Consider the following 72,089-nt stretch of genomic DNA (forward strand, 5'->3'; position numbering starts at 1 on the left):
TCAGAGAAAGCATTGATCTTTTTTTTAAACCTTGCAAGCATCCATATTAAATCTAGAATCCACATTCAGGGGGTCCATATCGAAATATTCAGCTTGATCTAGCTATATGTTCCTTCTACCATTATCCCACACAATTAAAATTCATTACAACAGATATTCACCAGACTTCTGCTCGAATGAATTAGCAAAATCTTTAATTTCTTTAGAAGTGTAGCACAACTCTTCAAGGACTACACTTCCTATTTCCCTTCTAGGAACCTGCTTTGCTTGAGTCTGGTTTTAAGCTTAGAGGTAATTATTGGTGGATCTTGAAGTACATTGATAACCTTCAGTGGCATTTTCTTCAGAGAAAGTCACTGCTGGTTTGCCAGATACTAAAGGATTACTTTCCTCAGTGAAAAGCTGAAAGGGGCAATGTTTCAAGGGGTTGGGACTCAGGATACTACTTCCTCAGCTGAGATAAACCCTTGAGAATCTGAGGATACAAGTTCTCATCTTCAATAGGATCCTCCAACACATCCCCACACCAAGTTATAGGATTCCATTCTTTATGAATAAATGCCTATGCATTAACCATTGATACCTCTGAGACTGAGACTTAAATTTTCAATGTAGTTCAGCCCATTTTATAATGAGGGTTTCAGTTTGATTTTGTGCAACTTGTAACTGCTGTAGGGAAGATTCTCTTCCAGGGCAGAGTTAAGAACCTTTAGATTTCACTTGGGAGGCAGAGGCAGGCGGATCTCTGTGAGTTCGAGGCCAGCCTGGTCTACAAGAGCTAGTTCCAGGACAGGCTCCAAAACCACAGAGAAACCCTGTCTCGAAAAACCAAAAAAAAAAAAAAAAAAAAAAAGAACCTTTAGATTTTATTCATTATTGGAGCCAGTCAATTTTATCACTGAGGTCTTTGTTGTCCTTTATGGTATTTTTTTTTTTTTTTTGATGGGGGAGGACCCAGCCCATGGTGGCATCCCTAGGCTGGTTCTGGGTTCTTTTTTTTTTTTTTTTTCTTTTTTTTTTTTCATTTTTTTTTTATTCTTTTTTACTTAAAATTTCCAACTGCTCCCCGTTTCCCATTACCCTCCCCCTCCTCCCACATATTGCCCCCTCCCCCTGTTCCCCTCCCCCTATCCCCACTCCACTTCTCCTCCCCCTAATCCACTCCCCCTCCCTCTCGATACTGAAGAGCAGTCCAAATTCCCTGCTCTACATGAAGACCAAGGTCCTCCCACTTCTATCTAGGTCCAGGAAGGTGAGCATCCAAACAGGCTACGCTCCCACAAAGCCAGTTCATGTATTAGGATCGAAACCTAGTGCCATTGTCCTTGGCTTCTCATCAGCCTTCATTGTCCGCCTTGTTCAGAGAGTCCAGTTTCAACCCATGCTTATTCAGTCCCAGTCCAGCTGGCCTTGGAGAGCTCCCAATAGATCAGTTCCACTGTCACAGTGGGTGGTGCACCCCTCGTGGTCCTGATTTCCTTGCTCATGTTCTCCCTCCTTCTGCTCCTCATTTGGACCTTAAGAGCTCAGACGGTTGATCCAAATTGGGTCTCTGTCTCTCTCTCGATCCATCGCCAGATGAAAGTTCCTGTGCCATTCTCCTTGGCCTCTCGTCAGCTCTCATTGTCCACCACATTAAGAGAGTCCGGTTTTATCCCATGTTTTTTTCAGTAGCAGTCCAGCTGGCCTTGGTGAGCTCCCAATAGATCGGCCCCCCTGTCTCAGTGGTTGGGTGCACCCCTCATGGTCCTGACTTTCTTGTTCATGTTCTCTCTCCTTCTGCTCCTCATTATAACCTTGGGAGCTCAGTCCGGTGCTCCAGTGTGGGTCTCTGTCTCTATCTCCATCCATCGCTAGATGAAGGTTCTATGGCGATATGCAAGATATTCATCAGTATGATTATAGGATAGGTTCATTTCAGGTTCCCTATCCTCAGGTGCCCCAATGAGCTAACTGGGGACATTGCCCTGGGCTTCTGGTAGCCATTCCAGGTTCAAGTCTCTTGCCAACCCTTAGGTGGCTCCCTTAACTAAGGTATGAGTTTCCCTGCTCCCCCATCCAACCTTCCTTTACCCCCAATCACCCCGATTCCCCCAGTTCCCCTCATCCTCTCCTTCACACTTTTCTCTCCCCATCTCCCCTCATCCCCATCCCACCCCACCCCCCAAGATTCCCATTTTTTGCCCATCAATCTTGTCTATTTCCCATAGCTGGGAGGATATCTATATGTTTTTCCTTGGCTTTACCCTCTTGTTTAGCTTCTTTAGGATCACAAATTATAGACTCAGTGGCCCCTATCCATGGCTAGAAACCAATTATGAGTGAGTACATCCCATGATCTTCTTTTTGGGTCTGGGTTACCTCACTCAGGATCGTATTTTCTATTTCCATCCATTTGCATGCAAAATTCGAGAAGTCATTGTTTTTTACCGCAGAGTAGTACTCTAATGTATATATATTCCACACTTTCTTCATCCATTCTTCTATTGAAGGGCATCTAGGTTGCTTCCAGGTTCTGGCTATTACAAATAATGCTGCTATGAACATAGTTGGACAAATGCTTTTGTCATATGCTAGGGCATCTCTTGGGTATATTCCCAAGAGTGCTATTGCTGGGTCCAGGGGTAGGTTGATCCCAATTTTTCTGAGAAACCGCCACACTGATTTCCAAAGTGGTTGCACAAGTTTGCAGTCCCACCAGCAATGGATGAGGGTACCCCTTTCTCCACAACCTCTCCAGCAAAGGCTATCCTTGGTGTTTTTGATTTTAGCCATTCTGACAGGTGTAAAATGATATCTCAAAGTTGTTTTGATTTGCATTTCTCTGATCGCTAAGGAGGTTGAGCATGACCTTAAGTATCTTTTGGCCATTTTAACTTCTTCTGATGAGAATTCTCTGTTCAGTTCAGTGCCCCATTTTTTAATTGGGTTAATTATCCTTTTAAAGTCTAGTTTCTTGAGTTCTTTATATATTTTGGAGATCAGACCTTTGTCTGTAGCGGGGTTGGTGAAGATCTTCTCCCAGTCAGTAGGCTGCCTTTTTGTCTTAATGACAGTGTCCTTTGCTTTACAGAAGCTTCTCAGTTTCAGGAGGTCCCATTTATTCAATGTTGCCCTTAATGTCTGTGCTGCTGGGGTTATACATAGGAAGCGATCTCCTGTGCCCATATGTTGTAGGGTACTTCCCATTTTCTCTTCTATCAGGTTCAGTGTGTTCAGATTGATATTGAGGTCTTTGATCCATTTGGACTTGAGTTTTGTGCATGGTGATAGATATGGGTCTATTTTCATTCTTCTACAGGTTGACATCCAATTGTGCCAGCACCATTTGTTGAAGATGCTTTCTTTCTTCCATTGTATACTTTTAGCTCCTTTATCGAAAATTAGTTGTTCATAGGTTTGTGGGTTAAAATCCGGGTCTTCTATACGATTCCATTGGTCGACTGCTCTGTTTTTATGCCAGTACCACGCTGTTTTCATTACTGTAGCTCTGTAATAGAGTTTGAAGTCAGGGATGGTAATGCCTCCAGAAGTTCCTTTATTATATAAGATTGTTTTGGCTATCCTGGGTTTTTTGTTTCTCCATATAAAGTTGATTATTGTCCTTTCAAGATCTGTGAAGAATGTTGATGGGATTTTAATGGGGATTGCATTGAATCTATAGATTGCCCTTGGTAGAATTGCCATTTTTACTATGTTGATCCTCCCAATCCAGGAGCAAGGGAGCTCCTTCCATTTTCTGGTATCCTCTTCAATTTCTTTCTTCAATGCCTTAAAGTTCTTGTCAAATAGATCTTTCACTTCCTTGGTTAGAGTTACCCCAAGATAGTTTATGCTTTTTGTGGCTATCGTGAAAGGTGATGATTCTCTTATTTCCCTCTCTGCTTCCATATCCTTTGTGTATAAGAGGGCGACTGATTTTTTGGAGTTGATCTTGTATCCTGCCACATTACTAAAGTCGTTTATCAGCTGTAGGAGTTCTTTGGTGGAGTTTTTGGGGTCGCTCATGTACACTATCATATCATCTGCAAATAATGCAAGTTTAACTTCTTCCTTTCCAATTTGAATCCCCTTTATCCCCTTATGTTGTCTTATTGCTATTGCTAAAACTTCGAGAACTATATTGAAGAGGTATGGAGAGAGTGGACAGCCTTGGCGTGTTCCTGATTTTAGTGGGATGGCTTTAAGTTTCTCTCCATTTAATTTGATATTAGCTGTCGCCTTGCTGTATATAGCTTTAATTAAATTTAGGTATGACCCTTGTATCCCTAATCTCTCCAAGACTTTTATCATAAAGGGATGTTGAATTTTGTCAAATGCTTTTTCAGCGTCTAATGAAACGATCATATGGTTTTTTTCTTTCAGTTTATTTATATGATGGATTACATTGATAGACTTGCGTATGTTAAACCAGCCCTGCATCTCTGGTATGAAGCCTACTTGATCATAATGGATAATTTTTCTAATGTGTTCTTGGATTCGGTTTGCCAGAATTTTGTTGAGGATTTTTGCATCGATGTTCATGAGTGAGATTGGCCTGTAATTTTCTTTCTTGGTTGGGTCCTTGTGTGGTTTTGGTATCAGAGTTACTGTAGCTTCATAAAAGGAATTTGGCAATGACTCTTCTGTTTCTATATTGTGAAATACCTTAAGGAGTATAGGTATTAGGTCTTCTTGGAAGTTCTGGTAGAATTCCGCATTGAAACCATCTGGTCCTGGACTTTTTTTGGAAGGGAGGTTTTTGATAACTGCTTCCAATTCTTCACGACTAACAGGTCTATTTAGGTTGTTCACCTGGTCCTGGTTTAACTTTGGTATATGGTATTTATCTAAAAAAGTGTCCATTTCTTTTACATTTTCCAGTTTTGTGGCATACAGGCTTTTGTAGTAAGATCTAATGATTCTCTGAATTTCCTCTGTGTCTGTGGTTATGTCTCCCTTTTCATTTCTGATCTTATTAATTTGCAAATTCTCTCTCTGCCGTTTGATTAGTTTGGATAGGGGTTTATCAATCTTGTTGATTTTCTCCAGGAACCAGCTTTTTGATTTATTGATTCTTTCAATTGTTTTCTGTGTCTCTATTTTGTTGATTTCAGCCCTCAGTTTGATTATTTCCAGTCTTCTACCCCTTCTAGGTGAGTCTGCTTCTTTTTTTTCTAGAGCTTTCAGGTGGGCTGTTAAGTCTACAATGTGTGCTTTCTCTGTTTTCTTTAAGTGGGCAGTTAGTGCTATGAACTTTCCTCTCAGGACTGCTTTCATAGTGTCCCATAGGTTTGAGTATGTTGTTTCTTTATTTTCATTGTCTTCAAGGAAGACTTTAATTTCTTTCTTTATTTCTTCCTTAATCCAGGTATGGTTCAGTAGTTGACTATTCAGTTTCCATGAGTTTGTAGGCTTTCTGGGGGTAGCATTGTTGCTGAATTCTAGCTTTAATCCATGGTGATCTGATAAGATACAGGTGGTTATTAATATTTTTTTGTAACTGTGAATGTTTGCTTTGTTACCGAGTATGTGGTCGATTTTTGAGAAGGTTCCATGAGCTGCAGAGAAGAAGGTATATTCTTTCCTATTTGGGTGGAATATTCTATAGATGTCTGTTAAGTCCATTTGATTCATTACCTCCATTAATTCTCTTATTTCTCTGTTAGGTTTCTGTCTGATTGACCTGTCCATTGGTGAGAGAGGAGTATTAAAGTCTCCTACTATTAATGTGTGCGGTTTGATGGCTGCCTTGAGTTTTAACAATGTTTCTTTTACGTACGTGGGTGCTTTTATATTAGGGGCATAGATATTCAGGATTGAGATTTCATCCTGATGAATTGTTCCTGTTATGAGTAGAAAATGTCCCTCTCCATCTCTTCTGATTGATTTAAGTTTGAAGTCAACTTTGTTAGAAATTAGTATGGCCACACCTGCTTGTTTCCTAGGTCCATTTACTTGATAAGCCTTATCCCAGCCCTTTACTCTGAGTAGGTGCCTGTCTTTGTGGTTGAGGTGTGTTTCTTGTAAACAGCAGAATGTTGGATCCTGTTTTCGTATCCAATCTCTTAGTCTGTGCCTTTTTATAGGTGAGTTGAGTCCATTGACATTAAGTGATATTAATGACCAGTGGTTGTTAACTCCGGTCATTTTTTTTTTAGTAGTAGATTTTGTGTGTTTCCCTTCTTTGAGATGTGCTGGTAAAGGGTTTCTAGATGTCTGAGTTACTGTGGTCATTGTTGGACTCCTTGATTAGTGATTTTCCTTCTATTACTTTCTGTAAGGCTGGATTTGTGGCTACGTATTGTTTAAATTTGTTTTTATCCTGGAAAATTTTGTTTTCTCCATTTATAGTGAACGAAAGCTTGGCTGGGTATAGTAGTCTGGGCTTGCATCCATGGTCTCTTAGTTTCTGCAGTACATCTATCCAGGACCTTCTGGCTTTCATGGTTTCCATAGAGAAGTCAGGTGTAAGTCTGATAGGTTTACCTTTATAAGTAACTTGGCCTTTTTCCTTTGCTGCTCTTAGTATTTTCTTTATTCTGTATGCTTTGTGTTTTGATTATTATATGGCGAGAGGATGTTTTTTTTTGATCCAGCCTATTTGGTGTTCTGTATACTTCTTGAACCTTCATAGGTATATCTTTCTTTAGGTTGGGAAAGTTTTCTTCTATAATTTTATTAAATATATTTTCTGGACCATTGAGCTGCGCTTCTTCTCCTTCTTCTATTCCTATTATTCTTAGGTTTGGTCTTTTTATTGTGTCCCATATTTCCTGAATGTTTTGTGATGAGAATTTGTTGGCCTTGCTGTTTTCTTTGATCAGCGTGTTTATTTTCTCTATGGTATCTTCAGAATCTGAGATTCTTTCTTCTATCTCTTGTATTCTGTTGGTTATGCTTGTTTCTGTAGTCTCTATTCGTTTACCTAGATTTTCCCTGTCCAGCTGGCCTTCTGTTTGTGTTTTCTTCTTTGCCTCCATTTCAGTTTTTAAGTCTTGAACTGTTTCCATTATTTGTTTGATTGTTTTTCCTTGGTTTCCTAGGGTATCATTCACTGATTTACTCAATTCTTCAAACTTTCTGTTATACTTCTCATCCATTTCTATAAGGGCATTTTTTACATGCTGTTTAAGGGCGTCAATCACTTTCATAAAGTCAATTTTATCTACTTCTTCATGAATAAGGTGTTCATGTCCTCCTGTTGTGAGGTCGCTGGGTTCTGGTGGTTTCATATAGTTTTTCAGATTGTTGGGTGAATTCTTGCATTGGCGCCTGCCCATCTCTTTCTCCGAATGCTCCCCTATGGATCTTCTTTTACCGGATCAGGGCTCCTTGCCTACTGATGTACTTTCCCAGTGATGGCACCCTGCAGTGATAGCTCTCCTGGTGCTCCAGTGATGTCTCTCCTGGTACCAATATCAGATCTCCGTGCCCAAAGACGGCAATCCTGGTACCCAGATTAGCTCTACCACTGATGGCTCTCCTGGTGCCAAGATCAGATCTCCGTGCAGGTTGGGTAGTTCATAAACAAAGGCCTTACCTTGTTTGGTGCAGGCAGGCCAGTGAACCAAAGGAAGTCTCGCCTGCCTACTTGCCCTGAGGATTTGCCCCCAGCGCCAGACAGACTGAGCTGGATGGTGTTATGTGCCCAAAGAGGAAAGGGGGCAGAAGGAAGAAGGGTTCTGGATGCAAGCTGGGTGGGACAAGAAGAGAGAGGCAGTATGCAGGGTGTAGAGCCCCTGCAGGGAGGCAAGGGAGTATATGGTGGGGGATGAGGAACTTCAGAGTTCCCTGTCCAGGGCTGCTTCCGCCGCCGCCGCCGGTCAGGTCACAAACTCACCCCGCTGCTGTCTCTCCTGGTGCCTAGATCAGATCTCCATGCAGGTTGGGTAGTTTGTAAACAAAGGCCTTACCTTGCTTGATGCAGGCTGGCTGGAGAGACAAAGGAAGTCTCGTCTGCCTACTTGCCCTGAGGATTTGCCCCCAGCGCCAGACAGACTGAGCTGGATGGTGTTATGTGCCCAAAGAGGAAAGGGGGCAGAGGGAAGAAGGCTTCTGGATGCAAGCTGGGTGGGACAAGAAGAGAGAGGCAGTATGCAGGGTGTAGAGCCCCTGCAGGGAGGCAAGGGAGTATAGGGTGGGGGATGAGGAACTTCAGAGTTCCCTGTCCAGGGCTGCTTCCGCCGCCGCCAGTCAGGTCACAAACTCACCCCGCTGCTGTCTCTCCTGGTGCCTAGATCAGATCTCCATGCAGGTTGGGTAGTTTGTAAACAAAGGCCTTACCTTGCTTGATGCAGGCAGGCTGGAGAGACAAAGGAAGTCTCGTCTGCCTACTTGCCCTGAGGATTTGCCCCCAGCGCCAGACAGACTGAGCTGGATGGTGTTATGTGCCCAAAGAGGAAAGGGGGCAGAAGGAAGAAGGGTTCTGGATGCAAGCTGGGTGGGACAAGAAGAGAGAGGCAGTATGCAGGGTGTAGAGCCCCTGCAGGGAGCCCAGGGCGTATAGGGTGGGGGATGAGGAACTTCAGATTTCCCTGTCCAGGGCTGCTTCCGCCGCCGCCGCCGGTCAGGTCACAAACTCACCCTGCTGCTGTCTCTCCTGGTACCTAGATCAGATCTCCGTGCAGGTTGGGTAGTTTGTAAACAAAGGCCTTACCTTGCTTGATGCAGGCAGGCTGGAGAGACCCCTTTATGGTATTTTAAGAAGTCACTTTTAGAACCAAAATCTGCATTAGTCAGGGTTCTCTAGAATAACAGAACTTACAGAATGAATCTCTCTTTGTATCTGCCCACTCTCTCTCTCTCTCTCTCTATATATATATATATATATATACATATATATATATATACATATACATATACATATCTCTCTATATATAGATAAATAAAAGAGAATTTATTAGAATGACTTACAGGCTGCTGACCAGCTAATCCAACAATGGTTGACTGTGAACAGAAAGTCAAAAACCCAGCAGTTGATCAGTCCAAAAGGCTGCATGTCTCAGCTGGTCTTTACTACATGTTGAAATTTCAAAAAAGTAGACTTTAATGTCAGTGAAAGAACGAATATTTGGCAAGACAAGGACACGTAAGCAATGAACAAAATCTTTTTCATTCCAGAAAAGGCTTTTTCGTCATTGTATAGGCTTCCAGGAGGTGTGGTCCAGATTCAAGGTGTATGTTTCATCCTCAAGATCTGGATCAAAGCTGCCTATCTTCCTCCCTCAGAAAGGTATTCACTCACCTCAAAACAAGCCAAATAATCTCTCACAGGTGTGCCCTCGATTTCTGAACTGTAGTTCATTCCAGATATAGTCACGAATAGCCATCACACTTAGTAATGCCAGAAGCTCTATCTCTAAAATCTCAAGAATATGACCACCCAAAAACCAGCTGAACAAAAGCAGAAACGCTGGACATGATGGGAAAATGCCCAAAAGGCCTAAGCCATAGATGACAGGCAAACAGGGGATGTTTATAGCAGGAAAAGTAGCATCTCCCATGGATGAGCATACCAATTGCTTATTCAAATATCAAATGTTCAGTCCTAAAAACAAGCAACATTATATGGGCTAAGTAGTTTATTTAGATGTATATGTATGTAGATAAATATGTAGTATGAAAAAAATTAATGAAAAAAGTTATGGGTTTGAAAGAGAGCAAAGAGGGTATATGAGAGGATTTGGCAGGAGAAACATCAAGAAGAAATGTTTTAATTATATAATCACAAATTAATAATATATAAAAAGCAAAACAAATGAACAAACAACCCAATGTAAAACCAAAATGAACAAGTAATATACCTGCCAGGTAACACAGACTAGGACTCCCTTAAAATTTTATGCTGCACAAGCTACAATATCAATCATCAGAAATAGAAATGATATCTAATGTTGGCATAAATGTGGGAAAAAGAAAGTCATACACTGCTGTTCAAGTGAGAACTAGAGAATCAACTTATGAAATCAATTATATGTTCCAAAAATGAATAAATAAAATAAAAAGTATTGTGTGACCAAATTAGAGAATTGATGTGTGATACTATTCCTGAGCAATAACAAACATCTACTTATAATAGATAAGGAGACATTGACAAGCCAAAATTGGGAAGACAACAAATTCTAACTTGGTAAACCAATGAGCCACCTTTTTCTTTGTAGAGTTGATTCTTCTGTCTGTATGTCTGAACATCAACAGAAAGGATGTATGAAGTAGCCTCATGGAATATGTCTTACAAGTTAAATACATGTAATTTAAGAAAAATGATTTTAAAATTTGAACAGAGTTTCCCCACATAGGTAAACAGTACTGCTCCTAGACATCGGAACTATTGAATAAAACTCTCTGTACCAACAGTTACTGTCTATCTGTTCTAGTACTTACTGGTCATGGAGTCCCCATTGTCACACCAAACAAAATAGGTCATTATCAGTGATTTCTTGGTCACTGTAAGTACATGGTGGTTCTGAAAACACTGAACATTTTGGTTCCAAGAGAGCCATCTAGAATTTATGAGGGAAAGCTCTCTGTTGGCTATTGTAGCCATGCAAGGTCCTGTATGGGCCCTAGGCTGGGAATGGATGTCAATGGTCTTACCACTGCAACCTGCAATCTACAATAACAGGCAACTTATAAGATGCATGCAGTGGTGTTATACTCGTACAACTGCTTATGGGCATTATCAACTTCACTCAATAGGACTGATTCCAGTTCCACAGAAAGGAATTCTTGCCTGATACAGTAAACACGGTAGAAGATCATGGGTTGAGATTACTGGTTTAAGGGCAGAGCAAACATTTTGTTAATGATCACATTTACTAATCTGTTATTGAATTATTCATCCTTTGTAAGATTTGTACTTTCAACCTTGGTGAAGAAAGTCTCATACTTTGGTAGTAAATAATCTACATTAAATTGCTGTTCAAAAAGAACTGAGAACAAACAGTTGTGGAAGAATAAGGCAATTATCATTTCATCATGGTTGGGGAGGGTCCCAATTTTATGTGTATGGCTGTTTTGACTGCATGTATCTATGCAGCATACACATGAAGTATGTGCATAATCCAGAAGGCACCATATCCCCAGACACAAGAGTCACACAGTTGGTAGCTACCATGTTAACTGATGTGAATCAAACCAGGAACCTACAGAAAAGCAAACACTGGACCATCTCTCTAGCCCTGACCTTGGTCATTTGTAAACTAAATGTATGCATGTACATATTGTCACATTCACATATTAACTCTAGTTTCTCAGAATCTTGATATATGTATTGTTTGACTATAGTTTAAAGATTTTGAAGGCAAATAAAAGACAAAAATTTATTGAAACGTTTTGTGTTTTCTTTCATGATAAATTTTATGTATACTATTTCAGTACTAGGCAAAGGATTTGTCAAATTGAATGTATTTGGGGGTGGAACTTCCAATAAACAGTAAGGTATGGGGATTATATATGGTTTACTTTATATGGTGTCTGAAGAATGTCTTTTCAGTGTTCAACAAAACTAGAGGAAAAACAAAGGTTTTCTCACAATTTTTGATACTACATTCTTTCCTTATGATTCTTTTTGAGTCAGGGATTATGTAGTCTGCCAAGCCTGGAACTCAGTATATGGATCAGTCTGGCCTCATACTCATAGACATCTTTCCGACTTTGTGTCCTGAGTGCTTCTGGGATTCAAGGTGAACAACATATTTAATGGGGGTGGCTCACTTACAGTTCAGACAATAAGTCCATTATCATTATGGTGGGAAGCAAGGCAGCATTCAGGAAGACATAGTAGTGGAGTTTAAGAGTCCTTACATTTTGATCTTTTTTAGTGTCAAAAACCAGGCCCAAAACTCAAGCCCAAATGGATCAAAGACCTCAATATCAATCTGAACACACTGAACCTGATAGAAGAGAAAGTGGGAAGTACCCTACAACATATGGGCACAGGAGACCACTTCCTACGTATAACCCCAGCAGCACAGACATTAAGGGCAACATTGAATAAATGGGACCTCCTGAAACTGAGAAGCTTCTGTAAAGCAAAGGACACTGTCACTAAGACAAAAAGGCAATCCACTGACTGGGAGAAGATCTTCACCAACCCTGCAACAAAGGTCTGATCTCCAAAATATATAAAGAACCCAAGAAACTAGACTTTAAAATGCTAATTAACCCAATTAAAAAATGGGGCACTGAACTGAACAGAGAATTCTCAACAGAAGAAATTCAAATGGGCAAAAGACACTTAAGGCCATGCTCAACCTCCTTAGCAATCAGGGAAATGCAAATTAAAACAACTTTGAGATACTCAGAATGGCTAAAATCAAAAACACCAATGATAGCCTTTGCTGGAGAGGTTGTGGAGAAAGGGGTATACTCATCCATTGCTAGTGGGAATGCAAACTTGTGCAACCACTCTGGAAATCAGTGTGGCGATTTCTCAGGAAATTCGGGATCAACCTACCCCAAGACCCAGTAATACCACTCTTGGGAATATACCCAAGAGATGCCCTATCATATGACAAAAGCATTTGTTCAACTATGTTCATAGCAGCATTATTTGTAATAGCCAGAACCTGGAAACAACCTAGATGCCCTTCAATGGAAGAATGGATGAAGAAAGTGTGGAATATATACATATTAGAGTACTACTCTGCAGTATAAAACAATGACTTCTCGAATTTTGCATGCAAATGGATGGAAATAGAAAACACTATCCTGAGTGAGGTAACCCAGACCCAAAAAGATGAACATGGGATGTACTCACTCATAATTGGTTTCTAGCCATAAAGGACATTGAGCCTATAATTGGTGATCCAGAGGGGCTCACAGGTGTCCAAGGGAGATGTCCCCAGCTAGTTCCTTGGGCAACTGAGAGGGAACCTGAAATGACCCTATCCTATAACCATACTGATGAATATCTTGCATATCACCATAGAACTTTCATCTGGCGATGGAGATAGAGACAGAGACCCACATTGGAGCACTGGACTCAACTCCCAAGGTCCAAATGAGGAGCAGAAGGAGGGAGAACATGAGCAAAGAAGTCAGGACCGTGAGGGGTGCACCCACCCACTGTGACAGTAGGGCTGATCTATTGAGAGCTCACCAAGGCTAGCTGGACTGGGACTGAATAAGCATGGGACAAAACCGGACTCTCTGAACATGGTGGACAATGAGGGCTGATGAGAAGCCAAGGACAATGGCACTGGGTTTTGATCCTACTGCATGAACTGGCTTTGTGGGAGCCTAGCCTGTTTGGCTGCTCACCTTCCTGGACCTGGATGGAGGCGGGGAGGACCTTGGACTTCCCACAGGGCATGGATTCCAGACTGCTCTTCAGACTGGAGAGGGACGTGGAATGGAGTGGGGGGAGAGGAGTGGGAGGAGGGGGAGGAAATGGGAGGCGGGGAGGAGGCGGAAATTTTTTCAATAAAAAAATACCCAGCACTCGGGAGGCAGAGGTAGGCGGATCTCTGTGAGTTCGAGACCAGCCTGGTCTACAAGAGCTAGTTCCAGGACAGGCTCCAAAACCACAGAGAAACCCTGTCTTGAAAACCCAAAATAAATAAATAAATAAATAAACAAACAAACAAATAAATAAATAAAATAAACAGGCGCAAACACCAAGATATTGCAAGGCAAAAATTTACTAATGGCCAGGTCTTATTTTCAGTCTCCCATAGCAGGAGAATGAAAACAGCCCAGATTAAAGGCAAGAGTAGTTTCTTTATAGCAAGCAAGAAAGTGATTTGAGAGTGGAATTTTGCAGATATTTTTATGTTCATGGGAATGGTACATGTTTATGGACAGAGAGTTAACAAACCACAAAACATCTTATGGTCAATTAATTCTCAGAACAATAAAAACAATTTATAATGTGTAATTCACAATGTTCTTGAGGAAAAACCACCCAAATAAATTAATCTCTAGCTGAGAATGTGATCAAAATCTAACACTGTTTAATTAAAAAGAAAAATGAGAGCCGGGCGGTGGTGGCACACGCCTTTAATCCCAGCACTCGGGAGGCAGAGGCAGGCGGATCTCTGTGAGTTCGAGACCAGCCTGGTCTACAAGAGCTAGATCTGAGCATGGCTTGCACATGACAACTCAAAGCCTGTAACCAATGACCCCTACCTCCAACAAGGCCACAACCACCCCACACCTCCTTAAAATTCCACTCACCATGGCAGACATTTTCTTTCAAACCACCAAATTAGACTCCCTAGCCCCTAAGGGCATGTAACTATATCATAATGTAAAAATGCATTCAGTCAAAATGCAAAAGATCCCACTCTATCACGGTCTAAACAACATTTAAACGTCCAAAGTCCAGAGTGTCTTCTGAGTCATGTAATCAAACAGATCACATATAATGGCACAGGATACTCATTACCATTCCAAAACACGGGGAAGAAAGTGTGGAAATACAAAACAAGACCAAAAACAGCCGGGCAAACTCCAAACTGCATTTCCACATCTGATGTCAAAATGTCTTCAGAGCTCCAATTCCTTTCAGTTGTGTTGACTGCAACACACTTCTTTCTCATGGGATGGTTCCACTCCCAGTTAGCAGCTTTCTTTAACTCACTCTGGCATCTCTAATATCTTTGGTTCTCCAAGAAAACACAGGCTTCTCCTTCACAAATTCACACAATAACACCCCCCCCCCAGGCCTCTATTCAGAACACCCTTGACACATGTGTGGCCGTAGTCACTTTTCTTATATGAGGAGGAAGATTCCACATACATTTCTTCTATCTTTGAAGCCAGAAGGCTGGTTGTTCTAAAAACTTGCTTTGTAGAAAAGGCTGGTCTCAAACAAGAGATCTGCCTGCCTCTGCCTTCCCAGTACTGGAATTAAAAGCATGTATTACTACACCTGGCTGTAAGCTTCTTTTTAATTCTTTTCACAAGTTGGAAACTTTTCTGGGTGGAATGGTGCCCTAAGGTCACCACTACCATTTTTCTATTTCTTAATCTGTTTATCTCCTGGAACACAGAATTCAACTCCATTACACTTACTGGTGCTCTTTTCCTCCTCAAATTGTTCTACATAAACACATGTTCTGTATTTTTTTTCTTGTTCAACTTGCATATTACCATTATAAATATTCATTAGAGTTATCACCAATAACTATATGGTAGAGTCTATATGAGGCTGTTTTGAGATGTCTTCTGTTAATGAAATTAACAAACTCCAAATCTTCCCTTTAGCCTCACACAGACACTTTGGACAAGGAAAAAAGGCAGCCACATTCTTCAACAAAATATCACAAGAACAATCTCTAGGCCACATATTAACATTCTTTTCTAACCAATCCAGGTACCAATAGTTAAAATCACTCAGTATCACTCTCTTCCATGCTCCTACTAGGATGTCCCATTAATCAGCACTTAAAGCAGGTAACTACTTTTTAAATCCATAATCCTAAGGTCAATATTCTTTCAAAGAAACATGGTCAGGCCCATCACTGCAATACCTCTGTTCCTGGTATCTACATCTAATGCTCAAGTTAGAGTTCCTATTGCTGTTAAGAGAGCCCATGAAAATGGCAACTTTTACAAAGGAACACATTTAATAGGGATGGCTCACTTATAGTCCGTTATCTTCACGGTAGGAGGGCAGCAGGCAGGCTGACGAAGTACTGGAGTTTAGAGTCCTTACATCTTGATCCAAATGCAACAGGAGGTGGACTCAGACGCTGGGTGGTATCTTGAGCATGAGACCCAACAAGACCAATGCTACTCCAACAAAGCTACATCTCCTAGTTGTGCCACTCCCTTTGGTGCTATTTTCTTTCAAACCAAAACCATGAATGGGATCATGAAATCTAGGGTATTAAGCAAGTTAAATGTTATAATAGCTTTTCCCAGGTGGTTGGAGAGATGGTTTAATGGTTAAGAGCACTGGCTACCCTTCCAGGGAACCAAGCTTCAGTTGATAACACACACTTCCTCAACTCTAGCTTCAGTGGATCTGATACCCTCTTTTGGCCTCCACAGGCAGGAGCATACATACAAGGTACAAACATACATGCAGTCAAAATACCTAGGCATTTTTAAAAGCTTTTCACCTAGAATTGTGGGATTCTAATTTAATATAAACTAATATTTTCCTAAGAATTTAAGAGTCTTTCAAGGCTTTTACAACTTTCTTATCTTTATTTATCATGTATACTGCTGTGATTTGTAATGCCACATAAATGCTATGTCATCTTATTTACAACAGTATTTTTCTCTTCAGTATGAATCTTCTGATATGTTCTAAGAGTTGAACAATAAGTAAAACAAACCTCATATTCCTTGCACAAGCTTTCTTTCCTGAGTATGAACTCTGTAATGTGTTCTAAGATTTGAACTTTGGGTGAAGGACTTGTCACAGTATTTGCATTTATAAGATTTCTCTCCGCTGTGAATTTTCTGATGTACTTTAAGATATGAGTTGCTAGTAAAATATTTTCCACATTCCTTACAAAAGTAAGTTCTCTCTTTAGGATGAATTCTTTGATGTATTTTCAGATTTGAACACCGGGTAAAGGATATGTTACAGGTTTTGCATCTGTAAGTTTTCTCTCTAGTATGAATTTTCTGATGTGCTTGAAGAGTTGAGCTCTTAGAAAAAGATTTGTCACATTCCTTGCATCTGTACGGTTTCTCTCCGGTATGAACTCTCTGATGTCTTTTAAGATGTGAACACTGGGTAAAGGATTTGTCACATTCTCTACATTTGTATGGTTTCTCCCCAGTATGAGTTTTCTGATGTATTCTAAGATTTGAGATCACATTAAAGGATTTGTCACATACCTCACATTTGTAAGGCTTTTCTCCAGTATGAACTCTCTGATGTCTTTCAAGACTTGAGCAATTGGTAAAGGATTTGCCACAAACATTGCACTTGTAGGGTCTCTCTCCAGTATGAATTCTCTCATGTATAACAAGGTTTGCGGGGGAACTGAAGAATTTACCACACTGCCCACACTGGTGTAGTTTTTTCCCTATGTAGATTGTTTGGGGCAAAAGATTGTATGCTGAGTTGAAATTGTCACCATATTCTTCCTGTCTGTTTTCTCTCTTTGCAGTGTACAGGCTCTCATCTTGAGAAATGTGGGAACATAAATTTAAAGACTCCTCACAGTCTTTAGATTTATAAGGTTCTTCTTCTCTGTGCATGTTTTCATGTTTATCTAGGTTTGATGAGTTCACAGAGGCATCAACGTGATTGCTGCATCTGTACATAGCAGAGTTTTCTGTAGCTTCTCTTGTTTTATAAAGTGCATATTTGGAGTGATCATGAAGCATTTTGACAAGGTCATTACAACACTGGCAAGAATCTTTTTCATTCTTCACATACTGATAGACAGGATCACATATCCAATAGTTCTCTAGAAAAAATACAATTCAGATTACTAGAGCTTGTTCCAAATCAAACATTTGATAAATGACTGCCTCTTTAATTTTTCTGTTAAGTCGACCTGCAACTATTTTGAATAGGGCTCTCAGTAGTCGACATATTCTTTCACTATAATTATATAGATTCTTACAAAAACAGAGTGACAACCTTCGTGGAAGATAAAACAAACATTTGAAAAATTAGTAATTAGTCCTTGGGCTAGAGCTTACTAACTGATTATATTTAGAATACACATCTCTATTTTTAAATATTTATATACTCAGAAAATGATGAAAAAGAGCTTAATGCAATCCCAAGTTTACAGTGTTTGTATCAATGAACAACCATGAAGAGTACGGCTCAGAAAACCCGATTCCTTTTAAAATAAAGGCTTGCTTAAAAGAAACAAAAGATTTTTCTTTTTCAGAGATCATAAAAAAGTTTTTTCCCACTACCAAACTTTTCATAGTCTCCTCTTATTTCCCATGACAGTTTAACAGAGTGTTTACAACTATAAAGTAGTGACATAAAAAGGCTGAGTTAGGGGGGCTAAAGAGATGGTTCAGTGTTCTCTTCCAGAGGACCCTGCTTTAAGTCCTATCACCCACATGGCAGCTCATGATTGTCTGAAACTCCAGTTCCAAGTAATCTGTCATCTTCACAAGACAAATATGCAGGCAAAATACCAATGTACATAAAATACAAATAAATAAATTTAAAAAAAAAAAGAAAGCCTGAGTTAGGAATTCTACAAGCAAACTATGCTTACCCACAGAGATCAGGTTGTTATAATTCTCCAACATCACATCAACATACAAAGCTCTCTGAGCAGAGTCTAGACATTCCCACTCCTCCTGGGAGAAGTTTACAGCTACATCGCAGAATGTCAACAGACCCTGAAAGACAAAACACAGTTTGACCAGACAGATTTCCTTTTGGATATAAGGAGATTTAAGGAAATTATGGATGTAGATAAGTGAAGACCACTACTCAAATAATGATTTCTAACTGTCACTCTATGAAACAGGATTGACATAATACTCTTACAAGCAATATGCATAAAAAAATGCATTGAATGTTTGCACAAGGTCTCTGCTATGGATGCTTGTTTGTGTCATGCAGGACTAGAGTGTACCAGTCTCAGAAGGAAAATCTGCGATGAGGAAATATGCTTTTAAATACTGTACCTATAGATAACTTTTTGAATAGTAAACATACTAACAGCACAGGAACAAAATCCAAGTATAAACAGATGGGACTACGTGAAAATAAAGTTTCTGTACATGAAAGGAAACAATCAGCAGATCACTCAGACACCCACAAATGGGAGAGAGAATCTGTACCAGTGACACTTTAGATGGGGACTCATACCTAGAATTTAGCAAAAATTACAGAAATTAAATTCTAAGGACATAAAACTGCCAATCAACAAATGGGCAAATGAACTGAACAGATTATATTTCAAAAACAAACAAATGGTCAATAAATGCTGCAAAAAGTGTTTAGGATCCCTAAAATGCCATCATAGAAATAAAAACAAAAACTACTTTTAAATATTGCTTCATCCCAAGCAGAATGACTATAATTCGCCAATCTGATAACAAATATTAGACAAGAAGTGACAAGAAAGGAAACCTTATAAAACTGTTACGTGTTGTATGTGTGTGTGTGGGGGGGGGTGCAATTCAATAAACTCAAATGGATATCAGTTTGAAGATTATTAAATTCTTAAAGCTAAGAATAAAAGTGGCCCCAGCCCTTTCACTCCTGGGCATAAGGCAAGAAAACTTCACAGTCCACTATGGAGAGTCCCATGTTTACTGTTGCCTATTCACCATAGCAAAGCATTGGAATCAAACTAATCATGCATCAACAAATGAATGGATAATGAAAATGGGACACTAGTTAGTTGAAGAGAAAAATAAAACAAATATGAAGGAAAATATGGATTCAGAATGTATAATATAAGTGAGGCGATAAAGTGCCACAAGAAATCACATTTTCCCTCATATGCAGAATCTAGTCAGTTATATGTGTTTATGAAAACAATGTTTTTTATGATGACACAGTAGAACACAGAGGTAAGATAACAAAAAAAGGGTAAATATCAGGTGCTGAGATAGGACTGCATGCAGTTAATGAACAGCAGCTATGAAAAAGAATATAAAACTTGTTTTTCTAGTTCTAATTTTGTCACATGGAGGGATAGCTGATAATTACTACAATATATTCAGGAGTGAAATATAAAAGTCTATGTGAGGCTCCAGAGCTTCTCTTCCCAATGACTATGTTAACCGTAAACTGTATAAAAGTACATAGAGTTGTACAGTCTTGGGGTCTGGTTAATTTTAGAGTGTGAATTTTTTGTTGTTTGCAACTGTTTTTCATAATAAAGTTAAAAAAGTATCAGAAGCAGAAAAGCAATGTCTCAAAATATAACATTTCCAGAAAAAAATTGACATGACCAATGACCTGGAACACATGTCCTGGAGAATCAGCCATTTCTTGTTTCTCCTCTTTGAGTTTCTCTTTCAGGAACAACGGATGGCTTGCTGAATAGATGGCTTGCTGCCCTTTCATATAAAGGAGTCAAACAGGAAAAACAAAATTTAGTAAGAAAAACTGTTCAATAACAATGTAAAACCACATGAAAAACCCAAGAACAAGGATACTACCAGGTGTCTGGTCAATGGTCTCAAAGCCAGGAGAGCATGAAACCACATTTAAAGCTTATGGAGAAAATCACTGTCAACCATATTAATACTCTCAGATAAAATCGTCCACAAAAGAGGCATAGATTATTTTTTACCAAAACTACCAATGAGAAGCCTTCTTTGAAGTTGTTGGTAACAGCTGTCTAAGAGACCTACAAGCATTACAGGGTATTCAAAACCCAGAATCCACCAAAAATATTAGAAAAGAAGCAAATGATAACATAACCAAATGAATTCAACAAACAATGTTCAAACACTGAACTGGCCAATATGTACATATTAAAAAGTTCTCTACATCGTAGGGTGTAAAATAATGTATATTTAATATACAAAGATTCTAATTTTCCCTAGTCACGTTCCTAACAAAAAATGTATTTCTTTCAGTAATTTTTTTAAATGAAAATGAATAATATTACCTAAACTGATCACATAAAACGCGAAATAACTGCAGAGTTTAAAACATATGTTTTGGGGGATTAGAGATGGCTCAGTAGGTAAGAGTACTGGCTGCACTTCCAGAGGTCTTGAGTTCAATTATCAGCAACCACATGGTGGTTCACAACCATCTGTAATGATATCCAATGCCCTCTTCCGGCCTGAAGACATACATGCAGGCAGAACATTGTATACATAATATATCTTTAAAAAAATGTGTGTGTATATATATTTGTGTATATATATTTGTGTATATATATATATATATAACATAGATACACAAATATATATCCTGTCAATAATTGATTTCATATTTAGAGATACAACAAATTGAGAAAGACGGAATTTTTAAGATGCCATAAATATGGACAGCAGTAAAGAAGACTGATGATCATAATTTAAATAGTGACAGAAAAGTCAAAGCAAAAGCATCTAAATGCAAAATAAATAGTATTAGCAAAGGATAAATGGTTTATGACATAGAAAGTTCTTGAACAACATGGGTACATGCAGTGATATTTCATTTGTATTTTAATAAATAAAGCTTGCCTGAAGTTGAGAGTAAAAGAGACCAGGCAGTAGTGACATACACCGTTAATCCCAGTAGCCACACTAGTTGGCCACAGAAACCAGGCAGTAGTGGTGCAGGATTTTAATCTCAGCTGTAGAGAGGAATATAATATGGGAGGAGAAAGCTTTCAGAGAGTCTAATTCTAAGATTCCTGGGGGCAAGATCGCCATTTTGGACTGAAGGAGAGGTAAGGGCTTGGGGCTGGCTGTTTTGATTTTCTTATTGTCAGGCTGAACTCCAACTTCTGTCTCTGGGTTTTTATTAGTCCTGCTACAGGTACATGTCACAAAACCTGAAATTCAGATATCCATAACAGACATAAAACAAAATACATAAAACATGAAAACTGGCACATTGCCTCATGTTCTTTTCAACCAAGAAGGTCTGTTTTCTCTAAGACTCCAAGCAATTCTTATCACAATCCCATTTGCATGTTTTACAGAAAATAATCCTGCAAGTACCAAGAAACAACAAAGAGATGGAAAATACTAAGAGGATCAAACTTAGAGGTGATCTCACAGTATATTACATCTACAGTAATCGAAACCACTTGGAATTGTCATGACAACAGACAATAGGAGATAGCAATGGGCAGACAGTGCAGACAGAATTTAATAGTCTATAAATGTATGTCTTGATTCTTATGAAACCTCTATTGACATCATTTTTGGGAATGTATACATTAACACTAAAAGGTAGAGAATGTGCTAGAATATCAAAGCTCAAAACAATATAAAAACAATAAATAAACATAGAGGTATTAATTTTCATCCTTTTATATAACAAACTAAAACCAAAAAAATGAAAATCACTTAATATTTGTATGACATGATCAGTGATGTACATGAATATGGACAGTATAACTCATTGCATACTTAAATAAAATTTTATTTGCCTCCTAGTATCAATTCTTTTGCAGAACAGCTCCTTTCAACATACCTTTTTATACCTATTATAGGCATGCTACATTAGGATAACCATGAGATCTTGCTCAGTGGATGAAAGTCTCCAGCATTTTTAGTGAAACAATGTGTCAAAACTGATGTTATGTCCCATGTCCACATTCACTTGATACCCTTTCCACTCCTTCACCAATCCTTGAAACATACCGGGATCCTTAGACACTGTCTCCTCTCTCTCCATTTTCCAGGGTTTTTTGCTCTGCTCCATAGGTGACCAGGTCTGGGTGATCAGTGAGACCTGCACATGAAAAAGAGATTTTTTAGGAAGCACCTGGATTTCTAACACAGTACTGTACATCACAGAAAAAAAGAAAATAAAACAAAGAATTATACAAGTGATTCTCCAACTGTCATGCAATGTCAGAATACTGAGAATATTTAGGAAGCATTTTCAGTTAGTGTAACTGGAATCTCACCTCCATTCACAGCTCAGTCAAAATTCAGGGGCAGAAATGAACTCAATGATTGGGATGAGAATATTGTACACTGCTGAGGTTCTGAATTATCCTAGGCCCACCTCCCCAGGGACACACAGGAAGAGAGAACATTTCATAAAGATTTTCCATGTTCCTCTGAAGACTGGAGATATGGTTTAGTGGTCAAGAGCAGTGACTGCTCTTCCAGAAGATGGGGTTTAACTCAATACACATATTATCTCACAATTTTCTGTTAATCCAGGTTCAGGGGATCTGATGTCCTATTCTGGCCTCATGGATGCCCAGGTACCAGGCAGACACATGATGTACAGAAACACATGCATGCAATATCACCACAAACAAACATATAAATTCCCAATATTTTGCAGGATTTAATGTTTATATAAACCCTGTGATATTTTCAAACATTTAGACCTTTATTATTAAAGGCATTCACAAGTTTCTTATCTTTGTGTTTCTATTATGTATACTCTTGAGACTCATAAGCAGAGAATTTCAGATAGATATTACGTCACATTATTTACAATGGTATGTTTTTCTCCCGATGAATTTTTGATGTGCTCTGAAGTAAAAGCATCTAGTAAAAAATTTGTCACATTCTTTACTACAGTAATGTCTCTCTTCATTAGGAATAATGTTATGTTCTTAAATCTGTTATAGGCAAAGGATTTGTCACATTCCCTACATTTGCAAGGTTTCTCTCCAGTATGCATTTTCTGATGTACTCTGAGAGATGAGATATGAAAGGATTTGTCACATACCTCACACTTATAAGGATTCTCTCCAGTGTGGATTCTGTAATACCCTTTAAGTCTTGACTTTCCATATTCTCTGCATTTGTAAGGTTTCTCTCCAGTATGCAATTTCTGGTGGTTATTAAGTCCTGTGGACTGACGAAATGACTTTCCACATTCTTTGCATTTGTAGGGTTTCTCCCCAGTATGAAGTCTTTGATGAATTTTAAAGTGTGAGCGTTGGGAAAAGGATTTTTCACAAACATCACACTTATAGGGCTTCTTTCCAGTATGAATTCTCCGATGTACACTGAGGTTTGAGGCAGTAATGAAGCATTTCCCACATTCCTCACACAGGAATGGTTTCTCTCTGATATAGATTGTTTGCTGCATAGGACTGTATGCAGAGCTGAAACAGTCATCATATTCTCCCTGCCTGTTGTCTTTCTTTGCAGTGTAGACTCTCTGATTTTGAGTAATATTGGAACACAAATTTAAAGATTTCTCACAGTCTCTAGATTTGCAAGGTTCTTCTCCAGTGTGCATGCTGTCATGTCTATCTGGGTTTGATGAGTCAACAGAGGCATCCCTGTGATTACTGCATCTGTAGTTATTAGAGTTTTCTGCAGTTTCACTTGTTCTATAAAGTGCACATGTGGAGGGGTCATGAAGCATTTTGCCAAGCATATTACACTGATGAGACTCCTTATCAGTCTTCACTTGCTGGGGGACAGTGTTACACATGCCATAGTTCTCTGGAAAATGAGTATAATTCAGATTAATAGGGCTTGTTCCAAGACTAATCATTTGATAAATGACTCTTCCTATGTTCTCTCTTAAGATAAGTCAACCAGCAACTACTTAGAATAGAGCTCACACTACTTGACCTCATTCTTTCACTATAAGGAAGTTGAAACAAATAATTGAGGAATCAGAAATTACCCTTGGGAAGGAGCCCACTGACTGATTATATATAGAATACCTGTCTGTATTTTTAAATATTTTTATCTCAGAAATTGTTAAAGAAGAGTATAATCCAATCCCAGGTTCAGTCTCTTACTAATGTACAGCAATGAAGATTATATTGCAGAAGACCAAATGTCTTTAAAGATTCAAGGCATATATAAAAGCATCAAAGGTTCCCCCCCCCCAAAAAAAAACTACATAGATTCTTCAATAATAAAGGATGAAAAGCAAGGATTCTGCCAGACATCAGAGGCTCTAGATCATCATTTCTCAACCTGTGGGTGGTGACCATCTGAAAAAACATATCTGATGGCCTTAGTAACTGAGATATCACTTAGTAGCAAAGTGACAGTCAAGAAGTAGCACTCAAAATAATTTCATGGTTGGGGTCACCACAACACAAGCTGTTCATTACAGGGTCATAACATTACCAACAGTGACAACCGCTGCTCTAGATCATTAGTGGCAGGGCTATTACAGAAAGCCATTGCTTTTTCTTTCCACCACTGACACACATGTAAGGTAGGCAATTACAAAATAATTCTACTAAATGGATTCACATTAAGTTTATAATTTGTCAAATTATTCCAATATCAGTATACTCAAATAAAATTATATTTTGTACTATTATTTTAACCGCAATTTGGGTGCAATAAGGCTCAATGTCTTCTAACATTTCCAATAGACTGAATCATCCCGGAGCCAGGATGTTATAGTAACTTAAATATAGGAATCCTTTCAAGTGGAATTGAATAAAGCAAAAAGTATTCTCACTTTTGCTTTCTCTTTCTCTTGAAGTCATCACTGTTGTCTTGGTCATTCACTATCCTACTCTGAGTGTGGCTCCTCTCCACATACCACGGCAATCTCATTTGCTCAGGACAGGTGACCAGGCCTACCTTGCATACAATAATCCACATGTTCTGTGAGGTAGCCCATGACCCCTGGTAGAATTTTTAGAAAGAATACAGACATCTAACAGAGCACTCTGCTCAACACATGAAGAGAACACGAAGTAGAGAAATACAGGAATGACTTCTCAATTGCTATTTCCTATCAGAATCTTCAGCATATTTAGGGAAAACTTTAAGTTTCCACACCCTTAGTTTTTCTCACAATTAAAACAATGGCTAAGGCAATGGCGGACAATCTGCTTTAACATATAGGTAGAAACTGCATATGCTACTGAGTTTCTGAATTCATCATGAAACTAAAAGGGTGCACTGTAGTGATATTGCATTCGTGTTTTAATAAATAAAGCTTGCCTGAACATCAGAGAAGAAAAGTTGCACTGATCAGTCTTACAGACCAGGTGGTGGTAAAAACACCTTTAATTGTAGTGGCTACACTAGTTTGCCATAGAAACCCAGCAGTAGTGGTGCACACCTTTAATCCTAGCATTAAAGAGGAATGTAAGATGGGGAAAAAACAGCTCTTATAACATGGTCTCATTCTGAGATTACTGGAGGCAGGATCGCCATTTTGGACTGAGGTAGAAGTAAGAGCCAATGGATGCCTGTTTTGCTTTTCTAACCTTCAGGCTGAACTTTAATTTCTGTCTCTGGGTTTTTATTAATCATATTACAATACATGACACCTCTAAAATGAAAAATGTTAAAAAAGCAAAAAACAAATACCAAGAAAAAGAACTTTTCTGCTACCTCACGTTTCCTAGTTTCCTATTGCTTTCAACGCAGTCTAACAGACAGTTCACAACCTATAAAGCCTGAGTTGAGAATTCTACAAACAAATGTTCTCACCCAACATCACATCAATGTACAAATTCTTCTGAGCAGAGTCCGGGCATTCCTTTTGCTCCTGGGAGATGTTCACATTCACACCCCGGAATGTAAACAGACCCTGAAACAAAGGGCACGGTTTAATCACATAACATCAGGCACAGAAGTGCTCCTTGATATAAGGAGACTTGTGGAAATCAGGAATATAAATGGTGAACAAAGACAATTACTCAAAAAGATGATTTCTAATAAAGTCCCACTCTATAATGAACGCTCTAAGTTTGAAAGCAGGATGACATAATAGTTTCACAGGCATGTCCATGCAAGAAGACACACATTTGAGGTATGAACACAGTTATCTATATGTTATGTATGTTGTGTTAGGACACATAAGATGATACTGTCCATGTGTAGCTTTGGAGCCTGTCCTGGAACTTGCTCTTGTAGACCAGGCTGGCCTCGAACTCAGAGATCCACTTGTCTCTGCCTCCTGAGTGCTGGGATTAAAGGCATGCACCACCACCGCCTGGCGGGACATGTGCTTTTTTAATGCAGTACCTGAAGATCACGCTAAAACACTGATACTGAATCAATACTGTCTGTACTTAGGTCTTACATGACTCTATCCTAACAGGATCAGTTGGGGTGTTTAGAAGGTTCAAAGCCCCACCATTAAATAGTAAAGGGATAGATACAGAAGGCATAATTCATAATTGAGTGGATAATCAAAGACTTTGGAATTTTCCCAACAGTAACAAGGTGTGTCACTCTGCATACTACAAATTTTACTTTAATATATAAGGTCAAGTAGTCTATAGACTTAATTTCATAATAATATTGAGCTATTTTCAATAGAAAAATCAGCATCAGTCACATTTGACATAATCCATATTTTTCTATAAATATTAAGAAGCTGACTTAAACAAGTAATAATCTCAGAAGTTTTGAAAAACATTTCACTTCAATTGCAGAATTGTAAAAGTTGACGGAAGTCTTAAAAGCACATCAAATAATATTTATGTTACAGCTCAGCATGTACACATAAGTGTAGTTACTTTAGATGCATTCTGGAGTGACACAGATTTCCTGTTAGTAAATGAAGATATTAAATTCTATCAGAAATATATTAGATTCTTATCTTACACAACGTATATTAATCCATTCAAAATAAATCAAAAAAATTCATTTAGAAACAGGCAAACAGAAACCAAGAAAACCTAGGGACTACACATTGGGACACTGATGTGGGCAAGAACTTATTGATTAGAAAGAACAACAGCCTAGGAACTAACCCAAATATTAACAGATGATTCTCCATGAAGATAAAGACTTTCAATACATCAACAGAAATAATCAGCAGATCACATAGACACTACACAGACCGGGAAAGAATCTGTACCAGTAGCATTCTGGATAGTAGCTCATATCTAGAATCCACTGAGAATTGCAGAAATTAAATTTTAAGGAAATAAAACCGAAATCACCAAATGGGAAAATAAATTGAATAGACAGTTTTCAAAGATCGAAACCCAAACAGTCAATGAATATGGCAAAATGTGTTCGGGATCCCTAAAATTCACCCAGAGGAATGCAAACTAAAACTACTCTGACATACTGCCTGACCCCAGGAAAAACGGCTGTCATCAACTAACCTGACAACAAATGGTAGAGAGGATGTGGAGAGAAAGATACCCTTATTCAGTGTTGGTGTAGGGGTGGGTAGGTGGGGATGCAAATTAATACACTCCAATGGAAATCAGTTTGAAGATTATTAAGCAATTAAAGATAGAACTAATGTATGACCCAGTTTTTGACTCCTGGCCATATCCCCAGGGAACTCCACACCCCCAATAGAGATATTTATACCTGATGTTTACTACTGCTTATTCAAAAAAGAATAAGAACATTGGAATCAACCAAACTGTCTATCAACAGATGAATGGATAAATGACATGGTATATACTATGAAGTACCATTCACCTGAAGAGAAAAATTAATAATAACGTGCAGGAAAGAAGTTGGACTTAGAATGCGTAATAGTTAGTGAGGTCATACAGTGTCAGAAAGAAATCATGTTTTCCCTCATATGCAGAATCTAGTCAATGAAATGTGTTTATAGAAAGAATATGCATTTGGTCACAGTACAACACGGAGAAAAGAGAAGAAACATTAAGTATCAATACTGAGGTAGAACTGGATGCAGGCAATGAACATCAGTTATGAAAAAGGATATAAAACTGAGTGCTTTTCTAGGTCTAACACTGTCACATTGTTTGGTTTTTGATGGTAGATAAGTACAACTATATTGGATATTAAAACTATAAAATCCCATGTGAGGCTCCTGAGCTTCTTTCTGTTCACAGTGACTACTCTAACTGTACAAAAGTACATTGAGTTGTACAGTGGGCCTGTTTAATTTCAACATGTGATTTTTGTGTGTGTTTGTTTTTATGTTTGCAATGTTTTTCATTGGAAGGCTAAAAAAAGACAGAAGCAGAAAATGAAAGGCTTCAAAGTTTCTCAAACTAGCCGGGCAGTGGTGGCGCATACCTTTAATCCCAGCACTCGGAAGGCAGAGGCAGGCGGATCTCTGTGAGTTCGAGGCCAGCCTGGTCTACAAGAGCTAGTTCCAGGACAGGAACCAAAAAGCTACGGAGAAATCCTGTCTCGAAAATCCAAAAAAAAAAAAAAAAAAAAAAAAAAAAGTTTCTCAAACTACAACATTTCCATTAAAAAAGGAGGACATGACTACTGACCTGGGGCACGTTTATTGGAGAATCAGCCATTCCTTTCTGTTTCCCTTCTTTGAGTTTTTCTTTCAGGAACAATATATAGATGGTGTTCTGTCCTTTTACATAAGGAGTCAAAAAGAAAAACAAAATTAATACTGAAAGTAATTACAGAACAATGTCAAACCACACAAAAAGATTCAAGAATCAGAATATGACTAGGTGTCTCACTGAAAGACCTGGATAAACCCAGGTATCCCCAAAGAAAGCCCTGGATAAATCCAGGCTCCCCCTGCCCAGCAGGAAGAAAATAGCCAAAAATCTAAGCAGGAAGAATCAGGAATCTAGCATTAGCTGGTTCAGTGACTGTGTTTCAGGTACTAGCTGAAGACAAAGTTAGATTGTAATCTTAAGAATAATCTGGAGAGAGAAAAAAAAAAAAAAAAAGAATAATCTGGAGAAAGAGGGAGTTTCCCCCTTGTGATTATCATTGGTATTTTTGGAATACTGTGTTTTAGGAACTAGCTGATTATGACCTTGGGAGTGGTCTTCGGAGAAAGGGAGTTGCCCCCTTGTGATTATCACTGGTATTTTCGGAATTTTCTGTGACACCTTCCCTGCCTCCCTGCCCCTTTTGGATGGCTGGGCTGTGTTTTCTTCCCTTAAAAATCGCTTCTCCCGGTCACTAGGGGTCAAACTCTTATCTCATCGGATTAAAGCCTGTGTGATTGCAGCAAGGATGGTCTCTCCTGAGTTACTGGGGGGTGGGGGGGAGGTCGTGTTATCCCAAGACTTGAGTGAGAGTCTCCCCACACCGGGGGTCTTTCATCACCATGATCCAAAACCCAGGAGAGCGTGGAACGAGAGGTAAAGCTTGTAAAGAAAATCACCACCAATAGCACTGTTGCACACAGAAAAACTCTATGTTACAATTGAGGAAGACATGAGTACATTTTAAGACAGTTATGAATTATCACAATTGATTTCACTAATGCAACACTACAGATAATAAATTACAGGCAGAACATACACAGGAGATTCCAAGGAATTATCATGAGAGCATGGGAAATAAATTTCAAAGGAAAAATAGATAAATAGATAAATAACAGAGAACTGGGAAGTAATTAATTCTCAGAGAAGGAAGAGGAATACTATGAATAATTCAACCAGGAAGAGAGAAAGAAAGAAAGAAAGAAAGAAAGAAAGAAAGAAAGAAAGAAAGAAAGAAAGAAAGAAAGAAAGAAAGAAAGAGGAATAAAATCCTAATGAGCAAATAATTTAGGTGCTCTGGAAATCAGTATGGAAAATCCTCAATTAAATCAACAAATTCTCAAGTTAAATGAATCTAGCACATGACTCAGATAGTCCACTCCTTGGCATATGCTCAAAGGACTTGACATCCTACTCCACAGATACTTGCTAGCAATGCTCATTGCTAGTCTACTCACAATAGTTACAAAAGGGAAACAACCTATAATGAATGTCCTTCAACAGACAGGGAGAATGAAAATATGGAATATGATTCAGCTGTAAAGAAAACTGAAATCATGAGCTTTGCAAGTAATTGGATGGATGCAGATAAGAGCATATGGAATAAGGTAACACTGACCGAGAAAGACTAACATTGCATATTCTCTCTCACAGGAAGTTCCTAGCTCCAAATCTTCACATTTAAACACACAACCTGGAGTGATGCAGTAAAAAGAAAGCACTGTAAGATGTGTGGGGATTAATAGTTGGGAATAACAGGGAACAAGTAATCTAAAGGGGGAAATGGAAACATGGGGGAGGGATTTAATTATGGCAAAGGAACAGATATATAAACAATGAAGAAGGAGGGTAAAATAAAACAGTAAGGATGTCTAAAATATTATAAGGAGTCAAATTATTATCCATTGTCTTAAAAAAATGCCTATAATACATAAGTCTGTGCATGCAGATACATTTAGAATAAAAACAAAAACCACATCTGGTGATAACCCTCAGAGATTTTCATACAAAACCACCAAAATCAGTCATGACACAAGCTTTGTAGTTTGTCCAGGACCAGTCTTGACAAAAATACCTCATGCCAGGTAGAAGCATGGGGATTTAGAAACATAGTAAAGTATACGAAAACATAAATGAAAATAACAAAATGAAGAAACATATAGCATATTATCAGGAGGGAATTCCAGTGAGTACTGAAATTTGCCAGCATTTAATTTCCAATTGCTTAAAACACTCCTGACCCCGAAACGTAGGAATAGGACAAAAAACTGCATTAACATGATACAAGGAAATGAATATGCTAATTGGAGGTCGCAGGCTAAATTCATAGTCAAACACTGTGCTGCTAGAACAAAACAAGTCATGCTCCTGTCCCAGACAAAAACATTCTATAGGGAAACCACTCCCTGGGTGGGATCCAAAGTTATCTCCTTAAGGGAACTGGAACTTAGTTGGCTCCTTAGACTTTTGTTTGAGGCAAGAACAGATCTACTTCCCCATTCCTGGAGTACAAGGTCTGACAGAGCACCTGTTGACGATAACCTTGAGAGAACAGAACTCTGGTCTCTGGTTGGTGGAAACAGGCTCACATTTTCAGATCTCCACTCTCCTCCCCCCTCTTTCTCTGATCTACACCTAGGGGGAACCTTTGTTTGAGGTGGAAACACAATAACCTTGAACAAACTAGAGCTAAATTCCAACTCTCTGACCTTTAATTACCTTGAAAATAGACTCACATTTTCAGGACTCCACATTAGTTGCTGGTCACTGCTGTCCAAGATACTCAACTAATTAATTATAGGCTACTGCTGTTGTCCAAGTTTGCCTCCCAGAAGCAGCTGAGCACCCATTGTTGAAGACAAAAAACTCAGAGGACTCAAGATGATTATAACCTAAAAACCTCCTCTCTGGGAACTAGCTTTCATGGTATCAGAAGGCAACAAGCATCCTTTCAAAGGTGGGAGCCAACCAACAGTCCTAGCCAGCTATGATATATATGAACCACAACAATGATCTGCACTGAACGATAACCCTAAATGCAGCACACAAACCTTGATGGTAACCAACAGCTTCAAATTGGATTTAAGACCCTCTCAACAAGAGGGAAATCATACCTGGCACAGAAACCTAGCTAGTTTCCCTAGGGTTACTGAAGTCAGGGATCTTCAAGGAGAACCTACAAGCACTACTTTACTAAAACAGCATAATCCCTAACTGCATAAATATTTTCCTTACTCCCACAGATTATTGTAGCCCTCATTCCTCATCAAGGGAAGTTCCTTTGGAATTCATGGAAATTATTATAGAAAACAATCAGTCAAAATGCAGACTTGTGATGCTCAATCACCACTAACAGATAAGAAACAACTTCAAGCTCAGAAATCACTGAGAAAGTGGGGCAAGAAGATTATAAGAGCCAGAAGAATAAGACATTTGCAGTGATGTTGTGTCTCCTAGAAATGTCAGAGAAGCTACATGCACAAACATGGCTGCCTAATCATGAGCAGAATAAGGACAATACCAAAAGACATGCTAGCATGGACGGAAGAAAGCTCACTAGGCCTCAACCCTAGTCAAACACTAAGGAATTCTGAGAGCTGGAGAAATAGAGGAGTGCACCATATGGTTATTCAATACCAAATGTTCATTCCTGAAAACATACAGACTGAGTAGGTATTTTTTACACACAAACATACAACAACAATGAAAGAAAAAAGTTATTAAAAATAAATACATGTGTAAAACCAAATTTATTGATCATTTAGATAAAAACAATTTATAATATTTTCTAGTATTGCTACTCACATAAGTAAAGTTAATAGGTTCCCAAAGAGATGGCTCAATGGTTATGAGAGCATGTTGGTCTTGCAGAGACACAGTTTCTATTCCCAGACCCCACATATTGGCTCACATGTGTCAATAACTGCAATTCTAGGATGGATATTGTAATTATTCAGGCACAAATAAGGCTGCACTTCCGAGTTTTAAAGCCATGCACGTGCAGACAAGCCTGCAGGCAGAAGTGCCTGAATGTTAAAGGGCCCCGCATGTTCCACATGCGCACGTGTGGTTACATACACATATGACTCAGCTAAACCCTTGTGCACATGCAAGAACTCTGTCATCTGTGTATGACATAGCCAGCCACATCAACCCCCTGTGTGCATGTGCTAGGCAGGTTTTAAAAGCCTCCATCTTCCTCCCTCTCTCTGCGCACGGATTCCCCAGGCCTGTACACGACCTCCCCCCCAATAAATGTCTAAGCGAGTTTGATGCCTGTTTTGTAGTTCCTTCTCAATCGCACCAGGTAATTTCATTGGTGCTGTGAGTCTCAGGAGGCTCTTCCGCCCCAAACCCCTCTCCCAGGGTCGAGATCCAGAACTGGTTATTTTTTTCCATAACAACCACATGTTCCATATGCCTTAACACAATTTCTCTGCACAGCACCAGCTTCAGTTGGTTATTTCCCCCATTCTGGTCAGCTTAACTGTATCTCCAAACCCGAGGAATTGACCTTTGAGCTCCCGGCAATCTTCTGGTGTTCCCAGAAACGGGGGAGGGGGGGCTGTGGAGAGGAAGATAAGGCCCCAATCATGGTCTTTAAGGCTACGATTGAGTCCTTCCATGACATTCATCTCTGTATTGCTTCCCTTAGCTAAAACTGTGTTTTGATGGCCCGGGGCTGGTCCTCCCTTGACTGAAGGCCCAGGGTACGTCAGATTCTTCTTTCTTTTTTCTTTTTCTTTACTTTTTCTCCCCTCGATGTTAAATGCTGCTCAAAATGGCCACTGGCCCCTCTAGCTTCCGAGTCACCGCAACCAGATGCAGTCATGCTATAGCACTCCACTCAGGGGGCAGAGGACGCTCACCTGTGGGTTCTGCAGTGTTCATGCTGATAAACACCCTGCCTATTCAGGAGAGACTTCTCATTGTAGGCCTTGTGGTGTCACCATTTTTCAAGGGTTTTCACAGTTTCAGCTATGGGTAGCAAGCCATCCAAGCCCATCAATCCAGCCTCCCCCCCCCCAATGCCTTTGAGAGGCCCTGAACCCCCCCCCCCAGGCCTTAATGCCCTACTTACAGATTCCCACACTTTTCCATCTTTGTTCAAAAAAATGGCCTAGTTACAATTTAGATAAGAATCTAAAGTGGCCACCTACCACCACCTTTGATCCTGATATTTTATGGGAGCTTTCTAACTACTGTCAGGACACAGACAAAAGGAAGGAGTTTCCTTATTATCCAAGCATTTTACTATCTAAGCCCTAAGCCTAAACCCTCTGTCCTTGCAAGTTGTTTGCCTGTTCACATGTTCCTGGCTATGCCATCTAAACTGAAAGAACCCTCCACTTCTGGTCTGGACCCAGCTAACAAACCCCACCTTTTCAACCTCAGCAGGCAGCTATGGCCATTCCTTCAGTCCCTACCCCTGTTCCTTTAGCTCCTACCACCGTCCCTTCAGTCCCTACCCCTGTTCCTTTCGTTTCTACAGCAGTCCCTTCAGCTCCTACCCCTGTCCTTTACCTCCTACTGTCATCCCACTAGCTACTACCCCCATTCCTTCAGCTACTGCTCTGGACCCCGCTAAGGAATCTACACCTCAGCAGACAGATATTTCTGCTTCTATACTTCCCACTGCCATGCAATCTCCCTACACTTGGTCTTCAGCTCTCTCTCTTCCCCCACTAAATACTCCATCAGCCTCGCTGGATCATTCTTCCTCTCCAGTGCCTGGCCGTAGCAGCTGTCCAGCTCTGGTATCCACATTTATCCGTACTCTCACACGTTCACATGCTGCTATGGAACCCAGCATTGACCAAGCCAAGTTGGCTGCAGTTCTCAGATTTTGAGAGGTGACTGGTGTAGGTGGATTAATTAAGATTCATGTTCCTTTCTCCCTCTCAGAACTCTTCCATATAGAACAAAACCTGGGGTCCTATGTGTCTAATTCTAGCACTTCATAGAGAAATTTCAATATATTACTCAGTCTTATGATCTCACCTTTCATGATATCAATATGATCCTATCTAATAACCTACTTCCCAAGGAGCACAGGCCAGTTAGGGAGCAGATTCACCACAGGCATGAAACACACCTACCAGGATCAGAGGAGCAGGAATCTCACTGGGACTATAACACCCCAGGTGGAATTTTAGCTAGGGACTGGTTTTTGACTTGCCTCCAGGCAGGTTTCTGCAAGGCTGCACTCACGCCAGTAAACTATAATAAGCTCTCAGAGGTCATTCAAGATATGAAGGAAAATCCGTCTGCCTCACTAAAGCCCTGTTACAATATAGTAACTTAGATCCAGAAACCACTGAAGGCAGACAGTTACTCACGACTCATTTTTTTTCTCTGTGCTACCCTGACATTAAGGCTAAAATTAAATGTTTGGAGAAATGCCCCTTGGCCATGCAGGCAGAAGTCTTAAGAGTTGGCTTTTAAGGTGTACCATGTGAGGAATGACAAGGTCTGCAATCACTGTCACATGCTAACCATAGCCCTCCAACCAGCAGAGGTGACAGACCACTCGATCCTTGCTGTCTGTGCTGCTCCCTATCCCCTGGGGCTCAAGAACTGCCATGCCCGTGTTTAAATGGTGGTAGAAGTGGTCACTGGGCCCAAGCATGCCCTAATCTTCATCTTGGTCCCATGAGACCTTGTCCAAATGTCATAGGGAAGGACACTGGACAGTCGATTTTCCTTGTGCAAACAGTGGCACGGAGACATCAAGCCCAGAAAATTTCCAAGTTGACCTTCTAGGTCTGGCAATGGGCAAGTGAAGCTGCCTGGGCTCCTTTGACCCAACCACACTAGTAGAAAGTGCTACACTCACTTTCCAATGCTGCCTACCCCCTAATATCTCAAATAGGCTACCTCAACCTAACATTAATTATTTCCCAGATCATTCCTGTATAGAAACCTTAGATGATGTATTACCCCACCCCTCACATATACAGAAGGGCAAACTGTCCCAGTACACTTATACTTGGTACACAGATAGCAGCTCTTTTTTATGTGAAGCGACCCATAAAGCAGGCTATGCCATGTGTCAGATACTGGAGTAGTGGAGGCACAGGTACTCCCTGCCCATATCACTAATCAGCAAACTGAGTTAACAGTCCTTACCCATGCCTAAAGAGACAATCTTTAAATGTTTACACAAACTCCAAATACGCCTTTCATATCCTCCTGTCCCATGCAGTTATCTGGAAGGAGCGCAGGCTTCTTACAACGAAAGAAAGATCCATAACTAACTCAGGTTATATTATGGACCTGTTAAAAGCCTTCCACCTCCCCAAAGCTATAGAAATTATTCACTGTCGATTTCATCAGACCACCAGTTCCATTATTTACAAGGGAAATAACTGGGCTGACCAAGCAACTAGAACAGCAGCATTCCAGAGCCCAAACCCACCTCAGTCACCTCAGGGGGTTCATACAGTACAACTCATCCATTCTCACAGACATGCTTTGACACCTGACAAATTCTGTCCTACCTACATAAGCTCTTTCATCCTAATAACAAAGCTCTGTTTCATTTTGTCAAGGCTCACCTGCAACCCACTTCTGAGGACCTAGAGTTCTTAAAAGCTATCACTGCCTCTTGTAAAATCTGGCAAAAGTCAGATCCCAAGACCAAATATTATAGCCTCCCTTTTTCCACCCACCAGGCCAGGGGCTCCCTTCCAGGAACTGAGTGGCAGCTGGATTTGACTCATATAGCCAAGGTCAGATGAGTTAAATATTTTCTTTTTTGGTGGACACCATTTCTGGGTGGAGTCAAGTGTTTCCCACCACTAACAAGAGGGGCCAAACATTTTCAGATGTTCTTCGAGAAATCATCTCCCGGTTTGGAATCCCAACCTCTCTTCAGTCGGGTAATGGCCCAGAGTTCACATCCCAGACTTCCCAAACTTTGTCTAAGGCTCCTAACGTTGCCTGGCATTTTCATACAACATACCGCCCCCAGTCTTCAGGGAAGGTACAACAAACTAACCATTTCTTAAATATCGTTCTTGTTAAAATATCACACAAGCTTCACCTCAACTGGGTAAAACTTTTGCCTCTGGCCCTTCTTAGGCTTAGGGCTCTCCCCAAAAGGCCCCTTTTCATCTTGCCCTTTGAACTGTTTTAACCCCCGGCCTCTAAACTAAAACTTCTCCTCTTCCTGATCACCTACTTACTCTGCTGTTATACCATCTTCGCTTCCTATTATGGGATTTTACCGACTACTCCTTAGCTCAACCATGTGCCAAATCATGCCCACCACCATTAAAATAGGGGATCAGATACACTAGACCAATGCCCCTCACCCTTTTCCCCTAAATGGCACAGCCCCACTAAAGTAATTCTTGTAATTCCCACAACTGCCAAGCTCGAGGGACTTCCTCATTAGATTCACCTGTCCCACCTTAAACCTTTTACTCTTGCAGCTCAAGATACCCCTCATATATGGCAACTCAAACAGGACCCTACTCCCTTAAGTTCCAGAGGGCACCAAGATCAGCCACTCTTTCTCCAGTTCCAAAAAAATAAAAGTCTCATCACCATACTCAACTCTCCTGTGCCAAAAACTCCATATACTCTCCCTCTTCCTCCTGTATGTTTTACCAACTTCTCCATATCTGCAATGTCATGCTTAAATCTCCAGTTAACCACTCAGCTGTTATTACAGATAACATCATTAAACATAGTGCTGGAAGTACAAGGACTGTCAAAAGCCCAGGTGGTAAGAATAAATAACAAGTTTGCAGCCCCAAACTCAAAAACTCACAAAACAGACTTTAACATAACAGATTTATCACTGACTGCAACAATTTCTCCTGGATGTTAAGGTAATACCATAAAACTAAAGGAAAACAAGTGCCTTAAGATTTACACGCCTTTAATCCCAGCATTCGGGAGGCAGAGGCAGGCGGATCTCCATGAGTTCTAGGCCAGCCTGGTCTAGAAGAGCTAGTTCCAGGACAGGAACCAAAAAAGCTACAGAGAAACCCTGTCTCGAAAATCATAAAAAAAAAAAAAATTTACTTCAGGTAAAACATTAAGGGGTCTCATAATTCCCCTTTCCAATAATTCCCCCTTCTTCTGTCTTCTATTCCAACACTACATCATCATAATCATAAACTTTTAATATGTCTAAAATCTATTTTTTCTCAAACATTTTTCTTATAAGCTCCAGGGAGTCAACTGGACCTACCTAAATGAACCAGACTCACCCAGAATAAGTATCATTTCATTCTTCCTTTATCATTCCTGGTCTCAGGAACCCCTATGAAATTCCCTCCTCTCCCCACTCCCCCCTCCAAAAAAAAAAAAAACCCTCTATCTTTCATCTTGGGACTCTCCCCCCAGCCTTAATCACCAGAATCTAACATTTTTTCCAGACATAATTTTCTGCCTTTCAAGCATCTTGCAAGGTCCAATCTGTCAGTCAGCCAGTTCCACAGAGCCTGGAAAAACACAAGAGTAATAAGCCACACCCTAGGATGTGGTTAAGCATCTGAACTCCCTGACACCCATGAAATCAGCAAAAAGCATTCTCCAGAGGTTTAATGACACCCACAAAATCAGCAAGAAGCAGTCACAAGAGACCTTACGATGCCCCATTCCCACCCATTAAAGACCCCCAAACTCCCAATATTTTATAATAAAAACAAGGGTGGAATGTAATTATTCAGCCACAAATAAGGCTGCACTTCTGGGTTCTGGAGCCATGCATGTGCAGATAAGCCCTCAGGCAGAAGTGCCTGAATGTTAAAGGGCTTTCTGTGACCCACATGCAGCACATGCGTGGTTACATCCACATATGACTCAGCCAAGATCTTGCGTGCATGCATGGGCCCCATCATCTGTGTATGACGTAGCCATGTCAACCCCCTGTGTGCATGCGCTAGGCAGGTTTTAAAAGCTGGAAGCTCCATCTTCCTCCCTCTCTCTGCACACTAATTCCTCAGGTCTCTACACGCCCCCTCTAATAAACTCCTAAGCAGGTTTGTTGCCTGTTTTGTGGTTCCTTCTCACTTGTGCCAGGTAATTTCACACATGATATACAGTCATACCCTCAAGCAAAACATAGTATGCATTAAATACATGAATCTAAATAAATGAATAGTAACTAAAAATCAGCAAAGAGAGAGAGAAAGAAAACTTAATAAAAATTCCTTGAACTAACCAAGCAGATAAAAGCACTTTGCAATGAAAACTTGGACTCACTGAAGGAAGTGAAAATGCTAATAGAACATGGAAAGATGATTTATACAGATGAAATGGGACATAATTCTGAAATTTACAGTATTTCTGGAAGTGGCTATATGATCAGTTCAAATATCAAGACGTTTAACCTTCCCACAAGATACTTCAGAAATCATAAAGGAGAAACCTAGAAATCATATTGATGCAGATTCCCTAGGTACAGAGAAGCCTGAGGAAAATGATACATGTCTGAGATAATCCAGTTTAATTCCAGATGACACTGCAGAGTCAACCATGGAGAGAAAGACAAACAGCTCAATGTACTACAGACCCTGCCCAATAGCAATGACCCTGTCAATGTCATCAAAAGACCACCGAGGTCTGCTGCAGACTAGACAGCCTCCTCAAACAGAGGTATTGGGAAAAATATCTATCTGCATATGAAAACATGAACTAGGTTCAAATCTCTCCTACACATAATGAATTAAAGACTTTCATGATAACCATCTATAATAGGATTTGATGCCCCTTCTGGTGTATGTATACATAATAAAGAAATCTTTAAGAAAAAATATCTAGGTGGGCAGCGGTGGTGCACGCTTTTAATCCCACCACTCAGGAGGCAGAGACAGGCGGATCTCTGTGAGTTTGAGGCAAGGCTGGTCCAAAGTGTCAGTTTCAGGACTGCTAGGGCTGTTACACAGAAAATTCCTATCTTGAAACCCCAACAACAGCAACAAAAAATCATGAAGAGACAGTCTACAGAGCAGATGAATTTATTAGCTATCCATTTATATTACAATGAATAAAAAGCCAGAATCTATCAAAAAATACAAAGGAAGCAAATGATAACACAATCAATAAATAGGCAAATGAACTGAATAAACCATGCTCAACAGCAGCTGAAATAGCCAATATGTATATACTGAAACCTCTACATTGTAGGTCATAAAATAAGCTAAATTTAATATACAGAGATGCCAATTCTTCCTAGTCCGTTTACAGTCAAGTTCCTGAACAATAACAAATGCATTTCTTTCAGTAATTTCTTGAAATATGAATGTAAATATAACATTTTCTTGAAAATTTCTTGAAATACAAATGTAAATATGCCCTAAGCAAAAGAGGTAAACAGATTATATCATGAAAAAAAAAAGATTAATGAGAACTGAATTTAAAACATGTGTTTTCTTTTTTAGGTTTTTCGAGACAGGTTTCTCTGTGTAGCTTTGGAGTCTGTACTATAACTCATTCTGTGGACCAGGTCTACCTCTGCCTCCCGAGTGGTGGGATTAAAAGCTTGCCCCACCACCCAGTCTAAAGCATAGATTTCCGACCAAAATTTTATCTACTACCTGACTCAAAACAGATTTTATACCAAAATTTTATTTAATATCTAATAATACAACATACTAAAGAAAGAATTTTTTTATTGTCAATCGAAGACTATATGTAAAGTAGGTACAAAAAAATCAATACAAAAGTGTCAAAATACAAAATAGAGAGTATGAGCAAACAATAATATGATTTTTTTAGTTAGAAACTCCTTATTGAAAATTGCCAAACTCTTTTTATGAGGCTACAATTGCCCTGATACCCAAACCACACAAAAACATGACTAAGAAAGAGAATTACAGACCAATCTCACTCATGAACATTGATGCAAAAATACTAAATAAAATACTGGCAAATTGAATCCAAGAACACATCAGAACTATCATCTACTACCATGACCAAGTAAGTAGGCCTCATCCCAGAGATGCAAGGATGGTTCAACATACGAAAATCTGTCAACACAATCCACAATATAAACAAGTTGAAAAATAAAAACCACATGATCATCTCATTAGATGCCGACAAAGCTTTTGACAAAATACAACACCCCTTCATGATAAAGGTCTTGGAGAGAGCAGGGATACAAGGAACATACCTAAATATATTAAAGGCAATATACAGCAAGCCAACAGCCAACATCAAACCAAATGGAAATTCCCAGCGATTCTACTGAAATCAGGAACAAGACAAGGCTGTCCACTCTCTCCATATCTGTTCAATATAGTTCTTGAGGTCCTGGCTAGAGCAATAAGACACCAAAAGGAGATCAAGGGATACAAATTGGAAAAGAAGAAGTCAAACTCTGTTTGCTGATGATATAATAGTTTACATAAGCGATCCCAAAAATTCTACCAAGGAACTTCTACAACGCATAAACACTTCCAGTAATGTAGCAGGATACAAGATTAACTCAGAAAAATCAGTAGCCCTCCTGTATGCAGATGATAAGAGGGCTGGGGAAGAAATCAGAGAATCAACACCCTTCACAATAGCCACAAATAACAAAAAAATATCTCAGAGTAACTCTAACCAAACAAGTGGAAGACTTGTATGACAAGAACTTTAAATCTTTGAAGAAAGAAACTGAAGAAGACACCAGAAAGTAGAAAGATCTCCCATGCTCTTGGGTAGGCAGAATTAACATAGTAAAATGGCAATCTTACCAAAAGGAATCTACAGATTCAATACAATGCCCATCAAAATCCCAGCAAAATTTTTCAAAGACCTTGAAAGAACGGTACTCAATTTCATATGGAAAAGCAAAAAACCCAGGATAGTCAAAACAATTCTGTACAATAAAAGAACTTCTGGAAGCATCACAATCCCTGTCTTCAAACTCTACTACAGAGCTACAGTACTGAAAACAGCCTGGAATTGTCATAAGAACAGACAGGAGGACCACTGGAACCAAATATAAGACCCAGACAGATATCAATTCATACATCTTCGAACACCTGATTTTTGACAGGGAAGCAAAAAATATCAAATGGAAAAAAGAAAGCATATTTAACAAGTGGTGCTGGCATGACAGGATATCAATGTGTAGAAGAATAAAAACAGACCCATATCTATCACCATGCACAAAACTCAAGTCCAAATGGATCGAAGACCTCAGCATAAAGCCAGCCACACTGAACCTTGTAGAAGAGAAAGTAGGGGCTGGAGAGATGCCTCAGACGTTAAGATCACTGACTGTTCTTCCTAAGGTCCTGAGTTCAATTCCCAGCAACCAGATGGTGGCTCATAACCATATGTAATAAGATCTGATACCGCCGGGCGGTGGTGGCGCACGCCTTTAATCCCAGCACTTGGGAGGCAGAGGCAGGCGGATCTCTGTGAGTTCGAGACCAGCCTGGTCTACAAGAGCTAGTTCCAGGACAGGCTCCAAAACCACAGAGAAACCCTGTCTCGAAAAACCAAAAAAAAAAAAAAAGATCTGATACCCTCTTCTGGTCTGCAGGTGTACATGCAGGCAGAATACTGTATACATAATAAATAATAAAAACATAGTGAGGCAGTGGTGATGCACACCTTTAATCCCAGCACTTGGGAGGCAGAGGCAGGCAGACTGCTATGAGTTCGAGGCCAGCCTAGTCTACAAGAGCTATTTCCAGCAGCTTTGTTTGTCATAGCGAGGACCTGGAAACAACCTAAATTCTCCTCAACCAAAGAATGGATAAGAAAAATGTGGTACATTTACACAATGGAGTACTACATAGCAGAAAAAAATAACGACAGCTTCAATTTTGCAGGAAAATGGATGGAGCTAGAAAACATTATTTTGAGTAAGGTAACCCAGACATAGAAAGACAATAATCATATGTACTTACTCATAAGTAGTTATTAAACATAAAGCAAAAAAAAAAAAAACAGGCCTACAAACAACAATTCCAGAGAACTAAGACAACAATGTGGACACTAAGAGAGACTTACATAGATCTAATCTACATAGGAAGTAAAAAGTAGGAAAAGACAAGATCTCCTGAGTAAATTGGGAGCATGGGGACCTTGAGGGGGGGGAGGTTGAAGGAGGTTGAGTGGCAGAGAGGGGAACAGAGAAAAATGTAGAGCTCAGTTAAAAAAAAAAATAATAATAATAATAATAATAAAAGAAAGTCCTTATCAACATGGGTACATATAAGAAAACCTAGATGTAGACATGCACAACAGAAAACAGGAGAATACAGAAAACCTGTGAAAACTGGCACATTGCCATTTGTTCTTTTAAAACACTAAGATGGCAAGAAATTCCTATCGCAATACTGATGTTAATCTTATTAATAAGAACCTGAAATCAGATATTAGGGTAAAAGCTGAATGATCAGAGAAACAAAACAACAGCCATTAATTTCTTACCTCTATGAATGAATACTCAGAGATCTTGTCTCCAGCCTCCTTAACGGGATTAAAGGCATGCACCACCAAGGTCAGTCTGGATCAATTTCTCTTTAAGATGGGCTCAATCTCCCAGGGTGGCCTTGAACTCTCGATCTTTCTCCTTCCTTGTCCTAGTCCTAAGTGCTAAGATTAAATGTGTGCAAGCCCGGCGATGATGGCGCACGCCTTTAATCCCAGCACTCAGGAGGCAGAGGCAGGCGGATCTCTGTGAGTTCAAGGCCAGCCTGGTCTACAAGAGCTAGTTCCAGGACAGGAACCAAAAAGCTACGGAGAAATCCTGTCTCGAAAATCAAAAAAAAAAAAAAACAAAAACAAAAAACCAAATATGTGTGCAAGTACTGCCTGGCCTCTATGGTTAACTAGCAGCTAACTCCACCCTTTGAACTCCAGGCAAGTTTCACTTGTCAAAACACAGACAAAATATACGTCACAATCCTATTACATAGTTTACAAAAAGTAATCCTGAAAGTACCAAGAAACAGTAGAGAGTCAGAAAATACTAGGAGGATCAAAGTTAGAGGTGACCTCTATGGTATATGACATTTACAGCAGTGGAAAGCACCTAGCATTGCCATGAGCATAGACAACATGAGATATCCATGGGTAACAGTAGATGGATGTAACAGTCTATAAATATACTTCCATTGTTTTTTTTTTTTTTTAAGTTTATGGAGACAGAGTTTTTCTGGGTAGCTCTGGCTAACAAAGAACTTGCTTTGTAGATCTGCCTGCCTCTGCCTCTGAGTGCTGGGATTAAAGGCGTGCACCACCAAGCCTGGCCAACATAGCTCCATTTTTTTTCTTGATTTTTCGATACAGGGTTTCTCTGTATATTCTTTGCTGTCCTGGAACTCACTGAGATCCACCTGCCTCTGCCTCTGAGTGCTGAGATTAAAAGGCCTGTGCCACCACTTACTTTCATTCTTATCAAACTCAGTTGGCATTATTTTCAGGAATGGAAAAAAAACACTAAAAGGCAGAGAACATGGCTAGAATACCAAGGCTCAAATTTTCTGAACACAATAAAGCATTTCTTTCACCATTTTATAATTTATTAAAATCACACATGAAAATCCATTAATATGATGACATGCTATGAAGGGAATGACAGCAACACTCAATGTATAGCGAAATACAATTTCATTTGCCTCCTAGTGTCAATTCTTCCTCAGAACCTCTTCTCAAACCTATAATAGGATAATCGTGAGATTTTCCTTAGTGCAAGTTTACCAAATTCTTTCTAGTGAAAGAGAATGTGACAAAACCGATCTCATGTCCCACTTCCACATGAACCCCTTACCACTCTTTCACCAATGCCTCCACCATACCTGGATCCTTAGCTACTGTCTCCTGTCTCCTTCCAGGTCTCCTTGTTCTGCTGCAGAGGTGAGCAGGTCTGGGTGATCAGCATGCCCTGTAATTGAGAAAGAGATTGTTCAGAAAGCATCTGGATTTCTAAAACAGTACTGCGCTCAGTAGATGAAGGATAAAGAGATGATTCTACAAATGAGTCCTGCAATGTCAGAATACTGGAAACATTTAGAAAGCATTCTCAGCGTAACTTGAATGCCCCTTCCAGTCACAGCTCAGTCAGAACTCAATGGTAGAAATGAAACTGAATGCTTGGGATGAGGTTCTGAATTCATCACAGACCCAGGGTGATGGAAGCTTCACATCTCCCAAAGAGAAACACACAAAGAAGAAGGAACATTCCTTGAAATGTTTTTTTTTTCCCCTCTGAGGATTCCTCTTTATTCTATGGGATGTGAGACTCATTCACACAAAACTCACACACTTGCAGATTGGTTTGTTCAGAAACCCCAAGGAACAAGGAAGACTACAAGCTAACTATTCTCTACCAGAGAAACCAGACCTCTGTATTCTGTGGCATCTCAGCAGGCTTCAGGCATTGCTCCTCCTGTTGGGAGAAGTCCAATTTCAACACTGACTGTCAAAAGACCACAAAGTAAAAAACAAGGGTTTGAATGGTTGTGTAGGGGCACACCTTTAATCCTAGCTCTCAGTGGGCAGAGGTGGGTGGAACTCTTTTAGTTCCAGACCAACTTTTACTACAGGGTGAATTTTTGGTCAGATGCTATGAGTTCGGGTCTCAAAGCTGTGAGTTCAGGTCTCAAACAAAGCAAACACAAGAACCAAAACAAACAAACAAGAAAGAAAGAAAGAAAAACCAACAGTTTGGTCAGTCACATGTATATGGGCAGAGTGCTTTTCTTGAACCAAGGAGACGGAAGACTATTCTAGACATTGTTCTGATGTAGATGAGTGATAATTATTCAATAACGTCCTTTCCTTCCTTCCTTTTTTGTGTGTGTATGTATGCGTTTTGTTTTCTGGTTTTTTTTCAAGACAAGGTTTCTCTCTGTATCCCTAGTTGTCCTGAAACTTGCTCTGCAGACCAGACTGGCATTGAACTCACCTGCCTCTCTAAGTGATGCGATTAAAGGCGTGTGCCACCACCTCCTGGTTTATAATGCCTTTTCTAACTGTGAGAACACTGACACCCTCAAACAGCATTCTGTGCTTTCCAGACTCCAAGATGCAACACTACCAACTCAGCACGAGAAGATACATTTCGTTTTCTTTTCTTTCTTTCTTTTCCTTTTCTTTTTCTTTTTTCAATTTTGTTCTTTTGAGAGGGTCTCACCATGTAGCTATGCGTGTCCTGGAACTCACTGCGTACACCAGGCTGGTCTCAAGCTTAGTGAGATTTGCCTCTCTCTGCCTCTTGAGTGCTGATACACAAGGCCTGTGCCACCGGGCCTGGCAAAGACACTTTGTGGTTAGAGTACATAGCCTCAGAAGAAAAATTAACGATAAAAAGTTTGTTTTTCAATGTTAATGTTTACAACCAGACCTGTGGAGCTTGAAAAAAAAATATTTTCAATTTTAAGAGCTTTGTCCTTTCCACCACAACAACGCGAATCGCGTTTGCAAATATCAACAGATAAATTCAAACATTCTACTAGAGTATTCTCTTTTTTTTTTTTTTTTTTTGGTTTTTCGAGACAGGGTTTCTTTGTGGCTTTGGAGCCTGTCCTGGAACTAGCTCTGTAGACCAGGCTGGTCTCGAACTCACAGAGATCTGCCTGCCTCTGCCTCCCGAGTGCTGGGATTAAAGGCGTGCGCCACCATCGCCCGGCTCTACTAGAGTATTCTTATAATAATAGTTTAGCAACCAGAAATTCAATGAAAAGAATCAGGATTGTCCAGTTGATATTATTTAAAATTTACCAACAAGGAAAGAAATTCACAGGACAACGTCACAGCCGGCTTCCTTATGTGCATCAAAGAAATTGCCTCCCCACCCCCATCCCAGGCGCCTTCCCTCCTGGGTCCCAGCCCCGCAGCTCCTCTGACCTGGGAGATTCCAGGGCCGCCGGGCTGCGGTTCCCGCCACTGCGCTGCTGACTTTCCCAGGCCGCCCCGCGGCGACTGCGGCTCCGCGGAGTTTTCGCGTCCCCACAACACCCAGGTCTGCACACGCGACTCTCCACGGTTGAGGTCCGGGTGCAACGACAGCGAATGGGTCCTCTGCGCTGCTGACTTTCCCTCAGCAGTCCACTTCCCGGTCCTTACCCACGAGGTATCCCAGCTTCCGCTTTCGTCACCCTGCCCAAGCGCCACTCTTCCCCTACATCCAGCCAATGAGTCACATTCTCTCATAAACTGCTTCCGTTCGAGTGTCATTCTCCCCCCCTGCCCCCCATCGAACGGGCCCGCCCACTCCGTCTCAGGCCGCCTTGCACACAGCTCCAGCTGTCAGGCTGCCCTGGACCCGCTCTGCACAGCCTCCCCTCATGCTTGCTGCCAGCCTAGAGCAGATCTGGATTTAGTAGGACGCTGCTCTCCATATCCGACACTCTTATCTTGAGTTTTGACTCTGTTGAAATTGTTCAGACTAACGCTTCATATTGGGATTTCAGTTCCTGACCTATAAACGCATACAGAAAAAAAAAAAAGCACCCAAAAACATAATGCTAGTTTCCATAACCCAAACACAAACTACGATGAAATATTGCTCCCCCAATTTTCCATGGCTGTGTTCTCTAAGGAGACCAAAGTACATAAAATATGAGAAATAGAAAACACACACACACACCACGCAGAAGTATTCTCAATAAGGTCAAAGTACATAAAGAGGAAGCAAGCTCCTGAACTCAGCGACGACAGGAATGAAGTGATTGGGACAGGAAGACGCAAGCAAACGGTTTGTCCTCGAAAAATGAGAACAATTCAGCCTATGAAAACTGAATTTGATAAAGAGTTAGCAACACCAAAGAAAACTCAAACTGAAGTGAAACAAGAAGTGAAAAACGCAATAAGCATAATAATAAATCAATGAAAAGCTTCCGCACCAGATTAGATCAAGAAGGTAACAGAAGATCAGAGCTTGTAGACAAGATAATAGGATCTGTATCATCACTTAGTCAAATAAGATGATAAATGAGAAAAAAAAGTCAGATGCTCCTTGAAAATAGCACTAATAAAATGTGAAATGAAATTCCAGTTGCATCTTCTACATTGATACAAAACATTTTAAAACTTGATGTCAGTAACTATCCCCTTGGAGAGTATTCCTGGGAAGTTTGATAACCATTTCCTTCATGATGCAAATGCAGTGGCACTAAGATCCACCTTTATCCCGCCCTCAAATTTCTCCACTATAAACAGTCAAAAAGCTGGAATCCCATGATTAGCAACATCATCAACTGTTAGGAATATTTCCTAAGGAGAGCTCTCTGCCAATGAAAAAACCCCAATCAGCCGGGCGTGGTGGCGCACGCCTTTAATCCCAGCACTTGGGAGGCAGAGGCAGGCGGATCTCTGTGAGTTCGAGACCAGCCTGGTCTACAAGAGCTAGTTCCAGGACAGGCTCCAAAACCACAGAGAAACCCTGTCTCGAAAAACAAAAAAAAAAAAAAAAAGAAAGAAAAAACCCCAATCAAGCTGAATCACGACAAGCCGAATTAAAGGATATCCAGGTTTAATGGGATTCCTGTGTTCTTGGGTGGTCCCAGAGGAGAATCGGAAAGCCCAACGCTACCCCCTGGGGGGGGGGGCGAAAGGGGGCGGGGGGGGGTAAGGGGGCAAAGATAAGACACACACAGACCACAAAGAGACTGTCTTGTCCCTCCTCCAGGGGAGGAGCCAATGCTTGGTGGGCCACCTTGACACTCCTGTGGGACGGAGGTTTGGCAGGCAGAGGGGCTGGGCCTCCAAAGATGGGGGCCAGAGACTGGGGCTTACATCAACTTTGAGTGGGAAAGACATTTCAGGAACTCTGGATTTCCAAAGGAAATAGGTAACAATGTAAGGTCATAATTTTTTCCTTAATTTAACTTTGTTCTTTCAATACCTTAAACAGATATAAGAGACGCCAGACATTTCCATGTCACAAACACCAGACAGTAGCAAAGAGACCAGCTACGCCAGGATGTGGCCAGCACCCAGCCTTTTCAGGTCCCCCCCCCACCCCCCGCAAGACAACACCCACAAATAAGCCTGAAGCAGTCTTGAGAATCTGCCACCCTAATTCCGTAAACCTGTGGTGTCTAATCTCCTGCTTTTTATTATTAAAAAAAAAAAAAAGCTAAGAATGTTAAGATTGTTCATCACTTTAAGAGACAAGCCACGCCCACTCCCTGTAGCCCCCCCCTCCTCTCGCCATCTTGTCTCTCTCTCTCTCTGTTCCCTTTTCTGCCCTCTCCCTCTTTTCTCTCTCTGTGAAGGCATAAGTCACAAACAATCCCACACCAGTTTGGCATTATGATTAATAGAATGGTTATTTATTTAAAGGGGAAAAACTTACAGATCATCGTCCCAGATAACAGCCCTCTGCACAATCAGGAAAGGAGCCTAGTCACCGGAAGCGGAGCCATAAGCCAGAGAGCAAGCAAGGGCAGTTGCTGCTTTTTTAAAGAAAGAGAGATCATGCCCCAGTGGGCTGGTATCTCAGCCGCTATAGGAAGGTATATACATATAAATATATTAAGATGTTACCTGTACAAGGATGCAGACAAATGTATATGTATGTACAGTTATATATATGGGACTATATATCTATGTAACATATTTGTGCACATATTTAAGGTAAATGTCAGGAATAGAAAATATTTTGTAACCCTAAGGTCTAAGGGGATTAAACATGGACACACAAAAATAACTCATGCACCTGAATTTTGTAATAAATTATATTCTATAACATTTCTGATAAATGATGTTTGATGTTTGCCTTAATAAATCAAACATACATTTAAGTCACAGTCAAGTTAAAAATGTATTTGAGATCATTTAGGTACAAATGCTCATCTTGTTAACATACTGTTAACTCAGCCGGCTTAAAATTAGTAGACTTTTAAAGAAAACAATTCAATTAATATCACTATGCTGTGGATTCCTAATGTACTGTGTTATGCACTTGTCCTTCATGCTTTATTTATTTTTTTGATGCAGAAATACATCTGTATGCAGTGACTACACCAAAGACCACTGGCTTAAAGCAGTGAGGCATTAGAAATAATGCCTTCAACTTGACAAAACATTGAAAACAACACATGTATATCATATCATATATGTGTTGTAAGAGGCTCCCTTTTTGTTTTCCAACCACCCAGAGTCCCAAAATAATCACACAGAAACTATATTAATTAAATTACTGTTTGTCCAATCACTTAAGTGTATTGCTAGCTATCTAGCTCTTACATCTAGTATTAACCCATTTTCAGTATTTTATACTCTACCATGAGACTTATGGCCTATTGGCAAGGTTCTGATGTGTCTGTCTCTGGTGGTGGCTCCATTGCTTCTCCCTGACTCTGCCTCCTTTCTTCCAGCATTCAGTATACTTTTCCCTGCCTAGCTCTACTCTACCCTATCACAGGCCTAAGACAGTTTCTTTATTAACCTGTGATATTCACAGCATACAGAGGGGAATCCCATATCACCTTCCCTTTTCTGTTTAAATAAAAATGTTTTAACTTTAACATAGAAAAAATTACATACAACAAAACATGTATTAAGCAAGAATTACAATTATAATATTTATATGTATATTATCTTTTAGTATAACTAAGGAAAACTATAACTATAAATTTTTCAACTCCATCAAAGACTCCAGAAGGATATAATATTACCTAAGTTAACAGAAAGTGCATTGTAAGCCAAAGCTCAAGAATTGACAGAAACATTTCACTGCCTGGAGAGTCACCCAAAGTTCTTCTGTAACATTGGGGCACCCATATTCAGCCTACAGACCCATACTTTCCAGTAGACTTTTCCATGAAGCAGGAAATTTCAAAGACAGGTCCACATATATTGGCAGTTTGTCAGTGGCTTTCTCCTGTGCCTGCAGAAAGTTTGGCAGATTCTTTCATGAAACAGGAACCCCAAAGGACCAACTCACCTTCTTTAGGCAAGTTAAGTAGTCATTTTTCTGTGGGTCCTGCAGGTCCAGCTCATTAAGCAGTTTAGGCTAGAGCAGTTTCTTGTCCAAAAGTCAGAAAACTTCATAACGAAACTCTTCAATGACCATCTTCCTCTAGAAGTAGCTTGGTGCTGCCAGGAACAGATGCCAGGAACTGCCATGAAAAGACCTAAGTTCTTAAATATTTTAAATGCTATATTCTATAGTCTTTGAAAGGTTTGAAAATTATCTATCTAACTGAAATATATCTCTATATATATAGAAAATCTAACTATAAGCCTGACTATTATAGATGATTATCTTTTAACCTATATTTATTAATCATACATTACATTTTAAAATGAGCTGCACAAACACAATACCTTAATTAAGAGCAGAAATATACATATAACAGAATTGACCTTAAATTTGTTTATTTTTTTGTTTTGACCTTAAATTTATATCAATAAACCAAGATCCATACGAATGCAAAGTATTCATCTCTCTATAACATATCCCCCTTTAAATGTAAACAAACATTTACATACAATCACTTAGGGAATTTGGGCATAATCCTCTCCAAACTGCTTCCTGCTTTTTGTTGAACAAAGTGTTTTGGGGAGGTGCTCATGATGACCTTTTGGAGGGTCTTGGTTCATCAAACCACATTAATCTGGAAAAAATCCACAGGTTTTCATATTGTGTGGAAACAAAAGCAGAAATTCTTTTTCTAAGCAACAAATCCTTAGACCCAAACTTTGAAGTCAAGATACCTTTAGAATACATATACTGGTTAAGTTTAACAGTCTGTACAATGAAATGTCTCTCTGTGCTTAGCTCATTCAGAGTCAAAAACTCAAAGAAAATGGAATAATATACATAATTCAGACTCTCCATATATTTTCCATCTTTACATGGCTTATTTTGCTTACTCTATTACTTTTTCTACAAGTTTACTCTGTTTCTTTAAAGACATCGATTTATTTTTTAAAAACAATTTACCTCTTTTTATAACTATCTATACTCTTTTTCTTCTCTCTTCCACACCTACATACATTTATCCAACACTGTGACCCATTTAGAGATCATTTTTTTTTATCTGAATCTGTCTTTCTTGTGTATCTGTAATTTTCTGACCAGAAGCCCTTCATAAAATGCTAAGCTGCAGCCTACTAGTACTAAGGCTGCTTTGCCTTTTGGCTTTGCCAAGTCCAACATGGTGAGGCAGAGATCTGTTTAGCGAGAGCCATGCTCACAGCCCCATTTTCAGGCACACAGTGGGTCTCTGTTGCCATTAAGCAAGTTGTAGCAATCTTCTCACAAACCCCATTTAAATGCTCCATAGCTAGGCCTCTCAAAATAGTACAGACCTTTCCAGCATTTGTGCTGACAAATGAGGAAGCTGCCATTTGTAAAGAAGCCAAGCAGTTTTTATTACACCTCACTCTTTTTTATTGATTTTTATTGAGCGCTACATTTTTCTCTGCTCCTCTCTCTTAAAGTAGCTGCTTCATCCCTGCTCACCATGAGCCCTTCTAGAAAAGCTAAATTATGGCTACCAAAAGCCATATTTAACTCTATTCTTCTGTGTCTAAAATTCCTTCTTAAGCCTTCTCAGGTTTTTATGTGGATGTAGTTACCCATGTTGGTGTCTCAATTTGTTGTAAGAGGCTGCTTGTTTGTTTCACAGCTGCCCAGACTCCCAAAATAATCACACAAAAACTATATTAATTAAATCACTGCTTGGTCAGTCACTTAAGTGTATTGTTAGCTAGGCCTTACATCTAGTATTAACCCATTTTCTGTATTTTATATTTTATCACGAGATTCATAGCCTCCAGAAAGTTTCTGACCTATTTGTCAGACTCCACCTGACTCCACCTCCTTTCTTCCAGGATTCAGTTTATTTTTTCCTGCCTAGCTCTACTCTGCCCTATCATAGGACTAAGATAGTTCCTTTATTAACCTATGGTATTTACAGCATACATAGGAAAATACCACAACAGTCATGACTTTTGGTCCTTATTTGAGTTGATGGGGGTCACAAAACAATTTTTCCCATGAGAGACTTTTGTAACGGATTTGATAAGACAACAGTTATTTCTTCCTTTTCAACACAGTTCATTGTGCTAGCCAATAAATAGAGAGGATGGCCTTTGTTCAAAGTATCAGACATCTTCAGATTCTTGGAAACAGATCAGTACCATGCCTGTGCAAACTATAGCAAGGATCAATTGCTTTTATTTTACTTCATATGGCAGCACTGCACAAGGGAATTTTGTATAACATATGACACAGAAAGGCTAAATACAGAGCAAAATTGTTATATATCTACAAGAGGAAGAATTATTGAGGATTCACTAGAAACAAAAGTTAGATTTGAGAAATGAATAAAAGATAAATAATAAAAGGTATACAAAGACAATCCACCTTATTTACCCCAGGAGAAATTTTTTGTATGTATGTTTTAAAAATGTTTATGGGGAACAAAGTGTGTGTTGGATCTGTAGAAATTACCTCAATTCTTTCATTGGAAAAATAGTGTTACACTTGCCTGAATGGAAATAGACATCAATACAAGCAAAGTTCATAAAAATCAGTAGATACAATGAATTGCATGACAGTAATGTAGAGGTCAAAATGGAAATATGTTATTGTATGGTGATATTTTGTTTATGATATAACAAATAAAACTTGCCTGAAGATCAGAGTGCAAAGATAGCCACACTAGCCAGCCATATAGACCAGGCAGTGGTGGCACACACCTTTAAACACAGAACCCACACTAGTTAACTTTAGAGGCCTGGCAGTGGTGGTGTTTGCCTTTAATACCAAAACTAGAGAGGAAAATAAGGCAGGATAAGACAGTAACTTGATCTCTTTTCTGTCTGAAGGTTTCGTATAGATAAGAGCTCTCTTACCTCCGTGGTTGGCTGCTTTTCTTCTCTGATGTCTCAGTTAGAACACCAATACCTGTCTCTGGGAATTTATTATTTATGCTACATTATTGTAACATGTTCAGAGTATAGAAATTAAGTTTAGTATAAATTAGAAAGAGAAATTATATATATATATGTATATACATGCATACATACATATATACTTATATTTTATTAAGTGTAACACAATGTTTACATTCTAAACCTTAAATCTATGTACAAAATAACAATGCCATTCTGATACACAGTTTAACCAAGAACTCCAGAAAGAATAATAAAGCATATTTTATATTTATTAGTAGTTATTAGAAGGAATATAGAGCAAAAGCAGATATTTTTATTCTTTTTTTCATGGTGACCTGAGGCTGTGAGGGCCCCCTAGCAAGTAGGAGACAGACAGAAAAAACGTGTGGAGAGAGCTTAGGTATAGAATATATTTACTGGTGGGGGGAGAGAAGAAGAGAGAAGGAAGGAGAAGAAGAAAAAGAAAAGGAAAGAAGGAGGGAAGGGAGAGAAGAGGGGGAAGAAGGGAGAGAGGCATAAGCTGCCTTCCAGGAGAAGGGCAGACCAGAGAGAGACTGAGAGTTCCAGAGAGGAGGTGAGAGACAACTTGCCTCAGCAGGAGAGGGGAGATTGGGAGTAGAAGGGGCTTGTCTCTTAAAGGGAAATGATACCCAGGTGACTGGCCAGACCAGCAGATGTACTTTTAAAACACCTATGCTTGCTGCTTCAGTTTCTGTGAGTTCATGTGTGTCTTGATTAATTGATTCAGGAGGTTTTGTTCTCCTGGTGTACTGATCCCTTTTGAGTCTTACACTCTTTCTACCTCTCCTGTGGGATACCCTGGGCTCTGCGGGGAGAGATTTGATAGAGGCCTTCCATGTAGACTCTCTGCCCATGTGATATCTGACTGTGGTTCTCTATATTTGTTTCCATATGCTGTAGGATAAAGCCTCTTGAAGTTGAGTGTTAAACACACTGATCATGTCATTAGGAATCATTTTATTGATATTTATTATTATAATTTATTTTTAGGGCACAAGTATTTGTTTTCACAGTAGGTCTCTGGGCTATGTAGTCTCTGGCTCTTGCTTATTCAAGCAGTGTTTGTTATGGGTTTCTTCTTGTGCTTGGGGTAGAATGAAGCATACTTAGACTGTATGACCAAGAGAGGTATAACTCAGTCTTGAAGTATATCTAGTCCTAATTTAATATCAAGGTTTATTTTGGGGTTAATCCCCATTAAATCTCTCAGCGTCCAGCTAAGATTCATTATAGCATGTGAAAACCTGGCTAATTGACTCTCGGGGGTAGAACAAACTGATTGACTTAATCATGTTCGTCCTGCATGTTTTTATATTCCTTTGGGGAAGAAGAAAAGAAGGGTTGTTCTCCACAAAGCTTTCAGTTTATATGGGAATATGTATGTTACTCCAGTTCATTGACCAAGTGACTCAGAAAGCTGTTAACTTTGTGTGGGGCCTGTAACAGGAGAAGGCTCTTCAATATTTCCAGGCTGCTATGCAGGCTGCTCTACCATATGCACAGTACTAAACCTCATTATGGGATAATTCTCTGGCCACATTAATCGTCTCATGTCATTAAACCAACAGGCTAAGAAAGGCCTTAATGTATGCAGAGGGGTGACTGACTCAGATTACCATGAGGGAGAGTAAATTGCTTCATGATAGAAAAAAAAAGATATGATTCAGCAGAACCAATAGCACTTGGGGTGTCAGTGGCAGACAGGAATGCTGTTTGGAGCCTTTGGCAGACCTCTAGAGATGAATCACAGAAGAGACATCTGAGATTTTGGAGAAAGGCTCTACCATAATCTACAGAAAATTATTCTCCCTTCATAAAACAGCCCTGGACCTGCTATTTGGGCCTTAGTGAAAATTGAATGTTTGATAGTGGGCCACCAACTAACCATGAGACCTGAGATGCCTGTCATTTGTTGGATGTTATTTGACCCACTACATCAAAGATTAGCATGTGCACAGTATCAATCTATTATCAAATGAAAGTGTCATATATGTGATATTGCCCACTCAGGCCCTTAAGGCAAATTACATGTAGAAGTTGTTCAATTATCTATGGTTTCTACTCCTGCTACAGGACCATCTTCTGCCCACCAAAAGGAACCTATAACTTCATGGGGTGTTGCTTATGTTCAGTTGGATGAGGAAGAAAAAATTATGTTGTGGTTTATGGATTGTTCTGAATGATATGCAGGCAACATCCAGTTGTGAACAGCTGCAGCATTATGACTCCTTTCTAAGAGAGGCCTGAAAGACACCAGCAATGGGAAATCTTCAGAGCAGGCAGAACTTTAGGAAGTACACATTGTTCATACATTTTATTTAGAAGGAAAATGGCCATGTGTGCAATTGTTCACTGATTCATTAGCTGGATTTGCTGGATGGTCTGGGACTTAGAAAGAATATGATTGGCCGGGCGGTGGTGGCGCATGCCTTTAATCCCAGCACTTGGGAGGCAGAGGCAGGCGGATCTCTGTGAGTTCGAGATCAGCCTGGTCTACAAGAGTTGGTTCCAGGACAGGCTCCAAAACCACAGAGAAACCCTGTCTCGAAAAACCAAAAAAAAAAAAAAAAAAAAACTTTATACTCCAGATAGAGAACTGATGAAAGAAAACAGTTAGAATTGGATGATACTAAAGTACTACATGATGAACTAATGAGTTTTATTCTTGTCACTACAAGAATATGGATGAAAGTTTAGAAACAAGTATAAATGACTCAAATAGAGCTGTATTGATAAATTTATGTATCTACACTTAAGAGAAATCTCTTGGATGCAGTCTTACCTTTGAGATGTCCCAACCCAACTGATCATTAGCAGTGAAATCTTGAGAAATGGTAAGGAATTGTTGAGTATCTCTTCAAGGTCCCTGATTTGCTAATGAGAATTTGGGATAATGAACTACTGCCAATACCTTCCCTGAGGGAGACTTATAGGGTTGAACTCATGGGGACCTCATGTTTCATCACTGCTTCAATTCTACACAGTGATAATACACATGATAGGACACTCTCAAAATATTTTACCTTTATTTTCTTATAAAAATAGTCATAAAATAATGTATGTCTTATGCCTGGCATTTTGTTGAAATTCCTCTGCATTCCAGGTTGGAATGGATCAAAAGATGTATTCAAATACATGCTCCATGCACTTCAGCTTCTGCTCAATTGAGAACTCAGGCATGCTCACAAGCAGCCCTGATATGGGATTTCGCATTTTCCAGTAGAAACATTTAACCTTCCATAGTTCTATGTTTTATGACTTTGAGAAATCACAAATGAGTCACAAATGAGATATTTTCATCTGTATGACAAATTTTTCTATATGTTGGAATAAAGACCCCAGTATGTTGCACCACCACCAGGTTTGCTCTTGGAGAGCTTTTAAATGCATCTCTACTCCTTTTCTCTATCTTTCTTTTTTCTCCCTTGTCTTCCAGTTCACCTCCATGTCTCTTTCCTTCTTAGTTTTGTTTATTTAACACAAACTTTGATCATTTCGGAGAAGGTATACTCAGTGGTGAAAATGAATCTATCAGAGTGCCTGTAGATATTTTCTATATTGTATTTTATTGATTAATGATTGAAGTAAGAGGAATCATCACACTGTGTCTGGTGCCAATTGTTGGCAGGTGGTCTTGGTTTTATAAGAAAGCAGACTAAGTGCGTCACAGACTGCAAGCCAGTAATAAGTGTGACTCCATGGTTTCTTTGGTTTCTGCCTCTAGGTTTGTACCCTGAATTCCTTCCATGACTTTACATTGCAATGAATTGCTAGCTGTTAAATAAAATGAAGCCATTTCTTCAGTTTTCTTTGACCATGGTGTTTTGCACAGAAATATAAAGGAAAATAAGATATTTATCTACTTTACTTAGTTTATTTTGTTTGCTTAAAAAGTCATTTTTTAGTTTCATGCTGTACAAACTGCAAGTCTTACATATTTTCACACACGTCTCCAGGACACCTTTTCTGATCTCTCCCTCCATCATTTCTGATATTTGTACCTTAAAACTGTATGTAATACATTCTTGTATTATTTCATCCCTGATAGTGTTCTCTGTGTTCCTCATACTTAGTTCTGTTGACTAGGACTTTCATTTTCTCCATTTGGCTCATTCATCCTAGATTTCCCTATCCCAGCTTAAGCCCAGAATTGAGTTGTGGTTGGTTTTTCTTATCATGGTTTGTTTATTGACTTTTTGCACCTAATTTTTAAGTTACTTTGGTGACTTTACATAATGCTTCTACTAGCACTTTGAACTCATTTTAAATTCAGTATTTATTTTACCAGGCAAAATCTTTATTTTGTGAGCAATTTTATATTAATTGTAAATTCAATCCCTATGCTCTGATATGTTTGTGATACTGAATAGACTCTTGTCATGTACTTCTTTAGAAGGTAGATCCGTACTTGCATCTGTTTACATTTAAAATATTTTTTAAATTTGTGCATGTGTTTTTATGCATATATGTAATTGTGCAGGTGCAAGTGCAGACCAGGTATATGATGTTATTTGTCTTCTCTATTACTTGTCGATGTAATTTTTGAGCCAAAGTCTTTCACTGAGTCAGAAGCTCACTAATTGATGAGACTTGCTTTTTAGTGAGCTCAGTGTCTTTTCTCTGTTTCTACTTTCTAAATGCTATGGTCCCTGATCCACATCCATACCACAAAAATTTTCATGTGTGCTAGAGATCCAAAAAATATGCTTATGCCTGCAAGGAAGCATTTTTGCATGGAACCATTTTCATAGTACCCCAATAAAATTGTTCTATGGAATATATTGTCTCTTTTACTATGATTTATTCTGTGGTTTCATATAGATATGAAACCAACATGGGGAAGAATATCAGCTAGAGAAGGCACACCAGGAACCATGCTTGAGCCAGAAAATATTCTTACATACAGATTGTGTGTGTACATTGGTATCTAGTTTATGAAATTTCTTTAAGTAGTGAATGTGCATGAAGCGGTTGCACATAAGAGTGTTTTACAGTTGCAGACTGCCAGTTTACTCCCCAGTTGTAAAAAGAAAACATCATGCAATACAGAAAATGTCAAGGGGCACTGGAACTCAGAACACTGTTTTATAATCACAGTGTGTGTTTTATAAAAAAATGAAAAGTGTAATTACATAAATCTGCTAATAAATGAGAAATAAAGTAAATAAAACAAGTGCCACAGACAGGCATCAATTGATCAGTTTTTTTAACTGTGTACTTTACTTTATGAAACATTCTTGTTAGCTGTTTCTAAAATTTTTCTAACTGCATTCAGTTGGATATTGCTATCAAGAATATAGATTGAGCCATAAACAGACAAGTAAATCAATGAATGACATATTTGTGTTAAGATAACCACACATACACACACACACACAAACATACACATTCGGAGGGACCATGAATAAAATAGCTTTTGTTAAAATAAAGCAGTTTATTGTTGCTGAAATTCATTGTTCTGAAATTTATATTCATTACTTTTTATTTATCCTTTGCAATTTGCATAGGTCATAGGCCACTTCCCAGCCATGTCTTGATGCACAATAAGCATGAGCTTGTATCGGCTACCTGTGGCATGTGTGCAAAAACATTGATGATACATATTACCCTTATACAAAGATATAAGACCACCATGCCTAATATATAGGTATGTTCCAATGTGCTTGTAATTATGTGTATGATTGAATACACAGTAAATACTGTTCAGTATTCAGTTTACATGCTGGTAAGGGTTAGTGTACCTTTCTCACCAAGGAAATGTTCTTGTTCGATGCTCTGGAGTCAAAGTTCAGGAACAGAAAGGCTTCGCACTTGGGAAAAACCCAGAGATGATTGCTTATGTTTTCACCAAGAATTAGCAGAAGTTATTCATAAGGATGAATAAAAGGATGAAGGAGGTTGGAACAGAGCAGACAGTTTAATCTCTATGGCTCTCAGTGGAGAAATCCTTTTCTCTATGGTGAAATTGCTGGGGAGATTATTATCATTATTATTACTACTGCTGTTGCTGTTGTTGTTATTATTATTATGCTTAAATGAGTGCTTTATTTTTTTTTGAGACAGGGTTTCTCTGTAACCTTGGAGTTTGTCCTGCAATTCACTCTGTAGACCAGACTGGCCTCGGATTCACAGAGATCCAACTATCTCTGTCTCCTGAGGGATGGTTTTAAGGCATGTACCACCACTGCCCAGCTATGAGTGGTTGTTTTTATGATTCTTTTTCACTGTGCCTTCCTAAATATCTTCAGGCTTTTTATGACTTCAGTACACCATTTGACTTGTTCAAACATTATTTCTCTAAATATTCTTAGGCATTTGCCCTTTAAATTATGTGCAATTTCCTTTCTACAATATCTTTGCTGAAAACTAGATCCATGGGCATTGACACTGTGGTTCTAAAATGACTCTTTTTCACTCCCAGACTCTGCTTCACCCTAAAGGCTTTTTGATTGTTCTGTGAGAATGTGTCTCCATGATCGTCTCTATTACATTGTGTATGGAAGTTGATGAGTGTAAAAGAACTGGGTGATCATAGGGAAGTACCTCATGTTAGTCCTTTAAGCCTTGGGAAAGCAAAGGAAGGTACCTGAAATTACATGGAGCGGTTTATAGTGTTGGTTTTCTGTTTCTGTGCTCACATATCCACAAATAAAACATCTATTCATATTTATGTAAAACAGTTACATGTAGATTTCTTACAACTCACTATTACTTCTATGACTGGGTATGTGATATTGCAAAAATACATGAATGTAAATTTCTGACATATGTGGTAACTAGAATAGAGTTGACACACTTGTTTTAAGTGTTATAACCTAGAATTAGTGTACAATCCAGGGTTTAAATGGGAGTTGTCAAGTGTTCAGTGCACTATACACCCTGAACCACTGTATCAGATTGTGAAAATGCTCTTATCTAGGGGAAAACATATCACTGCTGCTTTTGACTGCACACTCTTATGAAGTCCCTTTTCTAGTCAATATTTTTGATCATACGACTATTATCAATTGTGAGGTGCTGTGTCATGGCTATGATTGACTGACAAGAAAAGATAGAAATAGCAAGGGAGTTGAAACTCAGTTGAGAGTGTGAGGGATGACAATCTAAGTGAGGTAATAGGTAATACAGGCTTCAGTAATAAGATTAACATGACACTTTCATAATATATTGAACTGTAAAAGTTCATCTAAGTAAAGTGGTAGATCACTACTGACAAATGCATGGTACTGACTATGAGCATTATTCTGACATATTTTGTGTATAAGATGGCATTTTTATTTTAATTAAAAATATTACTAACATTTCTCTTATCCCTTTCTTGCTTCAACACATTTCCTGTCCCACTGACTCGATCCCTCTTTTTCTTTATTATCACACACCCACACACTTGTATAAAAAAGTAAAATTTTATATTATTAGAATGTGTTGGATTTCAAGGCTTACAAACTACTATTGTGGTTTTACAATTAGGGGTTATTTCCTGAGAAAACCCAATTCTTTCTCTCTTTATAATTTAGAAGAAACTTAGGGGAACTGGGCCGATGTATTAGAACACAAGTTATTACCTCACTTAGATTGTCATCCCTCACACACTAAACTGAGTTCCAACTCTCCTGCTATTTCTATCTTTTCTTGACATTCAATCATAGCCATGACACAATACCTCACAATTGATTTTAATTGTAAGTTCAAAAGTATTTACTAGAAGAGGGTCTTCATAAGAGTGTACATTTGTAATCAGTCAAAAATTATGACTGAGAGATTTTGCTAAAAAAGAAGAACATTTACTGAGTATTTTAAGAGCCATTTGTGGAAAGTGTTGATATACATTCTGAAGCTGACACAAAAATACTTGTGAACCAACAAGTATGAACATTTATTTTTACAAAGAAATTATTTATTTAGCTACCATCAGAACATGTTGGAAAACCCAAATGTTAGTTTTTATACATGATACTTTGTGTTGAAAAATACACATATTTAATTAAACTTTCTTTCTCTCCAGAATGAGATGCATAAGCCTGGGTAATTCCTGAAGAAAGGAAAATTATTTATATCATAGGGTGAAAGTAGACCAGTGTGTTAATGAGTCTGCATAAATTCAGTGAGGACATTAAAGCAGTTATATTTATTATGGTTGTGAATATGGTTCAGAAGAACTCACGTTGGAAAGATAGGTAATGAGAGAGAGCTTGAATATGCTATGTTTCCTCCAGTATAACATCATCCCAGGGGGGACAAGATCTCCAATACATGATCTCTGGAGAGACACCAACAATGTGTCCAAACCACAGTGCCTGTGGATCAACAAAGCAAAGTTCTTTTAAGGTTTATTTTTTATATTATCAAATGTTGTACACACATGTTCAATGCCTGGTGATTTCAGAAAATGACATCACATCCCTGCATCTGAAGTTACAGGCAACAGTGTGCTAGTGGGTGGAGGGGCTTGGACTTTAATCAAGGCTCTGTGAGAGTAGAGCAATACTTCACTGCTGGTCCTTCTCTCCAGCACTGAAGGAATCAAAGTCCATATTGATTCTTTGATATTCAAAGAGGTGACTTCTATCATTAATTTGTAGAAACATAGAAATTAGTAATATAAAACACAAGAAATCGTAAATGTTGAATATAAACCATACAAACAGAAACACTTCCTTTATGTGAAATGAAAATGGGTTCAGAGAATTTGTGCAGTGATTTCAAACTTCTTCCTATTTAAGATTGATAGAAGGGGGTACACAAAAGTCAGATGTGAGCATAATTACATTAGCTTTCATTTGGGAAATGAAAACAGACCTGTATCTAAAGTGGAAAATTTCTTTGAACTCTGAGTGTGCCCCTTGTACATTGAAAGGTGTTAAAGGTACGTGTCTGCTGTGGATGTGACAAGTGAAGTAAGATATAAGGGATGTGACAAGGAAAGCAAGATACATTGTCACATACTCACAGAGGGAAATGTAAATGCAGGGGAAATTTTACCTTCCATATTAAAACAATGGAGTGTAGCAAGAATGCACCAGAGCAGGGAAACACATTAGATATTAGCATAGAGCTCAATTAAACTTTTATTTTGTTTATTTCAGGTTCAATCCTAAAAAAATCCAGGAATCACAACCCAAAGCAATTATTGTTTTTCAACAACTATCTTAATCTGAAACTTAAAGTCTACCTAATTTTCAGTACAATTTGTAATCTACTTTTGTTACACCATGAACTAAATATATATCTTGATGTGTAATAAATATATTTTAAATAAATCCATTCTCATACTTGTGCACAAAAGGACACACATAGTTATGTATGCCTACGTGGCTGAACACATTCACTTCCATTCACAGCAGTGAGAAGGTTCAACTTCAATCACCTCAAAAGTCATGTGATATGAATGTTATTATGCTCACTATTCTCTCAAAATGACTCAATAACCAAGTGAGGACTGGGCAGCAGCTTTCAGTTCAGCTCTTGATCAGAGTTCTTAGAAAAATGTCTACTAATTTTCCAGGGCAGGCAGTAGCTGGATACCCGAGAATCATGACTCATGAGGAGAAAAGGACAAACAGTGGGGAAAAGTAGAGAGGCCATTGCAGTCACATGCACCAGAGACCAGCTAGGATTATATACAATAGCCCCAAGGAGTTGACAGATGGAAGAGATTGTGTAAAAGGAGAAAAACGTACTGACCAGGAGAAGTATGGTTTTAGTGGCTCTTGTCTCAGGGGAGGATCTGGAAGAAACATTGGTCCTGGGCATGTGTTGCATTCTTTGCTTGTGCCTGTACAGGGTGACAACCATGGAGCCACTGGACCATAACATGAGTACCAGAAAAAGAATGTCAGGAGCTGACAGTAATGTTGCATACAAGATGTCACTGGTTTGGTCATGACGGGGAGCATAGCAGTATAAAAAAGATTTCAAGTTTTCTGTGCTTTCATTTCCATATTTTGCCCTCATGTGCACAAGATTAATACTGCTAATAAGGAAATGAATCACCCAGTTCAGGTACACAGAGTAACAGATGTACTTCTGTAAATTTATTTTAAGCTCCGAATACCTGAAGTTCGTGGGGCTGATGATGATGGCCTGGAAGACACTGAGGAAGGAGGTGCTGCCAATCCCCACACCCCTACTTACTCTGTGAAGAGAGGAAGCCAATTTGCATCCAACATCATTGAAGAAGTTGTTCAACCCAAAAGCTACTATTGTCTGAGGTACTCCTTTAGTCAGTACAGTTAAGATGTTGGCTACAATCAAGTGCATCAGAACCCAGTCTGTAAACTTTAATCTGTACCTCATTAGGTAAACAAACATGTAGTGGTGGAGAAAAGAGAAATTCCCCAGAAATCCAATCGTAGTCAAAGACAAGAAGATCATTGCTATAGACAGCTCGCTGGCTTCCATGCTGTAAGTTACTGCTCCCAGACTGAGGAAATCATGTGGAAAGATGAAGTTTGGGCCACATATACTGTGTCATTGGACAAACAACATTCTCTATCCTCAATGAGTCCACAAGATAATTCAGTCTGTAGGGCATCTGCCACTTTGACATGAATTGAACACGTGAAGGCAGTTGAATGAGGCACAAAGTGCTCAAATATTTGTACGTTCATACTGTGTGAAATGTGCAAAGAGGCAACAATAGCTCCTTAGCAGGACAGCACAGAATATCTCCGGAGCCTGGTTCATATCTGAAACACAGTCATGACCCAGTGAAATAGCTACCTGATAAGCAAATGGCATACTTAAACTTTGGAAAATAAGCATGAATCCATGGAAAATATGGTAAAATGGAAACAAAACTATTAATTTAAGATCACAAATAATTTCTTTATTGACACCCAAATGAAGTGATTTTGGGGTTAATGATAAATGAGTTAAGTTTTATATATTAAGGCTATAAGTATATTAGGAAGTAATGTGAAAAATGAAATTTCAAACTTTGATACAGATTAAAGTGTAATTGCTATGTTAATAAGAATTAATTTTTAGGGACTGGAGAGATGGTTCAGTGGTTAAGAGCACTGACTGCTCTTCCAGAGGTCCTGAGTTCAATTCCCAGCAACTACGTGGTGGTTCACAGCCATCTATAATGATATCTGGTACCCTCTTCTGGCATGCAGGCACACATGGAAGAAATGTTGTACACATAATAAATAAATCTTTAAAAAAAGAATTAATTTTTAGAAAATTTTAGGTTCAGAGAGAAATGTAAGTGTGATTATAGGACATTCCATAGAATTTGTCTATGTTAGCCGGGCAGTGGTGGCGCACGCCTTTAATCCCAGCACTTGGGAGGCAGAGGCAGGTGGATCTCTGTGAGTTCAAGACCAGCCTGGTCTACAAGAGCTAGTTCCAGGACAGGCTCCAAAGCCACAGAGAAACCCTTTCTCGAAAAACCAAAAAAAAAAAAAAAAAGAATTTGTTTGTCTTATGCAAGTATAATTAATCCTATAATTGATGGAAATGTGTTCAAACTTGAAAAAATTTAATCCTGGTAGTTGAAAGCAGATAAAATTAATATTTATTACTGCGTTCATTTAAATGCCTCTTCCTACATCCACAAGAAAAAAATTGATATTTTTATTAATTTGGGTATTTTCAAACCATTAAGCATACTGTTTTTATTAGTTGCACCCTCACTCTGAGTTAGAAAAAAAAGTTTTATACAAATCAGAACTACATTTACATGCAACTACAGGTACAATTGCATTGTTTTATGAAGCATGTTCCACTTCTCATTACAATCATAATAATGAAGTTATAATAGTTGTACTTCCAGAAGTGCTGAAAATGAAAAATAAAATAAAAATAAAATACTTATTATGATGGGGCTACAAGTTATTATTACTGTCAATTTATTGTCATGAGAACTTACTTTTTAATCTGTTTTCATTTATGAAAGTTAGTTACAAATATTTCTTTTTTTTTTTTTTTTTTTTTTTTGGTTTTTCGAGACAGGGTTTCTCTGTGGTTTTGGAGCCTGTCCTGGAACTAGCTCTTGTAGACCAGGCTGGTCTCGAACTCACAGACATCCGCCTGCCTCTGCCTCCCAAGTGCTGGGATTAAAGGCGTGCGCCACCACCGCCCGGCAGTTACAAATATTTCATAGCAAAATCCATACAAACCAATGTTTGAATCTATGACACTAGTACCATGTGAATGAATCACCTGCAGACCTCAAGACCAAGTCCGTCACTGTCCACACTTATGATTCTGCATAAAAGCCCACATGAGACTAATAATCATAGATAGAAATCCCCCAAAATCTAAGCAGTATCAGTGATCACAGTGACACTTCTTTATCAGGAGCCCTACTGAAATCTGAGGAATGGGCTAAGTCAAAATTAGAATGCAGTGCTTCTAGGACCCCTGAATTCATTTCTACCTGATCTATTCCTGAAGATTTTGTGTTTCCTCTGTGGCTTTGTCCCTCCTCCAGTTTAGTCTCATGCCCTAATGTCTCCTATAATCACTTACCAAGACTCACATTTTCTTCCTTTTCTGCAATCTACTACACTCTCTGCACTCTTTCTCTCTGATATGATGATCTCAGCTCCATACCCACAGAGATCAGGAGGAGGTTAGCTGGAGGGATACACTAGTGCCTGAGATATGATCTGTGATTCTATGACCTCCCCTCCCTTCGGACCTGCAATTATCATTTCACTTGCAGTAACAGTGGACATTACAGACAAGAACTTTGCTGTGAACTTTTCTCCTCTGGTGACCATTAGCAAGGAAGCATTGCAAGTTTCTGCTGTTAGCTCTTAAGGGAACATTGAGGCTTCAGAGAGGTTGTTATCTGCTCTATTTCCTAGAGGTCATGGGATCTCAGTTTCATAAATGAGCAGATAATGTGGTCCATCTGATAGCTATAATTGAGCTAAGTGTGTTCATTCTGTTTCTTGATGGTTTGTGGTACTTGGTACACAATCTCATTTTTTTCTTTATCTTTGTTGGGGCCATCATTTTATATAGAATAGAAGTTTAATGACAAAGATTTTTGATATTGTCAAAGAACACCATAAAATGAATTGGATGTTACAAAGTCACAGTAGTATTTTTTTTTTGTAAAATGTAAGCTGTTCAATGTAATTTGTTTCTGTTTGCTTTTAAAACTGGACCCAATTTGCAAAAATTGATATTTTATGAGGAAAAATAATTTTTCAATATTGTTTGCATTACTTACTCAAGAGAAACAAAACGAATTTTAAAGAGAGGTACCAAGCATTGGTGAACAATTCTACCATCAGATATGAGTTATTTAATAAAATATTTTAGTGTAATTTATTGAATGAAATCTCATTCCAGGCATTGCTTTTTTCAGTGTGAGTATTGTCATGAGAGGATTGTGAGGTAAACAAACTGCACAGGCTCTTGTGATTGCTCTTACTTGCTCATCGTAACTAGTTATAAGAGCCTATTACTGATTAAACCATGTATTGTAGCGCAGTTTCTAATTGGTCTTAATAATAAGAACCCTGAATTAATACAGGGGTAAACACTGAAAGATCAGAGAAGCAGTACAAAGAGCCACTAGTTCTTACCTCTACTGAATGCTCAGACCTAAGGGGTGATCCTGTTCCTACAAATCATCAGACAAAATGCCATCTCTACAAAGCCTCAGACTGAATCTTGAATTCCTGTCTTCTTCTACCTTATAGTATTCTCTTTGCTCAGCCCTATAATTTCTCATCTCCACCTCTCTAGTGCTGGGATTAAAGGTGTGAGCCACCACTGATTGGCTTTGTTTCTCTTTTAGTCTAATTCAATCATGTAGCCCAGGGTGGCCTTGAACTCATGGAGATCTGTCTGCTTTGTCTCCCAAGTGCCACCACTGTCTGACCTCTGTGACTAACTAGTGTGGTAAGCTTTGCACTGATATTCAGCCAAGCTTTATCTGTTAAAGCACAAACAAAATATCACCACATGCACTAATGATATAGTACATAAAAAATTCATCATAACCTCTCCATGGAGCACTCTTATTGAAGAAATTACAATCATAGTCTAACCTAGCACTGTGACCTTCATGGTACAGTGATGAACTTCCAAGCAATACTGGTGCAATAATGACATGGTTGTTATGGGAGTAACTGATTTCTTTAAAAAAAAAAAATGGACATAAAACCAAGAAGGGAATCTCTCTCTAGGAGGTGTGGTATAACAAATTGGTTCTACCACAGGAATACATAAATTCTAATAAAATCGCTTATGTACTAAAAGACATATTACGCCGGGCGGTGGTGGCACATGCCTTTAATCCCAGCACTTGGGAGGCAGAGGCAGGTGGATCTCTGTGAGTTCGAGACCAGCCTGGTCTACAAGAGCTAGTTCCAGGACAGGCTCCAAAACCACAGAGAAACCCTGTCTCGAATAACAACAACAAAATAATAATAATAATAATAATAATAAAATAAAAGACATATTGTCTTTTATTATAGTACATTTAAGACCCAATCAAAACTGTATAATTGTCTTTTATCACAGATTCCTTTTGGTTGCTATGATGAAACACCGAAAGAAAGCTAGGGAGGAAGGGTTAATTTCAGCTATTGTGGAAAGATTCAGGACATACTTAAAGTTTGAGTACAAACTGATGGAGTCATATCTATTCTCCTTCCAGGTTGATCCTTGGGACAGTTCTAAAGAAACCATGCTTGGTAGAAAACACTTTTATCTGCTGGACCATCTTGGAGGCATCTGTGTAAGACTGTTTTAATGCTTTATAAACTCAAATGTCTGGTGATGAAACAAGAAGATAGTTAACAAATAATGCAGAGTTAAATCCCACAGAAGATAGGAATGTGGGCTATGATGGCATGGGAAAAATTTGGAAAGTGTCAAACTCAGCAACTATAAAACTAGAGAGAGAAGCAAAAAGAAATAGAGCTATCAGATATTTCACACACAGTTATAATAATCTTTTGGGTCTTCTTAATGTGGACAGTTTCTCCACATACTTGAGCACAGACCTATGATTCACAAGGCTGCAGGTGTGAGGTGTGTACATTGTACATACTAATGGTTGAAACATCTGATGTTTATCATCGTGGTTCTTAAATATGCATTTTATTATGCATATTTCACTCCAAAGTCATAGATGTATTTTTGAGATAGAAGTTGCCAGTGTACTGTTATGTAGAGAGGTATATATTCTTATTGCTTTGTATTTTATTGTGTTACTCAATTACTCTGCAACTGAAGAAATGTAATTCTACAAGTAGGCCTGTTAGGTCATGCCACACAATTGATTATATTGAGATGTGCTATCAGGAATAGAATGACCAGGACATTTAACTAGAAACTTAGCTCAGAGACAAAATGTTAATCTGAATGAGATAATTTAAAAAAAATCAATGATGATGTTTCCAGAATATATTATGACAATCACTGTACATAATTAAATTTGATTAAAGAGCCATAGACATAAGAACACGTGATCTTATATCAAAAATTTTCATGTAGTCTAATGAAAGAAAACAGAATACCCAGACATCAATCTCTGCAAAAAAAAAGTCACATGATTTTGAAATGTTAACAGAAATGTACATGGAAGAAATGATAGCCTCCTTAACTGGAAAAGTGTGTATCCATCTATAGAGGAATAAAACAAGATTCCTATATCTCCACCTATAGAGAAGTCAACCTCACATAGTCAAAGCATCCAACCAGAAGACCTGACATTCAGAAAGGCCAGAGAAAAAAACAGGAGGAAAAACTTTACAATATAAGCAGATGCAAGGACTATACCAATGACTCCATCAGAACAGGAAACAATTTCCAAATTTGATGAATGGCATTTCCTGAAAGTAAAATGTTTCTGCAGCCTTGCAGAGTGTCTCACTTTCAATTTAAATTATCTTTAGAAGGTCATGATGTGTTCATACAACAGTTTTTACAAATGGACACTTCTTCCTGCTTTCCTATCCTCTCTATTTCCCTAACTGTCACTAATTATACCTTTCCACAGAGTTCTTTTTTGTATGTGTGCTATCAGCATAGATAGTGCCATGTTTACCCTCCCTTAAGATATTACTTCAGCCGGGCGATGGTGGCGCACGCCTTTAATCCCAGCACTCGGGAGGCAGAGGCAGGCAGATCTCTGTGAGTTCAAGACCAGCCTGGTCTACAAGAGCTAGTTCCAGGACAGGCTCCAAAACCACAGAGAAACCCTGTCTCGAAAAAACCAAAAAAAAATAATAAATAAAGATATTACTTCATTATTGTCCTCTTTCTATATTTCTGGCATCTTTGGAAACTGTAAGTTCAACACAGCACACTAGAGACTTGAAGACATGACAAACCTAAAAAGAATGTGTGCATGTGTTATATTCCTGTGCCCTTGTTGCCACATTGGATATAAACTTTTCAGTTTAATTTATTTACTAGAAAAAAAATTTTTTTGCCTTGACAACTGATTTATACTCCTTTGGGTATATGTGCCACATTTCAACTATCTACTTGTCATTTAAACACCACTACTAAGAGTTGAGTATCTCTGCACTGTTTGTCAGGGAGACATTAGGTACTCAATCAATACAGGGTTGACATTGTTCATTACTGACCAGGATTATATGATAAGGCCCTATTACTGAAGATACCATATGTCTACTATACATGATAGAGAAATAAATTTGGAAATGGGATAGATACTCCTTTCCTGCAGACTAGAATTCATAATCTAGAAGATTTTACTCAAGTTGCTGAGTGGGAAAGGTATCCATGGTCTTACCCAGGTATGAAACTATCCAGCTATGAGAACAGCAAACTATGATACCAACCTCACCGATAAGCTATTTTCATTTGTACAATAATGATACAGGGATTAAGGAATAACAAAGTATTATTTGATTGGATTTGAGGCATAAACCCCAGAGGGAACTTCCTGTAATCCAACCACAAAGCACCTAGTAACATAAGTCATAGGACTGGAGGGGGAACTAATTATGTTGCTTAGCTAAAATGACACACAATAGAACCACTTTCTAAATAAATGTGTCCATTTCAGAAGGTAGTTGAAAATGCTAAGATATAATCAGAGAAGGCTCTCGGCAATAAACTTCAATAAAGATTAAAAATTACTTAATAAGGGACTGATGATAAGTGAGAACTAGTGCTTTTTCCTAAGCAAGACATTTTTACCTTCCTACTATAATCTTCAAAAAACACTTTAGAGGAGGTAGATAAAAGATTGTAAGATTGAGAAATTAAGGGACAATGGGGATAAGAGCTATACAATGCCCTTTTCTGGGCAATAAATTCCATTAGATTTGTAAATCCAAAGGTCCTATAGATTTTTGTATTTGATCTGAACAAGACTAGATCAACATCCAAGCAAGAAAGAATGAAGGAATCAAAAGGACTACACCTCACTGATGAAGTATTTACCATTGACCAATTTAGAAAGGGGTGAGACAGTGTCATCAGTTGTGTAAAATGTATTCACTTGGGTGAAATGTACAATCCAAGTCATATAGCTATTTAAACATCCCTGGCTATTACAAGTGGGTCACAGAACAAAACCAAAACTCACAAACCTTTGAAAAATATACATGGATGAGGAAGGTAACGAGGATCAGAGAGAGATATGAAGGGGTGGTAAGTGGAAACAGAATGCATCATGTACATGTATGTAATTGTAAAATTGCTAATGAAAATAATAAATAATAATATTTTTAGAATAAAGAAAAATATGCAACAAATTAAGAAGGCAGACTGCAGAAATCAGCAAGTGTAAGCTACAACTAAGAGAGCTAATATCTAGAAAATGTTAGAAATCAAGAAATCCTAACAGTAAATATAATAATGAAATATTCAAACAATTCTCATAGATGATCTAACAATGGCTAATGAATGTATAAAAATATTCAACTTTACAGTTCACTAGAGAAAATCAAATTCAAACTACATTTATATTTAATTTCCCAAGTTCAAAGGTGAAAATGGGAACTAAGGTAAAGAAAAAGTTGTCAGAATGGAAAACTTTTACACTGCTGGAAGTTACAAATATTCAGTGAAAATACGTATGACTGTTCCTAAAAAAACCCAAACAACATACCTAACACATGACCAAGATTTACTTTCCTGGGTATTCAGGCAAAATACTTCAAGTACACATATCAAAGAGATATGGATATATCCAATTTTCTCTTTATCCTTTTTTTTTTTTTTTTTTTTTTTTTTTGGTTTTTCGAGACAGGGTTTCTATGTGGTTTTGGAGCCTGTCCTGGAACTAGCTCTTGTAGACCAGGCTGGTCTCGAACTCACAGAGATCCACCTGCCTCTGCCTCCCAAGTGCTGGGATTAAAGGCGTCTCTTTATCCTTTTTTAATTTTTTAATTATTATTATTATTATTACAAATTTTCACCTCCTCCCATTCCCCCCTCCCCCCATTCCCCCTCTCCCTCCCTCTCCAGTCCAAAGAGCAGTCAAGATTCCCTGCCCTGTGGTAAGACCAAGGACCTCCCCACTCCATCCAGGTCTAGGAAGGTGAGGATCCAAACAGACTGGTACCCACAAAGCCAGTACATGGAATAGAATCAAAACCCAGTGCCATTGTCCTTGGCTTCTCAGTCAGCACTCATAGTCAGCCACGTTCTGAG

At 38.9% G+C, this 72,089-nt stretch overlaps 2 protein-coding genes across 3 annotated transcripts; both read right to left on the reverse strand.

The window, feature by feature from the left end:
* Positions 1–13,695: 13,695 nt before the first annotated feature.
* LOC130870394 (zinc finger protein 54-like) lies at positions 13,696–46,659 on the reverse strand. Of its 2 annotated transcripts, none has more exons than XM_057763111.1 (9): positions 46,455–46,659; positions 44,405–44,490; positions 28,683–28,774; positions 25,948–26,047; positions 23,249–23,976; positions 22,198–22,288; positions 19,841–19,941; positions 18,138–18,264; positions 13,696–17,360 (listed from the first exon to the last, which is right to left on the reverse strand). In XM_057763111.1, exons 3-9 carry the CDS (start codon positions 28,710–28,712, stop codon positions 16,273–16,275), a joined length of 2,265 nt encoding a protein of 754 aa, XP_057619094.1. In that variant the 5' UTR covers positions 28,713–28,774; positions 44,405–44,490; positions 46,455–46,659; the 3' UTR covers positions 13,696–16,272. The 2 variants fall into 2 exon arrangements, with proteins under 2 accessions (XP_057619094.1, XP_057619093.1); XM_057763110.1 differs by having other exon boundaries at positions 19,829–19,941.
* Positions 46,660–62,936: 16,277 nt separating this feature from the next.
* LOC130870411 (vomeronasal type-1 receptor 4-like) lies at positions 62,937–63,884 on the reverse strand. Its single transcript, XM_057763133.1, has one exon. It carries the CDS (start codon positions 63,882–63,884, stop codon positions 62,937–62,939), a length of 948 nt encoding a protein of 315 aa, XP_057619116.1.
* Between the last annotated feature and the right edge of the window lie 8,205 nt (positions 63,885–72,089).

The sequence above is a fragment of the Chionomys nivalis genome, chromosome 2 (genome assembly GCF_950005125.1).
Source record: "Chionomys nivalis chromosome 2, mChiNiv1.1, whole genome shotgun sequence".
Taxonomy (NCBI): Eukaryota; Metazoa; Chordata; class Mammalia; order Rodentia; family Cricetidae; genus Chionomys; species Chionomys nivalis.

What these genes read in the sequence shown, in the direction of transcription:
- LOC130870394 (XM_057763110.1), bottom strand. Translation starts at nt 28,712, where the DNA reads ATGGCTGATTCTCCAATAAACGTGCCCCAG. An exon ending in CTCCAATAAACGTGCCCCAG is followed by an intron (nt 26,048 to 28,682) that starts GTCAGTAGTCAT and finishes CCTTTGTTTCAG; the next exon opens with GGTCTGTTTACATTCCGGGG. An exon ending in GACAGTGTCTAAGGATCCCG is followed by an intron (nt 19,942 to 22,197) that starts GTATGTTTCAAG and finishes TTTATATGAAAG; the next exon opens with GGCAGCAAGCCATCTATTCA.
- LOC130870411 (XM_057763133.1), bottom strand. Translation starts at nt 63,884, where the DNA reads ATGGAAGCCAGCGAGCTGTCTATAGCAATGATCTTCTTGTCTTTGACT.